The sequence below is a fragment of the Aegilops tauschii genome, chromosome 2, assembly GCF_002575655.3.
Source record: "Aegilops tauschii subsp. strangulata cultivar AL8/78 chromosome 2, Aet v6.0, whole genome shotgun sequence".
Lineage (NCBI taxonomy): Eukaryota > Viridiplantae > Streptophyta > Magnoliopsida > Poales > Poaceae > Aegilops > Aegilops tauschii.
In genome coordinates, this window is record NC_053036.3 from 528,266,635 (window position 1) to 528,338,723 (window position 72,089).

The 72,089-nt window shown below is 45.2% G+C and overlaps 4 protein-coding genes across 4 annotated transcripts; 3 read left to right on the forward strand and 1 right to left on the reverse strand.

The window, feature by feature from the left end:
- The first annotated feature begins 2,988 nt into the window (after positions 1–2,988).
- On the forward strand, positions 2,989–4,136 carry LOC109750055 (aquaporin TIP2-3). Its single transcript, XM_020309002.3, has 3 exons — positions 2,989–3,206; positions 3,289–3,539; positions 3,614–4,136. The coding sequence occupies exons 1-3, from the start codon at positions 3,080–3,082 to the stop codon at positions 3,980–3,982; spliced, it is 747 nt and encodes a 248-aa protein (XP_020164591.1). The 5' UTR covers positions 2,989–3,079; the 3' UTR covers positions 3,983–4,136.
- Positions 4,137–4,194: 58 nt separating this feature from the next.
- LOC109750054 (probable aquaporin TIP5-1) lies at positions 4,195–5,584 on the forward strand. The gene is made up of 3 exons (XM_020309001.3): positions 4,195–4,480; positions 4,595–4,845; positions 4,942–5,584. Exons 1-3 carry the CDS (start codon positions 4,354–4,356, stop codon positions 5,350–5,352), a joined length of 789 nt encoding a protein of 262 aa, XP_020164590.1. The 5' UTR covers positions 4,195–4,353; the 3' UTR covers positions 5,353–5,584.
- A 26,691-nt stretch (positions 5,585–32,275) lies between these two features.
- LOC109750056 (cysteine and histidine-rich domain-containing protein RAR1) lies at positions 32,276–34,233 on the forward strand. Its single transcript, XM_020309003.4, has 4 exons — positions 32,276–32,367; positions 33,308–33,471; positions 33,589–33,812; positions 33,893–34,233. Exons 1-4 carry the CDS (start codon positions 32,288–32,290, stop codon positions 33,983–33,985), a joined length of 561 nt encoding a protein of 186 aa, XP_020164592.2. The 5' UTR covers positions 32,276–32,287; the 3' UTR covers positions 33,986–34,233.
- Positions 34,234–34,499: 266 nt separating this feature from the next.
- LOC109750066 (uncharacterized) lies at positions 34,500–35,436 on the reverse strand. Its single transcript, XM_020309020.4, has 2 exons — positions 35,259–35,436; positions 34,500–35,154 (listed from the first exon to the last, which is right to left on the reverse strand). Exons 1-2 carry the CDS (start codon positions 35,404–35,406, stop codon positions 34,727–34,729), a joined length of 576 nt encoding a protein of 191 aa, XP_020164609.1. The 5' UTR covers positions 35,407–35,436; the 3' UTR covers positions 34,500–34,726.
- Positions 35,437–72,089: the final 36,653 nt, after the last annotated feature.

The window sequence follows — 72,089 nt, forward strand, 5'->3', positions numbered from 1 at the left end:
TTGTTGGAACCAGCACCAACATCGGATGGCCACACGACGTCATCGGAGTAACTACCACGGGCAGCTCAGGATGCTGCAACTGGCGGCCGAGGTTGCCCTGACTACGCCGGCGACACTACAGACGACTACATGATGCTTGGGACGGCGCCGTCTCCGCACTGCATCAGAGGCGACCTGTTAAAGGACGAGAGCGGATGGCCGGTGAGCGCGGGCGACCGGGGCGACGAGCGCGAGTGCGCCGTTGGCCGGCAAGCACGGGCAGCCAAGGACGAGCACCGGCAGCGGCGAGCGCGGAGTTCGTCATGGATGGGAGTTGCTGGTCAACTCAGAGCCAGATGTGAAGGGGAGGAGATGATGCAGGGAAATTAACGGTTGGAGGTGGCCTAATCCCAGGGCTGGGGGCCGACCGGTCGAAACTTTTGGCCGGCACGCCGGCGCCTAGTAGGCGCCATAATACATGGGAACATATTTTACTTGTTCTGCCTCTGAACTTTGTAAACACACTAGTTCTATTGCTGAGACCTACACCTACACAAAAACGATTGATGTCACTAAACAACACATATTGAAAAACTTGACAGGGCCCCTTATAGATAAGCACCTTTGAAGGCTTTCACGTCCAAGTGACAACAATGTAGTCGTTAGGTCTGGCACGCCTAATTTTAGTAGATTTTTCCGGAGTTTCTAGAAATTAGGCAAGACATTTGTTCCTACTATACAAATGGTTAAGTCTGTGCTTACAACACGTTCTCCGTCAACTACGAAGCGTCTGTGATAAATTAATCTTAAGATATTATACCGGCTCAGTTTCTCGAAGATGCTCATAGGGATAAGGTGTACTCATAGGGATGAGAGTATGCTTGCGTATGTGAGCGATTTCGATTGTACTGTGTTTAAAAAAAATCCATGCTTACAACAATAGATATCGAAACATCGGCTTGTGAAGTTAACGTGGCGCTTGAGGGCGGCGGCTAACCAGTTGCGTAATTGGTCGCCTGATCTAAAACTATTTTTAACAGACCACAATATATTACTTAATAAAGGGAAGTACAATCGAACATAGACGAGATAGGCTATGCCATGAAAGGTGTCTAGAATTTTTGCAGAAAGAACCTCAAATAGGAAATTACTACAAATAAGTCTCTTGAGATCCCTTCAATCAACCAGATCTGGAAGCATCGTTGACCGCCTGCGCCGCCAAGACACACACCAGAGATGGATACGGAACACCATCAAACCGAAATCTAGGGCAGCGCCATAGCCTTGAAGGCGTTGAAGAGCCGAAGACCAAACCCACGGAACAAGCACTTGGAGGTGTGGCGTGTTGGTCGAGGACGTTTCCACGCCGACATAGATCCAAATTTGACGCATCCCACCATTGTTGTCGGGGAAGAATGCCAGATCCATTGCCATGCCACCAACATTGAACAGTACCAACATATCCCACCAGTCAGCGCTGCCATGAATGGAAACAACCGCCAGGCACATGAAAACATAAATCCCACCACTCTGAACGAACAATGAGCAAACGAGGCCATCAGCTTAGTAGTGTCGCCTTAGAGAATGTCATTGCGGTGAGGAAAGACCGAAGACGCCTTATTTGAGCAGCATGAACCTCACCAAACGGGCGCTACTAGACGAAGACGAGACCCTAAAACTATGGACCAGCTAGAAGTGAAATGGGAGCCCACTCCCCTCCACCAGTCACCAGAGCGGCGAATAGAGAGGGGTGGAGATCACCTCCTCACCGGCGTCGAATGGGAGGGTAGAAGTTGCCACTTCTATCGCCAAGGGAAGAGAGGGAAGCAGTTCGTTTCTGATCTGAAACCTTTTTCCTTATAGGAACCATAGCATCCAGAAAAACATAAAAGTAACATTCACAAGTTTACGGACAAAGTACGGGGCCTCCTCCTCCCCACGAGCGACTGCAACAACTAGGGTTTTCACGCCCCCAATGCGTGATCTGCCTCGCCTCTTGTGGCTTTAGGGCCATGGAGGGGCGGTGGATCCCAGCCCTTGCTGGTGGGAGGGCTCTTACTCTGTTTTTAGGTGTTTTTTTAGTTTGTTCAGGGTTTGTATCCTGCTCATGAACGTGAGGCGATGTCGGCTCCCTAAATATGGAATAAGGTTCTTCCCAGCAAGCCTCTGCCCCGGCAGTCCGTCTAGCATCGTCATAGGGCATGTGGAGGTGTGTCTCTGACGAATCCTGTGGGATTCGATAGGTGTTTGTCTTCGGTGGATCTGTATGGACCAATATTCATTCATCTATATTCGTGTGTCTACAGGTCGGATCATTCTGATCCAAGCGTCTCTTCATCGGCGACAGTTGTTGTTTTGGTGTGCTGGTCCTTTGGGGACTTATCACAACAGCTTCCCGTGTGTCTACTATAATAAGTTTTGCCTTGCTCCGAACGGGAGGGGTGACGATAGCGGCACGTCTTCGATTCGCTCCAGTGCTTATATTCGTCGCTAGGTGGTATACGGATCTGAATGTAAGTTTTCTTTTACTTCTATTGTTCTTTGTTTCTTTGTACTGAGATGATGCTTGATGAATAGATCAGAATCCCCCCCCCCCCCCCCCCCCACACACACCACCACCAAAAAAACATTCACGGGTTTAAATCATTAAAATGATTGATCTCACCTAATTTCAATAAACGCAAGGACACATCCTTACATAGAAAACAGTTCATCAGCCGTGCCAATGCACCGCCAATAATTTGTTTAGAGCAGGGGCTTCTTTCTCCACACTGTCTTGTGGTGCATCATAACGTGGCTCCTGCCTAAACAATTGCAACAAACACAAAGTTTAGCAAAGCAGAGTGGTTGGTCGGCCGAAATCAACAACAAAATAACATTAATGCTTACATCATTAAACTTGTGGTGATCATTTAGCACCGCCCATGATATTGTAATGCGTGTTTTAGGCAGGGCGTATGGGGCCATCGGTGCCATCTCACGGGTATAAAAAGAGCGCCAAATTAGAGGGAAGGCCATCCATCAGTAGTACTGTGATCAGAGCAGAGTCCGAACTCTTTAGCCTGAAGACCTGATCACAGAGAAAACAGTCGAGTGCAAGATGGTGAAGCTTGCATTTGGAAGCTTCGGCGACTCGTTCAGCGCCACGTCCGTCAGATCGTATGTCGCGGAGTTCATCGCCACCCTCCTCTTCGTGTTCGCCGGCGTCGGGTCCGCCATTTCCTACGGTGAGCCTCTCCTGCTAGCTGGTGATCTGTCGTGCGGTTCTGGCTTGCTCCATGGCTAACCAGAGAGATTTTTCTTGTGCAGGGCAACTGACGCAGGGTGGCGCGCTAGACCCGGCTGGCCTTGTGGCGATCGCCATCGCCCATGCCTTCGCCCTCTTCGTCGGTGTGGCCATGGCTGCCAACATCTCCGGCGGCCACCTGAACCCCGCCGTCACGTTCGGCCTCGCCGTCGGCGGCCACGTCACCATCCTCACCGGGCTCTTCTACTGGGTCGCCCAGCTGCTCGGCGCCACCGTGGCATGCCTCCTCCTGCAGTTTGTCACCCACGGCCAGGTTGGTATTCAACTCAGTGACCTTCTACGAACCACGTGTGCAACAAGTACTCACTGGCTTTTATGTATGTGCAGCCTATGCCGACGCATGCCGTCTCCGGCATCAGCGAGATCGAGGGCGTGGTGATGGAGATCGTGATCACCTTCGCGCTGGTGTACACGGTGTACGCCACGGCGGCCGACCCCAAGAAGGGCTCCCTCGGCACCATCGCGCCCATGGCGATCGGCTTCATCGTCGGCGCCAACATCCTCGCCGCCGGGCCCTTCAGCGGCGGCTCCATGAACCCGGCGCGCTCCTTCGGCCCGGCCGTGGCGGCCGGCAACTTCTCCGGCCACTGGGTGTACTGGGTCGGGCCGCTCATCGGCGGCGGCCTCGCCGGGCTCGTCTACGGCGACGTGTTCATCGCCTCCTACCAGCCGGTCGGCCACCAGGACTACCCGTGAAGCGCACGGATCCGAACCTAGCTTCCTTTCTCGTTGCTGCTTCCGCTTGTGTGAATTTCCCTTTTCGATTTTAATTTACAGAATCCACCTAAAAAATGTAAAAATGTAAGACAGCCACTCGATCTTACATGAACGGTTCTGCGTTTTTCCGAAATCATTGTGACAAATTCGTGGAGGCCCGTTGCCATTGGAGCGGGCGCGCGGCGGCAACCGCCGGAAACTACCGTGGCGCCGGGGCGCCGGTTCGCTCTACGGTCGCGTCCCTCTCGCTCTTTTATAACCTCTGAAACTACTCCTCAGCAGTTCATCCATGCAAATTCCCCTGTGTTTTCACTGCGCCGAGAGTCTCAGAGACGCTCGAACTTGTGGCAATGGCGTCCAACCTCAGCATGCACTTGAAGCACTGCTTCTCGCCGCCGTCCCTCCGGTCCTACTTCGCCGAGTTCATCTCCACCTTCCTCTTCGTGTTCACCGCCGTCGGCTCCGCCATCTCCGCCAGTACGTCGACCGACTGCACCGCGTCCACGCGCGCGGCCGTGTGAGTTCATGCTCTCGTTCGTACGTGCTCATGGTTTACTAACCGCGCGCTTCTTGGGGGAATGTGTCTGCCAGGGATGCTCACGCCCGACGTCACGTCCGACGCCTCGTCCCTGGTGGCCACCGCCGTCGCGCAGTCGTTCGGGCTCTTCGCCGCGGTGTTCATCGCCGCCGACGTCTCCGGCGGCCACGTCAACCCGGCCGTCACGTTCGCCTTCGCCCTCGGCGGCCACATCGGTGTCCCGACCGCCATTTTCTACTGGACGTGCCAACTACTCGGCTCCACGCTCGCCTGCCTCGTCCTCCACTTCCTCTCCGCCGGCCAGGTACGTGCATTACCACCGATCGATCACTTCCATTATTCCTAGTTATACATCTCAGAGTGCTCGCGCCCGTGTGTGTGTGTATGTGTGTATCTGCAGGCTGTGCCGACGACGAGGATCGCGGTGGAGATGACCGGGTTCGGTGCGTCGATCGTGGAGGGGGTGATGACGTTCCTGCTCGTGTACACCGTGCACGTCGCCGGCGACCCTCGCGCACAAGGCAAGAAGGGGCTCGCGACGACGGCGCTGGGCGCGCTGGTGGTCGGGCTCGTGACGGGCGCCTGCGTGCTGGCGGCGGGCTCCCTCACGGGCGCGTCCATGAACCCCGCGCGGTCGTTCGGGCCGGCGGTTGTCAGCGGCGACTTCAAGAACCAGGCCGTGTACTGGGCCGGCCCCATGATCGGCGCGGCCGTGGCGGCGCTGGTGCATCAGAACCTGGTGTTCCCGTCCGCGCCGGAGCCGCTGCCGCACGAGTCGCGCCATGGGAGCGTGGAAACAGTGGTGGTGTGATTTGTGACCTCCGTATTTGCTGAACTTCTAGTAGTGTTAGTGTGTTGATTGTTTCAGGATCAGGACTAATGTGTGCTTGTAATGGTTATATGTGTGATGTTCGTGCAATAATCGAAGCATGGATGTAGATTTTCTGTAGCTTTGTGAGTACTATTATCATAATGTGTGTTTGTAGCTTTGCAATAATGGAAGCATGCTTGTAAATTATGTTTGTTAGTCCTATTATCATGAACTCTTGGAGTTTGTAGCATGTTCCATGGAAGCACTACTTTGAGCACATTCCACCAAAAGAAAATATAAAAGCAAAAAACAGATAACTTGAGTTCAACTGAAAAAGGAATTGTTAAAAAATTGACGTCAAAATTTTTAAGGATATACTAAGCGAACACCCTCGTTCAGGTCAGATCCCCTGCACAAATCCTAAAGTGTTCCCTCGAACACACCCTCCGAACGAACTATGAGATGATGGCAGTAATGGTTCGTTCAGAATCTGAGCAAACACATTTGGGGATGACACTTTCTGTTATAAGAGCATTTTTACCCTTTTCAATTGATGTAGCATGATAATTTCATTCAATCAGCATGGCAATTTTCACTATTTTATTTTTTAGGCCGGCAATTCTCCATGCAACAATCAGGACTAAAACCAGAAAATGTATGGCAATTACTCTGCTGCAACATTGCACATTTCTGACAATCGTTTATACAACATGACAATTTTACTTTAGGATATGGTAAACCCTTATGTAACAGCATGGCGATTTTACCTGTTCTTGCATGACAGTTCTGGAGTGTTCGCTGGGAGTGTTTTTTAGTGATCGAAAACTCTTGTTCGTTCTTACTTGGTTGGGGGAACAATATTTTGCTCGGGTGACCTCCCTAAGGGAACGTCATCGTGTTATTGGGGGGGGGGGGGGGAAACTATTTTCAGCCCGATCGATCAAATTTAATGGTTGTCAGGGTCTAATATATTTTGAGGCCTAATATATCTGTATGCCTAAGAAAGTACCAATGGCTAAATTATAGTCTTTCCCTTCCTTAAAATTTTGTGCATAATAAGTAATGTGGTGTTCTTGCCCTGATTACCTCGATCAACAAAGGGAAATATTCTAAGAAATCCCTTTGCTTAATATAAGGGGTCTAAAATGTAATATTTATGATAATACCCATTATCGTTACTGTATAACAACAAATACATGTTTTGCATTTTAAGACTAAATGTGGTTATGGCACTTATAAAGTAAGAGCATCACCAACAATTCCCTTCTCCTGTAAAATTTTCTAGTTTAGGGGGAGTTGGGGAAAAAAAGAGCTCCAACAGTTTCCATAAAAGCGAAAAATAATAGTAAATGACCCCTATAATCAGCCCACCCCCCATTCATTGAGGGGAGATGAACCTTTCCCTAAACATTTCCGTAGAACTGGACTGATGCGCCACCGCTGCCGACACTGACCACAGTAGTGGCGCCGCCTGCTCGATAGCCCGTCGCAGACCACCGGTGCCGCCTCTGACCGTTGTCGTCGCGCTGGCCCGCCGCCGCTGACCACCGTGATCCACTGTCCGCCGCCACCGAAGCCCGCCGTCTTCGTCGTGCCACCGCCAAATACCATTTTTAGGGAAAGATTTTTACAGGAATTACATCAACCTCCCCTAGATTATATAGACACCCCGTAAAACCATATTTAAGGAGGGGGGGGGGGGGAGGGGGAGGGCAGGGCAACCGTTGGTGATGCTCTAAGTTAGAAAATGTGCCAAGATATCTTTACAAGAGAAACTATCAGTAAACCAACTTTCTTTTGTTATGTTTATTTTGTATATAGTGAAAATTTGGTGAGCTCAATACACATGTGTCGCAACATAAAAGCTTCACACCACAAGTCACAAACACAAATTTACTTCACGGATTTTGGTAAATATACTTTATGAACCATGTCAAATTTACTTTTAAACCATTGAAAAATTCTTTTTCGACCATGGCAAATGTATTGCATAATCCAAGGTAATTTTTTATTTATTATGTCTTTAACAATCCATAGCAAACTTACTGAACAATTCATGGTAAATTTCTTTTTTTGGACCATGTCAAATAGTTTTTTGTTAGTATCTATTATGGCAAATTTATATATTTGGCCATGGAAATTTAATTTTGGTACAATGGCAAATTTAATTTTTTTGAACATGCATTTTTTAACAAACAATTGTTAATTCGTTTTTGTAAACCATGGCAAATTTATTTTTTTGAACATTTCCATGGCAAATTTGTTTTCATGAGACTTGTTTTTCAAAAAAATAATTAATTTTTTGCCGTCATCTTTTACAAAATAATGTCAATTTAGTTTCAAACATAATTATTAATTGTTTTTAATGTTCTAAAGATATGTCACATTTAGTTTTCCCATGCATGACAATTTTTAACTTTCATGCATGGCATTTGGATTAAAGCAAACTTAGTTCAAACATACCCCACTAGCAGGTTAAACTTACACCGTTTTATGTTTATTTTTTGTTTTGGTCTACATTATGGCAATTTTTGTACAAGTTTTTCTTTGTCTCTCTGCATCTGCATATGCGTCACCGCATGGCATTTTTTACCTGCATGATTTTTTTGGTAACGTATTAGACGACGGTAAATTTTTTGTACATACAACATGTCAATTTTGTACACTCCATGATAATACTTACTGTATGTCATTGCGAAATTTCTGTTTTTGTATACTAGTGTCAAAAAAGGTCAACGGAGGGATTCTTTTGTGCAAATGGAATTTGTGTTGGGCCACGAGGTCTAAGAAAGAAAGTGCATACTCGTGTATTCCTATCAGATGTTTTCGCTCAGGCAAGAGGCTTCGTCCTAGCGAACCATTAAGCCTCTCCCCGTCATATTCGTATTGGAGTTCGGGAGGTATTTTTTTGGAAATTTGTATTTTCCAAATGTTCTGGATTTGTTAATAGATCCGAACGATTTGATTGCCGTTTGATCCGGAATTTCTGCGCACGCCAGCCGCGTGATATATTCTCTCCTGGCCCGGATTTAGCAACCTTGTTTATCCCAGCACGCTCACGCAAAAATAATGCATGATGTGGGATTCAAACCCACGGTCACCATGGTGCGCTGGATGCTCTCAGCCACCAGAGCTACCTCTGTTCACATTACCGTAAAGATTAGTTTTGTTATTTGTACTTCATTATATACGAGTAAAATAAACAACAACAATCAAAACCACTGCATTAAAATTGTGGTGCAATACCAATTGATCCGAAAGATCATTCGATCGCACAACCCCGTACGCCAGCCAAGCCCATGTCCAGGTCGAGATTTATTTTTCATGTGTTGATAAAAGAAAAAGTAATCGTCTAAAGTGGGACTCAAACCCAAGAACCCAATGATGTAGAAGCAGTGTACTAACCAACTCACCCTGCCTTGATTGTTATCCAATAAGTAGAAATATGACAGTTAACCTTTTTTCATTTTCATATGAGCCAAAAGCATTTTTCTTCTTGTGTTCTTTTTGGATTTCTCAAGTTGTCTTGTAGTCTTTCATGTACCAACGGGTTGTATACCTTTCCCATGCAGCCTCGTTGTAAATATCATGGCAACTTCACATGAGGGATTTTTGGGTTGAAACATACCCTGGTAACTTCTGTGCAAATGGCATGGTAATTTGTGCACCGGGAGTCGATAACTTACGTATAAATGTCATGGTAACTTCGACCAGGGGTGAAAAAGTTATTGAAACATCTCCCCGGTAATTCATGTGTAAACAACACGGTATTCCAATGACAACCATGATAACTTAGGCACAAACACCAGGCAACTTTGACTTGAAGGAAAAAGTTGTCAAAAATGTACCCGATAACTTTGTATAAACATCAAGATGATATACATGATAACTTAGGTACAAACACCATGATAACTTGGACCCCGAGAAAAAATTGTTGAAAAATATAACCTTGATAACGTTTGCATGAATATCATGGTAATAGAAGCGCTGCATACCCGATACTTAGATGAATCGCGGGGAGGGGGGATTTGTTGAAAAACATATTTTCGTGGTACTTTGTGTGCAAATAACACGATATTATACACACAATAAAGTTGATAACTCACCACAAACACGACGGTATAACTCACATACAACAGAGCTGATAACTTACTTAATCCGGACATGTTAACTTTTTTTGACCATGGAAAAATATTGTTAATAAATATCTCCTAATAACTCATGTGTAAATAACATGATAATACACGCCCATGAGAGCTGATAACTCATACACAAATATCGCGGTAATTTTCTGATCCAGAGAATGAAAATTGTTGAAAAAAAATACCCCGATAACTTTCGTGCAACATGTTAATATACACAACAAAGTTGATAACTCACTGCAAACATCATAATCATTTTTTGACCCTGGGATAAAACTTTGTTGAAAACATACCCCGGAAACTTTTGTGTAAATGATATGGTAACTTATGTATGACAGACGTGATAACTTATGTAGCCCACATGTAGTAATTTTTGGTCCGAAAAAAAGTCATCAGAACATATCAACATGGATCTAATTTCGAAGATCTCGTCGAGACGATTTTTGTTGTGAAGACGGGTTTTCAATCGGAGCGGCGGTTTGAACTACAAAACATTTTGAAATAACAACAACAACAACAACAACAACAAAGCCTTTAGTCCCAAACAAGTTGGGGTAGGCTAGAGGTGAAACTCATAAGATCTCGCAACCAACTCATGGCCCTGGCACATGGATAGCAAGCTTCCACGCACCCCTGTCCATACCTAGCTCTTTGGTGATACTCCAATCCTTCAGGTCTCTCTTAATGGACTTCTCCCATGTTAAATTCGGTCTACCCCGCCCTCTCTTGACATTTTGCGCATGTTTTAGCCGTCCGCTATGCACTGGAGCTTCTGGAGGCCTGCGCTGAATATGACCAAACCATCTCAGACGATGTTGGACAAGCTTCTCCTCAATTGGTGCTACCCCAACTCTATCTCGTATATCATCATTCCGGACTCGATCCTTCCTCGGGTGGCCACACATCCATCTCAACATACACATCTCCGCCATACCTAACTGTTGGACATGTCGCCTTTTAGTCGGCCAACACTCAGCACCATACAACATTGCGGGTCGAACCGCCGTCCTGTAGAACTTGCCTTTTAGCTTTTGTGGCACTCTCTTGTCACACAGAATGCCAGAAGATTGGCGCCACTTCATCCATCCGGCTTTGATTCGATGGTTCACATCTTCATCAATACCCTCACCCCCTGCAGCATTGACCCCAAATACCGAAGGTGTCCTTCTGGGGAACCACCTGGCCATCAAGGCTAACCTCCTCCTCCTCACACCTAGTAGTACTGAAACCGCACATCATGCACTCGGTTTTAGTTCTACTAAGCCTAAACCCTTTCGATTCCAAGGTTTGTCTCCATAACTCTAACTTCCTATTTACCCCCCTCCGACTATCGTCAACTAGCACCACATCATCCGCAAAGAGCATACACCATAGGATATCTCCTTGTATATCCCTTGTGACCTCATCCATCACCAATGCAAAAAGATAAGGGCTCAAAGTTGACCCCTAATACAGTCCTATCTTAATCGGGAAGTCATCAGTGTCGACATCACTTGTTCGAACACTTGTCACAACATTATCGTACATGTCCTTGATGAGGGTAATGTACTTTGCTAGGACTTTGTGTTTCTCCAAGGCCCACCACATGACATTCCGTGGTATCTTATCATAGGCCTTCTCCAAGTCAATAAACACCATATGCAAGTCCTTCTTTTGCTCCCTATATCTCTTCATAAGTTGTTGTACCAAGAAAATGGCTTCCATGGTCGACCTCTTAGGCATGAAACGAAACTGATTTTTGGTCACGCTTGTCATTCTTCTTAAGCGGTGCTCAATGACTCTCTCCCATAGCTTCATTGTATGGCTCATCAGCTTAATTCCACGGTAATTAGTACAACTCTGAACATCCCCCTTGTTCTTGAAGATTGGTACTAATATACTCCGTCTCCATTCTTCTGGCATCTTGTTTGCCCGAAAAATGAGGTTGAAAAGCTTGGTTAGCCATACTATCGCTATGTCCCCGAGACCTTTCCACACCTCAATAGGGATACAATCAGGGCCCATCTCCTTACCTCCTTTCATCCTTTTTAAAGCCTCCTTGACCTCAGACTCCTGGATTCGCCGCACAAAACGCATGCTGGTCTCATCAAAGGAGTCGTCCAGTTCAATGGTAGAACTCTCATTCTTCCCATTGAACAGCTTGTCAAAGTACTCCCGCCATCTATGCTTAATCTCCTCGTCCTTCACCAAGAGTTGGTCTGCTCCGTCCTTGATGCATTTGACTTGGCCAATATCCCTCGTCTTCCTCTCTCGGATCTTGGCCATCTTATAGATGCCCCTTTCGCCTTCCTTCGTGCCTAACCGTTGGTAGAGGTCCTCATATGCCCGACCCCTTGCTTCACCAACAGCTCGCTTTGCAGCCTTCTTCGCCATCTTGTACTTCTCTATGTTGTCTGCACTCCTATCCAGGTATAGGCGTCTGAAGCAATCTTTTTTCTTTTTAATCGCCTTATGGACATCATCATTCCACCACCAGGTATCCTTATCTTCGCTTCTCCTTCCCTTGGACACTCCAAACTCCTCCGAGGTTACCTTACGAATGCAAGTCGCCATCTTCATCCACACATTGTCCGCATCCCCTCCTTCCTCCCAAGGGCCCTCCTTAATGACCCTCTCCTTGAACGCCTGAGCTACCTCCCCCTTGAGCTTCCACCACTTTGTTCTAGCGACTTTGGCATGCTTATCCCGCTGGACACGAATCCGAAAGCGGAAGTCAGCAACCACCAGCTTATGTTGGGGTACAACACTCTCTCCAGGTATCACCTTACAGTCTAGGCACGCACGCCTATCTTCTCTTCTCGAGAGGATGAAATCAATCTGGCTAGAGTGTTGGCCACTACTAAAAGTCACCAGATGTGATTCTCTCTTTCTAAAGAGGTTGTTAGCTACAATCATGTTGTAGGCTAGAGCAAAGCTTAAGACATCTTCTCCTTCTTGATTCCTGATGCCATAGCCAAAGCCCCCATGCGCCCCTTCAAAACCTGTGTTAGATGTACCCATGTGGCCATTGAGATCTCCTCCTATGAAGAGCTTCTCACCAATCGGTACACTCCTAACCATGTCTTTCATGCCTTCACAGAACTCCCTTTTGGTGTTCTCACTATGGCCTACTTGCGGGGCATACGCGCTGATAACATTGAGAACCAAGTCCCATCTACCAGCTCGACCAGGATAATCCGGTCCCACGTCTACTACTTCATACTTGAGGCTCTTGTTGATCAAGATGCCTACGCCATTCCTGTTTGCAGCCGTCCCCGTGTACCACAGCTTGAAGCCGGTATCCTCCACCTCCTTCGCCTTCTGTCCTCTCCATTTGGTTTCTTGGACGCAAAGGATATCAACAGCTCTCCTCATCGCTCCATCAACTAGCTCCCGAAGCTTCCCTGTCAGAGACCCTACGTTCCAGCTACCTAAGCGAATCCTCCTAGGCTCGGCTAGCTTCCTTACCCTTCGCACTCGGCGAGTCAAATGCAAAGACCCTTGCTCATTTTCCACTACATCCGAGCGCCGATGTAGCGCGCCACTAAGGATGCGACGACCCGATCTTCGCTCACCTGCCACCGTATCCGGATCAAGATACGGCGCGCCACCTGGGGGTGACGGCCCGGCCCTTGCCCATTTTCCACCACATCCGGGTTCCGATGTGGCGCGTCGCTGAGAGGGTTACACCCCAACGAAAATCTTTTGGGTTTCATCTCCATAAGAGTGACTGAGTTTTTACGTTGGCTCGCCAAGCCTATCACAACCCTCCTCCTTTACCCGGGCTTGGGACCGGCTATGTTGAGACAACATAGGCGGAGTTGAACTACAAAACATTTTTTTTCGAGAGCACGCCAAGAGCGTGCCTTAATTTTATAGAAGAGAGCAGAAAAAGCAATGTACAAGAAACCTAGGGGTGAATACAAGCAAACACCCTAGGCAAACACCCCCACGCACCCCCTAGGTAGTCTAAGCCTACTCTCTCACAAAAACCAGAAAAACGTCCTCCTCCTAGGCCTGCCGCCTCCCACTCCTTCAACTCCCCAATGATGGCACTAGCCAAGTCTGGACCGTTCAACTGATGGTTAGTCCTGTTAAAGACTCTCGCATTACGCTGCTTCCAAAGCGCCCAAATAACTGCAATAACGACCGTATTGAAACCCCTCTTGGCGTCTCGACTCCATCTAGCTCGCTGCGCCAACCACCAACCCAAGAGGTGATCATGCGCAACCGGAATGGTTGCCTGCAAACCCAAAGCATCAAACATGATATGCCACACCTCCCTAGCATACACGCACTGGACTAAGATGTGCTCCGCATTGTCCTCCTCTTGGAGGCACGTATAGCATGCCGAAGGCCGATCTTGCAACCCATGCCTCGCTCGCCTATCCGAGGTCCAAATGCGATGTTGCACCGCCAACCAAGCGAAGATTTTGCACTTGAGCAAAGCCCAACTTTTCCATATGCAAATGGCATAAGGCACCGAAACTGCACCGAGACAAAGCCGTTGGTATGTCGATCGAGCAGTATAGAGACCAGACGGATCCGCAGGCCACGAGAAGGTGTCTGGTCGAGAGGCGTCACGCTGTACCGTGCTCGTAGCTAAGTTTAGATGGATGAGCTGCATGTGATCACCAAAGCTGAGGTCCCCCGATATGTCTAACAGCCACCTCCCATTCTCCAAGCCGTCCGCCACCGTTCTCCTGTTTACCGTCCTCGTTTCCACCTTAGCATGAATGAATGGTGCAATATCCTTGGCAGAGAAACCATGGATCCATCGATCCCGCCAAAATAGAAACTTGGTGCCATCCCCCACCGAAATGTTCACAAGGCTGTCAAACACCGCGCGGGCATCTCTGTCCTCCATCATCGGCAGCCCTTTCCATGGCCTCTCGGGATCCGTTCTTCGTAACCATTCCCATCTCACCCGTAGTGCGAGCCCTTGCAACTGCAGGTTCCGAACGCCTAGATCACCCAAACAAGTAGGTTTACATACCGCGTCCCAAGCAATCATACATTGCCCACCATTGGCCTTTTCCTTTCCGGCCTAGAAGAAGCCCCTCATCCATTGCTCGATCTCTTCCATCACCCAAATAGGAGCCTCCGCCACCATAAAGTGATGAATCGGTTTAGCCGCGATGACCGATTTTACTAGCACAAGCCGACCCGGCCGGTGAATTAGTCCCCTTTGCCACGCCGGCGCGAAACTCTTCGCATGGTCCAACATAGGCTGCCACTCAGCCCTGGTGAGCGTCCTAATGGCCACTTGCAACCCCAGGTATCTACATGGGAAGGTACCCATGCGGCACTGCAACACCGAGTCCACGTGATCCTTGTCCGCACTGTCCCCATGGATCAAAATCGCCATAGATTTGTTGCAATTCACCTTCAAACCCGATGCCTCCCCAAACACCGTAAGCACTGACCGAACGAGAGAGAGATCCAGGAGCCGTGGCTTGACAAACAAAGCCACATCTTCAGCATATATTGACACAGCTTGGTGGGGAGCAATGCTAGTGAAGGCACTCAAGACGCCCATGGTCGCAGCGCGAATCATCATTTTCGACAGAACATCCATGGCTATCACAAAGAGAAGAGGCGAAACTGGATCCCCCTGCCTTAATCCCTTCACGTGCACAAAGCTTCTACCTGGCACCCCATTCACAATCACCTTCGTGCTTGCGGTTCTCAAAAAAATGGCAATCCACTGACACCACTTGGTACCAAAACCCTTCCTGCGCATCACCTCAAATAAGAACGGCCAGGCAAGGGAGTCAAAAGCTCATGAGATGTCCAACTTCAAGAACACTCCCGCTTCCTTTCGAGCATGAATTTTCCTGGCAACTTGCCGGACCAGGAGAAAGTTATCGTGAAGATGTCTCCCACAAATGAACGCGGATTGGTTAGATTCAATGATCTCCTTCACTCTTCTCCGCACACGATTAGCAAGCATCTTCGCGAACAACTTAGCCGCGCTGTGGGTTAAGCTAATTGGCCTGAAGTCTCCCACCTCCTCCACCTCGGGTTTTTTGGAATGAGCACGATATGTGCTCGGTTTAATTTGCCAAAACCCCGGCCATCCCCCACGTATAACTTCATAATCACTGCCATCACATCCCTCTTAATGATATGACAAGCTTTTTGATAGAATGCGGTGATAAAGCCATCCGGACCCGGAGCCCGATCCGGTGGCATCTCCTTAATCGTGTTCCAAACTTCCTCTTCCGTAAAAATCCCATCAAGCTCCAACAGGTCAATGCCTTCCAAACCAAAGAAGTCAAGATCAACTTCCACCTCCCGGGCATTGGCATGCCCAAGAAGCCGCTCATAAACCTCCGAGAAGATCTCCTCCTTTCTTCCTTGATCCGTGATCAGCTCACCATTATGTCTAATGTCGGTTATAAAGTTCTTACACCTCCGTCCATTGGCCACTACTTGAAAGAGCTTCGTATTCTCACCGCCTTCTTTAATCCATTTAAGCCTCGATCTTTGCCTCTCGATCGTACGTTGGAGGGAGGCCAGCCCTAACATAGCGTGTTTTAAAGATCTCCTCAACCACCTCTCCAACCAAGTCAGGGCTCTAGTTTCCATAGCTTTGTCAAGCCTGAGGATGACGTAATTGGCAATGGCAATTTGGATCTTAATGTTCCCCGTCTTCCTTTGTACCCAAGCTTGAAGGGCCACCGCCGTATTCCTCAACAAAGCATCCAATCTTTTAAAAGGGTCGGTGATCTCCTTGGTGCACACCAAGCTTCCTGCACTACTTGCTCAAACCCCTCAAGCTGCGTCCAGTACAATTCAAACCTAAATCTCTTCTTAGCACAAAAAGGAGCCGCCGTGGAGAGGTGCAACGGGGCGTGATAGTGGAGAGAGCTTGCAGTAGAACATCCGGGTAGTAGAGCTCCCAATCCACCGAGACAAGAACCCGATCGATCTTGGTCATCACCACGTTCTCCCTCTCATTTGACCACGTGAACCTCCTTCCATGCATGTATAGTTCTTTAAGCTCATTGTTATCCACAAACGCCTTGAATCTCCTCATCATGGATCTGTTGAGATTTGTATTATTCTTCTCCTCCGCTCTTAAGATCATATTGAAGTCTCCAAGGACCATCCATGGTCCCGGGAAAACATCTCTTCTATGTTGCAACTCCACCAAAAAATTGATCTTCAACTCATCCCCTTGGGGACCATAAACCACGGATAACCACCAATCCCATCCATCTTTGTTACACATGCGCCCCGTGAGGAAGTTTGAGTCCCGAGCCAGATTATCTATCTCCATGTATGAGCTATCCCAAGCAAGCAAAATACCACCCCTCGTATCGATCGCCAGGAGATAAGCAAAGCCATAAAAAGATGGCCCAATGCATTGCATCACCAAATATTTATCAAATACATCTAGCTTCGTCTCTAGTAGACACACCAAGTTCACCTTCGCATCTATTACATAATCCCTAACCGCATTCCTTTTAGCAGGGTTATTAAGACCCCGCACGTTCCAAGAGTGTACACGTGGATTCCAATCCATAAGAAACCAGGTACACACCCATGTTGCCAACCAACCACTCAGGCCGCCCCCAAGACCACGGACGTGCTGGCACCCCTCTCATGCGCAGGTGGCATCTCCTTCCCAATCAGGGCCGCAATGACCCGAATGTGCTGCTCTCTGAGTGGTGACTCAAAGATCTCTGCTAACTCCGCGATATTGTCATCATGGCCCTCCAAGTCCTCTGGCACGATACCAAGAGCCAGCATTAGAACATTCTCAGCTTGAGAAGCCTTAGACTTAGCAGGCTGTGCCCTCCTCGCACTCCTAGTGGCACGCCGGAGTGTGTAAGGCTCCGCATCCGGGCGCAGGGAAGATTGGACCTCCAAAAGGAGAGGAGGCGCGAGCTTCCTCACCAAAGCGTTACAAAACCACTTGAGTTTGCCAAACGCAATCACTTCCTGGGGTGTCATACCCCCATTCCCAGCTTCTTCCCTCTGTTGCATGTCTGAGGTAACGTCAAGAATCGTCTGCCCCGTCTCGAATACATGAGTGCTCGCCACTTGGCGCTGCTCCAGCATCCCCTCCTCCGAACTCACCAATTGTCGTTGCACGTCCACACATGCCGGAGATTCTATCCCAATCATTGTGCTATCCCCCACATGCAACTGGGGCGCCACGGATGGCTCCTCCCCCAAGGCCCCCTTGTCTCCACTCGCCGATTCCTGGACCAGCGGGTGGACCTGCCGCACCACCAGCGGCCGGGATGTCGGATCCTCTATGCCCAGACCAGCCACACACGCCTCCATCTCCCCAGGCGCAACCAATGACTGAGCTGGCCCCTCTTCCGCCACACACTGCAGCTGTCTCGCATCTTGAGGTGACACCTCAACCAACTCCTCTGCCCTACCCACAGTAGCTTCCAACCTCACCTGCTGATCAGCCTCTAAGAGCCGCGCCTGGGTGGCCCGGTTCGCGGCCCCCCCGCTGTCGGGCGCAACCACCAACCCGCCCACTTGCTTATCCGAACGGACCAACGGCAACTCCGGAATCGGCACGATCGCGCCGGTCGGGTTCAAATTCGCCTATGCCACCTCGGTCTCCACCACGTTCGCGCCGGGCGGGTTCGAATTCCTCTGGTCCACCACAGTCTCCACCTCCAACGCACCAGAACCTCCCAGCCGGTCAAAAGCAGACTGGCGCAATGACAGCCTATCCCGCACCGTAGTAACCGGCCCACATGGCTGAAGGAAATATGCCCTAGAGGCAATAATAAAGTTATTATTTATTTCCTTATATCATGATAAATGTTTATTATTCATGCTAGAATTGTATTAACCGGAAACATAATACATGTGTGAATACATAGACAAACAGAGTGTCACTAGTATGCCTCTACTTGACTAGCTTGTTAATTAAAGATGGTTATGTTTCCTAACCATAGACATGAGTTGTCATTTGATTAACGGGATCACATCATTAGGAGAATGATGTGATTGACTTGGCCCATTCCGTTAGCTTAGCACTTGATCGTTTAGTATGTTGCTATTGCTTTCTTCATGACTTATACATGTTCCTATGACTATGAGATTATGCAACTCCCGTTTACCGGAGGAACACTTTGTGTGCTACCAAACGTCACAACGTAACTGGGTGATTATAAAGGTGCTCTACAGGTGTCTCCGAAGGTACTTGTTGGGTTGGCGTATTTCGAGATTAGGATTTGTCACTCCGATTGTCGGAGAGATATCTCTGGGCCCACTCAGTAATGCACATCACTATAAGCCTTGCAAGCATTGTAACTAATGAGTTAGTTACGGGATGATGTATTACGGAACGAGTAAAGAGACTTGCCGGTAACGAGATTGAACTAGGTATTGAGATACCGACGATCGAACCTCGGGCAAGTAACATACCGATGACAAAGGGAACAACGTATGTTGTTATGCGGTTTGACCGATAAAGATCTTCGTAGAATATGTGGGATCCAATATGAGCATCCAGGTTCCGCTATTGGTTATTGACCGGAGACGTGTCTCGGTCATGTCTACATTGTTCTCGAACCCGTAGGGTCCGCACACTTAAAGTTTGATGACGGTTATATTATGATTTTATGTGTTTTGATGTACCGAAGGTAGTTCGGAGTCCCGGATGAGATCGGGGACATGACGAGGAGTCTCGAAATGGTCGAGACGTAAAGATCGATATATTAGACGACTATATTCGGACATCGGAAAGGTTCCGAGTGATTCAGGTATTTTTCGGAGTACCGGAGAGTTACGGGAATTCGCCGGGGAGTATATGGGCCTTATTGGGCTTTAGGGGAAAGAGAGAGGAGAGGCTGCGCGCGCCCCAAGGCCTAGTCCGAATTGGACTAGGGGGAGGGGCTGCGCCCCCTCCTTCCTTTTCTTCTCTCTCCCCTTTCCTTGACTCCTACTCCTACTACTTGGAAGTGGGGGAATCCTACTCCCGGTGGGAGTAGGACTCCTCCTAGGGCACGCCATAGAGAGGGCCGGCCCTCCCCCTCCTCCACTCCTTTATATACGGGGAGGGGGACACCCCTTGGAGACAACAATTGTTCCCTTGGATCTCTTAGCCGTGTGCGGTGCCCCCCTCCACCATAGTCCACCTCGATAATACTGTAGCGGTGCTTAGGCGAAGCCCTGCGTCGATAGAACATCATCATCGTCACCACGCCGTCATGCTGACGAAACTCTCCCTCAACACTCGGCTGGATCGGAGTTTGAGGGACGTCATCGGGCTGAACGTGTGCTGAACATGGAGATGTCGTGCGTTCGGTACTTGATCGGTCGGATCGTGAAGACGTACGACTACATCAACCGCGTTGTTTTAACGTTTCCGCTTTCGGTATACGAGGGTACGTGGACAACACTCTCCCCTCTTGTTGCTATGCATCACCATGATCTTGCGTGTGCGTAGGAATTTTTTGAAATTACTACGTTCCCAACAGTGGCATCCGAGCCTGGTTTTATGCGTAGATGTTATATGCACGAGTAGAACACAAGTGAGTTGTGAGCGATACAAGTCATACTGCTTACCAGCATGTCATACTTTGGCTCGGCGGTATTGTTGGATGAAGCGGCCCGGACCGACATTATGCGTACGCTTACGCGAGACTGGTTTTACCGCCGTGCTATGCACACAGGTGACTAGCGGGTGTCAGTTTCTCCAACTTTAGTTGAACCGAGTGTGGCTACGCCCGGTCCTTGAGAAGGTTAAAACAGCACTAACTTGACAAACTATTGTTGTGGTTTTGATGCGTAGGTAAGAACGGTTCTTGCTCAGCCCGTAGCAGCCACGTAAAACTTGCAACAACAAAGTAGAGGACGTCTAACTTGTTTTTGCAGGGCATGTTGTGATATGATATGGTCAAGACGTGATGAGATATAAGTTGTTGTATGAGATGATCATGTTTTGTTGAAATTATCGGCAACTGGCAAAAGACTTATGGTTGTCTCTCTATTGCATAAGATGCAAGCGCCAAATAATTGCTTTACTTTATCGCTATGTGATAGCAATAGTTGCAAGAGCAATAGTTGGCGAGACGACCATGTGATGACACATTGATATAGATCAAGATGATGGATATCATGGTGTCATGCCGCTGACGATGGAGATCATGATGATGCTTTGGAGATGGAGATCAAAGGCACAAGATGATGATGGCCATATCATGTCACATATTATGATTGCATGTGATGTTTATCTTTTATACATCTTATTTTGCTTAGTTCGGCGGTAGCATTATAAGATGATCTCTCACTAAATTTCAAGATAAAAGTGTTCTCCCTGAGTATGCACCATTGCCAAAGTTCGTCGTGCCCAGACACCACGTGATGATCGGGTGTGATAAGCTCTACGTCCATCTACAACGGGTGCAAGCCAGTTTTGCACACGCAGAATACTCAGGTTAAACTTGACGAGCCTAGCATATGCAGATATGGCCTCGGAACACTAAGACCGAAAGGTCGAGCGTGAATCATATAGTAGATATGATCAACATAGTGATGTTCACCATTGAAAACTACTCCATTTCACGTGATGATCGGTTATGGTTTAGTTGATTTGGATCATGTGATCACTTAGATGATTAGAGGGATGTCTATCTAAGTGGGAGTTCTTAAGTAATATGATTAATTGAACTTTAATTTATCATGAACTTAGTCCTGGTAGTATTTGCATATCTATGTTGTAGATCAATTGCTCGCGTTTAGCTCCCCTGTTTTATTTTTGATATGTTCCTAGAGAAAACTAGGTTGAAAGATGTTAGTAGCAATGATACGGATTGGATCCGTGATCTGAGGATTTTCCTCATTGCTGCACAGAAGAATTATGTCCTTGATGCACCGCTAGGTGACAGACCTATTGCAGGAGCAGATGCAGACGTTATGAACGTTTGGCTAGCTCAATATGATGACTACTTGATAGTTTAGTGCACCATGCTTAAACGGCTTAGAATCGGGACTTCAAAGACGTTTTGAACGTCATAGACCATATGAGATGTTCCAGGAGTTGAAGTTAATATTTCAAGCAAATACCTGTGTTGAGAGATATGAAGTCTCCAACAAGTTCTATAGCTAAAAGATGGAGGAGAATAGCTCAAGCAGTGAGCATGTGCTCAGATTATCTGGGTACTACAATCGCTTGAATCAAGTGGGAGTTAATCTTTCAGATAAAATAGTGATTGACAGAATTCTCTAGTCACCATCACCAAGTTAGTAGAACTTCCTGATGAACTATAGTATGCAAGGGATGACGGAAACGATTCCCAAGCTCTTCGTGATGCTGAAATCGACGAAGGTAGAAATCAAGAAAAACATCAAGTGTTGATGGTTGACAAGACCACTAGTTTTAAGAAAAGGGCAAAGGAAGAAGGGGAACTTCAAGAAGAACGGCAAGCGAGTTGCTGCTCAAGTGAAGAAGCCCAAGTCTGGACCTAAGCCTGAGACTGAGTGCTTCTACTGCAAAGGAACTGGTCACTGGAAGCGGAACTGCCCCAAGTATTTGGCGGATAAGAAGGATGGCAAAGTGAACAAAGGTATATTTGATATACATGTTATTGATGTGTACTTTACTAGTGTTTACAGCAACCCCTAAGTGTTTGATACTAGTTCAGTTGCTATGATTAGTAACTCAAAACGGGAGTTGCAGAATAAACAGAGACTAGTTAAAGGGTGAAGTGACGATGTGTGTTGGAAGTGGTTCCAAGATTGATATGATCATCATCGTAGACTCCCTATACTTTTGGGATTAGTGTTGAACCTAAATAAGTGTTATTTGGTGTTTGCGTTGAGCATGAATATGATTTGATCATGTTTATTGCAATACGGTTATTCATTTAAGTTAGAGAACAATTGTTGTTCTATTTACATGAATAAAACCTTCTATGGTCATACACACCAACAAAAATGGTTTGTTGGATCTCGATCGTAGTGATACACATATTCATAATATTGAAGCCAAAAAGATGCAAAGTTAATAATGATAGTGCAACTTATTTGTGGCACTGCCGTTTAGGTCATATTGGTGTAAAACGCATGAAGAAACTCCATGCTGATGGGATTTTGGAATCACTTGATGCTTGCGAACCATGCCTCTTGGGCAAGATGACTAAAACGCCGTTCTCCGGAACAATGGAGCGAGCAACTGACTTATTAGAAATAATACATACTGATGTATGCGATCCGATGAGGCGCGCGATAGGTATCGTTATTTTCTGACCTTCACAGATGATTTGAGCAGATATGGGTATATTTACTTCATGAAACATAAGTCTGAAACATTTGAAAAGTTCAAAGAATTACAGAGTGAAGTGGAAAATCATCGTGACAAGAAAATAGGTTTCTATGATTTGATCGCGGAGACAAATATTTGAGTTACGAGTTTGGTCTTCAAATTAAAACAATGTGGAATAGTTTCACAAATTCGTGCCACCTGGAACACCAAAACATAATGGTGTGTCCAAACGTCATAACCGTACTTTATTGGATATAGTGCAATCTATGATGTTTACTACCGATTTACCACTATAGTTTTTGGGTTATGCATTAGAGACAGTTGCATTCACGTAAAAAGGGCACCATCTAAATTCGTTTGAGACGACACCGTATGAACTGTGGTTTGGCAAGAAACCAAAGTTGTCGTTTCTTAAAGTTTGGGGTTGCAATGCTTATAAGAAAAAGTTTCATCCTGATAAGCTCAAACCGAAATCGGAGAAATGTGTCTTCATAGGATACCCAAAGGAGACAGTTGGGTACACCTTCTATCACAGATCCGAAGGCAAGATATTCGTTGCTAAGAATGGATCTTTTTTAGAGAAGGAGTTTCTCTCGAAAGAAGTGAGTGGGAGGAAAGTAGAACTTGATGAGGTAACTGTACCTGCTCCCTTATTGGAAAGTAGTTCATCACAGAAATCTGTTCCTGTGACTACTACACCAATTAGTGAGGAAGCTAATGATGATGATCATGTAACTTCAGGTCAAGTTACTACCGAACCTCATAGGTAAATCAGAGTGAGATCCGCACCAGAGTGGTACGGTAATCCTGTTCTGGAGGTCATGTTACTTGACCATGACGAACCTACGAACTATGAGGAAGAGATGGTGAGCCCAGATTCCGCAAAATGGCTTGAGGCCATGAAATCTGAGATGGGATCCATGTATGAGAACAAAGTGTGGACTTTGGTTGACTTGCCCGATGATCGGCAGGCCATCGAGAATAAATGGATCTTCAAGAGGAAGACAGACGCTGATAGTAGTGTTACTATCTACAAAGCTAGAATTGTCGCAAAAGGTTTTTCGACAAGTTCAAGGTGTTGACTACGATGAGAGTTTCTCACTCGTATCTATGCTTAAGTATGTCCGAATCATGTTAGCAATTGCCGCATTTTATGAAATCCGGCAAATGGATAAACAAAACTGCATTCCTTAATGGATTTATTAAAGAAGAGTTGTATATGATGCACCCAAAAGGTTTTGTCAATCTTAAAGGTGCTAACAAAATATGCAAGCTCCAGCGATCCATCTATGGACTGGTGCAAGCATCTAGGAGTTGGAATATACGCTTTGATAAGTTGATCAAAGGATATAGTTTTATACAGACTTGCAGTGAAGTCTGTATTTACAAGAAAGTGAGTGGGAGCACTACAACATTTCTGATAAGTATATGTGAATGACATACTTTTGATCGTAAATAATGTAGAATTATTCTGCAAAGCATAAAGGAGTGTTTGAAAGGAGTTTTTCAAAGAAAGACCTCGGTGAAGCTGCTTACATATTGAGCATCAAGATCTATAGAGATAGATCAAGACGCTTGATAAGTTTTTCAATGAGTACATACCTTGACAAGTTTTGAAGTAGTTCAAAATGGAACAGTCAAAGAAAGAGTTCTTGCCTGTGTTACAAGGTGTGAAATTGAGTAAGACTCAAAGTCCGACCACGGCAGAAGATAGAAAGAGAATGAAAGTCATTCCCTATGCCTTGGCCATAGGTTCTATAAAGTATGCCATGCTGTGTACCAGATCTATTGTATACCCTACACTGATTTTTGCAAGGGAGTACAATAGTGATCTAGGAGTAAATCACTAGACAACGGTCAAAATTATCCTTAGTGGAATAAGGATATGTTTCTCGATTATGGAGGTGACAAAAAGGTTCGTCGTAAAGGGTTACGTCGATGCAAATTTTGATACTGATCCAGATGACTATAAGTCTCAATCTGGATACATATTGAAAGTGGGAGCAATTAGCTAGAGTAGCTCCGTGCAGAGCATTGTTGACATAGAAATTTGCAAAATACATACGGATCTGAATGTGGCAGACCCATTGACTAAACTTCTCTCACAAGCAAAACATGATCACACCTTAGTACTCTTTGGGTGTTAATCACATAGCAATGTGAACTAGATTATTGACTCTAGTAAACCCTTTGGGTGTTGGTCACATGACGATGTGAACTATGGGTGTTAATCACATGGTGATGTGAACTATTGGTATTAAATCACATGGTGATGTGAACTAGATTATTGACTCTAGTGCAAGTGGGAGACTGAAGGAAATATGCCCTAAATTCAATAATAAAGTTATTATTTATTTCTTATATCATGATAAATGTTTATTATTCATGCTAGAATTGTATTAACCGGAAACATAATACATGTGTGAATACATAGACAAACAGAGTGTCACTAGTATGCCTCTACTTGACTAGCTCGTTAATTAAAGATGGTTATGTTTCCTAACCATAGACATGAGTAGTCATTTGATTAACGGGATCACATCATTAGGATAATGATGTGATTGACTTGACCCATTCCGTTAGCTTAGCACTTGACCATTTAGTATGTTGCTATTGCTTTCTTCATGACTTATACATGTTCCTATGACTATGAGATTATGCAACTCCCGTTTACCGGAGGAACACTTTGTGTGCTACCAAACGTCACAACGTAACTGAGTGATTATAAAGGTGCTCTACAGGTGTCTCCGAAGGTACTTGTTGGGTTGGCATATTTCGAGATTAGGATTTGTCACTCTGATTGTCGGAGAGATATCTCTTGGCCCACTCAGTAATGCACATCACTATAAGCCTTGCAAGCATTGTAACTAATGAGTTAGTTGCGGGATGATGTATTACGAAACGAGTAAAGAGACTTGCCGGTAACGAGATTGAACTAGGTATTGAGATACCGACGATCGAATCTCGGGCAAGTAACATACCGATGACAAAGGGAACAACGTATGTTGTTATGCGGTTTGACCGATAAAGATCTTTGTAAAATATGTGGGAGCCAATATGAGCATCCAGGTTCCGCTATTGGTTATTGACCTGAGACGTGTCTCGGTCATGTCTACATTGTTCTCGAACCCGTAGGGTCCGCACGCTTAAAGTTCAATGACGGTTATATTATGAGTTTATGTGTTTTGATGTACCGAAGGTAGTTCGGAGTCCCGGATGAGATCGGGGACATGACGAGGAGTCTCGAAATGGTCGAGACGTAAAGATCGATATATTGGACGACTATATTCGGACATCGGAAAGGTTCCGAGTGATTCGGGTATTTTTTGGAGTACCAGAGAGTTACGGGAATTCGCCGGGGAGTATATGGGCCTTATTGGGCTTAGGGGAAAGAGAGAGGAGAGGCTGCGTGCCCCCCCAAGGCCTAGTCCGAATTGGACTAGGGGGAGGGGCTGCGCCCCCTCCTTCCTTCTCTTCTCTCTCCCCTTTCCTTGACTCCTACTCCTACTACTTGGAAGGGGGGGGGGGGATCCTACTCCCGGTGGGAGTAGGACTCCTCCTAGGGCGCTCCATAGAGAGGGCCGGCCCTCCCCCTCCTCCACTCCTTTATACACGGGGAGGGGGCACCCCTTGGAGACAACAATTGATCCATTGGATCTCTTAGCCATGTGCGGTGCCCCTCTCCACCATAGTCCATCTCGATAATATTGTAGCGGTGCTTAGGCGAAGCCCTGCGTCGGTAGAACATCATCATCGTCACCACGCCGTCGTGCTGACGAAACTCTCCCTCAACACTCGGCTGGATCGGAGTTCGAGGGACGCCATCGGGCTGAACGTGTGCTGAACTCGGAGGTGCCGTGCGTTCGGTACTTGATCGGTCGGATCGTGAAGACGTACGACTACATCAACCGCGCTGTGCTAACGCTTCCGCTTTCGGTCTACGAGGGTACGTGGACAACACTCTTCCCTCTCGTTGCTATGCATCACCATGATCTTGCGTGTGCGTAGGAAATTTTCGAAATTACTACGTTCCCCAACATTCTTACGCCGGCGTGGTTCGTGGAGCAGGGGAGGCGGCCGGCCTAGGAGGAGGGCGCGCCAAGGGGGGAGTCCTACTCCCACCGGGAGTAGGACTCCTCCTTTCCTTGTTGGAGTAGGAGAAGGGAAGGGAGAAGGAGAAGGAAGGAAGGGAGCGCCCCCCTCCCTAGTCCAATTCGGACTAGTCCATGGAGAGGGTGCGGCCACCCTTTGGGGCCTTTCTCTCCTTTCCCGTATGGCCCATTAAGGCCCAATACGAATTCCCGTAACTCTCCGGTACTCCGAAAAATACCCGAATCACTCGGAATCTTTTCGATGTCCAAATATAGTCATCCAATATATCGATCTTTATGTCTCGACCATTTCGAGACTCCTCGTCATGTCCCCGATCTCATCCGGGACTCCGAACTCCTTCGGTACATCAAAACTCATAATAAAACTGTCATCGTAACGTTAAGCGTGCGGACCGTACAGGTTGGAGAACTATGTAGACATGACTGAGACACGTCTCCGGTCAATAACCAATAGCGGGACCTGGATGCCCATATTGGCTCCCACATATTCTACGAAGATCTTTATCGGTCAAACCGCATAACAACATACGTTGTTCCCTTTGTCATCGGTATGTTACTTGCCCGAGATTCGATCGTCAGTATCTTAATACCTAGTTCAATCTCGTTACCGGCAAGTCTCTTTACTCGTTCCGTAATACATCATCTCGCAACAAACTCATTAGTTGCAATGCTTGCAAGGCTTAAGTGATGTGCATTACCGAGAGGGCCCAGAGATACCTCTCCGACAATCGGAGTGACAAATCCTAATCTCGAAATACGCCAACCCAACAAGTACCTTCGGAGACACCTATAGAGCACCTTTATAATCACCCAGTTACGTTGTGACATTTGGTAGCACACAAAGTGTTCCTCCGGTAAACGGGAGTTGCATAATCTCATAGTCATAGGAACATGTATAAGTCATGAAGAAAGCAATAGCAACATACTAAACGATCGAGTGCTAAGCTAACGGAATGGGTCAAGTCAATCACATCATTCTCCTAATGATATGATCCCATTAATCAAATGACAACTCATGTCTATGGCTAGGAAACATAACCATCTTTGATCAACGAGCTAGTCAAGTAGAGGCATACTAGTGACACTCTGTTTGTCTATGTATTCACACATGTATCATGTTTCCGGTTAATACAATTCTAGCATGAATAATAAACATTTATCATGATATAAGGAAATAAATAATAACTTTATTATTGCCTCTAGGGCATATTTCCTTCAAAGACCGGCCAGCCACCGATCCAGCCCCTCCACCCGCATTGTCACCCCTGGCATCCCGCACTCCACGCTGCCAGACACAGCGACGTGTGTTCGGCGCTCCTCCCATCTCCGGCGGCGAATCCGGCAGACCACTCTGTCCACTTCCCGACGAACTACCGCCGAGGAACCAAGGCTCCTCTCCCTCCGGGAAGGTGGTGATGGAATCCAGGTGAATGAGCACCTTATACTGCAGCGTTTTGGGCTGGAACACATCTCTCTGCTCCTCTGGCTCCGGCACCGCCAGCCACCTCCGCGTTGGGATCATCTCCGGGTCCGCTGTCCACGCAAGCAGCTTGAAGGAGGCCAAGTCCGCCCTTGACGACGTTTCCGGCGCCACCGTCTCAATGAAACAAGAACCTCCCAACAAGCTCTCTACAACATCCAGCTCCGAGGCATGCGGGGGAATGCCCTTGAGGTCCAAACTGACCTTAGTCCTCAGCGCCACAAAGACCACCTGATTCTGCCTGATCCATTGCTGGAACGAGATCCTACACCCGTCGAACTCGATCACTGGTCACAGACCCACTCTGTTCCTGTCCTCCCTGCTCGCAAACACCACGAGAAAATCCTCCGGCTGGAACCTGTGCACTAAAACTCTGTCCGCAGCAATGCCCAACCTTGCCTGCAGCGCCTGCCGAACCAGATCCGGTGAGAGCCCGGACCTGTCACCGCTCACGTACACGACCATGGCATGCTGCAGTCTGCCCTCGAGCTCAACCATGGCCCTGGACCTCCTGACGACACACAGCTCCGACGGGGACATCTCCAGATCCGCCTGCACCTCGAGCCTCGGCTCCGCCCGACGAGGACCACCCAGCGGCGACGCCGGCCGCGACTCGAGCAGACGGAGGGGTGGGGAGGGCGACGACACAGCACGCGGCGCGGCCGCGCCCTGCCTAGACACACCCGGAGCAGCGGCCACACCCTGACCCAACGACCTCCTCGCCACCTTAGCCGCCGCATCTCTCCTGAGCTCTTCCACCGGCGACGGACTGCGGGGCCGCTTGCACTAACTAGCGACATGCCCAAGCAGCCCGCACCGGAGGCAGACGACCTTGTTCGTGCAGTCCTTCAGAAAGTGTCCTTTCTCCAAGCATTTGAAGCACCGATCTCTCATCTCCGGTGTCACCTCCCTCCGAGGCGGCGAGTTGCGGCGCCCCACCCCCACCGGCAGACCCGCCTCACGACGGCGCTTCCAAAGCGTGCGCTTTGAAGCGGGAGCTTCCTTCCACGGCGCGATCCTGCGCGACGGCGCCGCCAAAGTGTCCACCGCCGGAACCACACCAGCGCCCACCTCCTCCGCAGCAGAGCCGTCCGAGGCCGACGAAAGGCCAAGGCCCGAGACGACAGGCCGCTCCCCATTGAACGAGGACGTCACGGAGCACGGACTACCCGCCATGGAGATCAGATCTGAAGCCGAAGAAACCGAGCTACCAGCAAGAGGCGAGGGCGCGCCCAGGCCGGAGGAGCGGACGACGGTGAAGAGGTGGCCGCCGGAGCCGGAGCGGCTGGCGGCGGGAGGGTGGACGCCGGCGTCGTGGTGACGCACGGCGGGGGAGCCAAGGAGGCGGGAGGGGGGAGGGTCTTGCGAGTACTACAAACATTTTGAAGTTTGAAAAAAAAAGAATCTAGATGACATCAGTTTTTCATCCTTTAGTGCATATATGCATGTAATTAGAGGGTGGAGTGCACGTGAAAGGAAAATTAGTCATTCTAATGCATGCATGTATATAATTAGAGTGAAGTAAGGATCGTTCTTGCCTATTGCTAAGATCCGAACGTTTGGTAGTTATAAAAGTCCATTTTCTTTTGTTGGTAACCAGATTAATATGAAAAAAAATCAAAATTGAAATAAATAAAAAATATTTCCGAATATACCAATATTTCTTCAACGAGCGAGCGGTTTTCTGTGTGTCAAAGCCACCTTCACCCAGGGGTATACCTGGCCATCTGTTGGGCCGGGCTGGGCCTCAAGCTAGGCCTACCAAAGCCCGATGCAAAAACCCAGGCCCGAGCCTGGCCCGGCCCGGCCGTCGGGCCAAAAAATTAGGCCTGAGCCCAGCCCATCACGGTAAAAGCCCGCTGGGCCTCTCCCTTAAACGGCAAAAACAACGGGCCTGGGCCAGGGCTGGCCTAACCGTCGGGCTCGAAATCTAGGCCCAGGCCCTGCCCACGGGCAAGGTCGGGTCGGGCCGGGCCGTCCGGGCTGCCCATGGCCAGGCCAGGGGTTAGTCTCCGGGTCGGTCCGGAAGAGTCGAGAAACTCGAGTCGAGATACCTTGCCGGCTGCCGCAGCCTGCCCCCGTCGTCTTTCTTCCGTTCCGTGCGCCGAAACAGGGTCGACCCAAGAGCGAGAGGGGGACAAGGAAGAAATCTCGAGAGAGGGGGAGAGCGAGAGAGAAACGCATCGCGATGTCGGCGGAGACGGAGAAGAGCGCCGCCGCGCCGGCGCCCGCGCCCGCGCCCATGCGGTGCCAGCGAATAGGCTGTGACGCCATGTTCACCGACGACGACAACCCCGACGGCTCCTGCCACTACCACCCCTCCGTAAGCTCCCTCCTCCCCCGTCCCCTCCCACTCGAAAAAATCGCATCGTTTCGCTCCTTCGAGCTCCTGTAGATCATGGAGGTGGAAGCCTTCCTTGTAACCCCTAAGCTCGCTTCTCGGATCTCACTTTGGTACTCGTATGCTATAAGGATCTGGGTGTAGTCGGGAATCGAGGGTTTAGATCCTCTACGTCCACGGAAGGCACGAATTGGGGTAGCTGCTGTGTAGTAGAAAATGCAATCTACCCAAACCTTGGGAGACAAGTCTTAAGAGACGACTTGGGTAACAAACTAAGCATATACTCTTATTATGTTGCTGGCATCAGTATCCATTCGATCCATATGGTGGTAGATTGGTAGCATGTTCACTCTAATCGCGTTATTCAGTCAGTCAGAAGCGGCGGTTGATTGCATTGACAAAATGGGCTACAAGTAAACGCGGGCACACTTTTGGGGAACATTGTTTTGTGGGTTACAGACAGACCTGGAAGTTGCCTGTTGATGAGGCCTTGTGTGCAATATGTGTGACGACCATGTTATATTATGTCTATTTAGAGTTCGGTCACGTACTCATTTATTTTAGGACATAAAAACTTGGCACGCTAAACAAAACAAAAATGCAAAGGGGTGAAGGGACCTTTGCTTGGTTTGATGTTATGATTGAAGTGTGATCTTGCATTGATGTTCTACAAAGCGATTTGCTAGGAAAGAGTGAATTCCAGGAAGCTACAAGTTTAATATACGATCTATCACTAAGCTACAGATTGAAGAACAAATATTACAACTACAGATTCGAGCAAACACCATGTAGTTTTGTGGTGTAATTGCCAAATTGGTCACTAAATCTGCAGTTCTTTGAAGTTGGTCAAATCTGTAGCTTTATCATACAATTGGTCCATAAATCTGTGTGTGAAGTTTCTTTAAATACGTAATTTTGAACATGTAGTTTTGCTAAATTTACTGCAGGAAAAATAGCAATTTAAACACTCATTTCACTGTTACTCTATTTATTCTGCAATGTTTGGTACCAATGCATTAAGTAACTGGTGCCAAGGAATCTTTAAGTAATTCTCTTTTTGAAGTTGGTCAAATCTTTAGTTGTATTATACAATGGGTCTATACATCTGCGTGTGAAGTTTATTTAAAATCGTAATTTCGTGATAGATTCTACACTGAACATGTAGTTGTACGAAATTTACTCCAGGACAAAATAGCTATTTAAACACCTATTCCACTGATGCAGATGTTTGATACCAATACAAGAAGTAACTGGCATAAAGGAATCTTCATATAATTCTGTTATTGTCTTTTCGAAAAATACGAGAACTGCTCAACAATAAGCACTACTCTGTAGGCAATCCCCAATTTGATTGTGATTGAATAGTTAAATATTGGAAAAAATAAGGTATGAATCAATTAGGACATGATAATAACTTAGCATGCATTTCTATCTTTCTGACCAGGGAAAATCCTTCTTTTTTCATGAAGTGTTTCAGAAAATTACAAATTTACAGCATCCATTTCCATATTTTAGCTATTAACAGCTCTCCCCCTTTTTTGTTTTGTTGCAGGGAGTAAGTTCGTTTGCTGCACTTGTGGGATTATTTCTGTTTTTGATAAAACCATAGGTTCTCTAATATATTATTTTCAGCCTATGTTTCATGATGGCATGAAAGAGTGGAGCTGTTGCAAGCAAAGAAGCCATGATTTTAGCTTATTTTTGGCTATTCCTGGGTAAGGATCCTCTCTCCTCCCATGACAGGCAGTGGCAGAATAGTAGTTATGTATTTCTTGTTATGCATGGTGTCATAGATACAGATTATGTTTGCAAATAATCTAAATTATTAGCGAGTCCAGTTCTCTATGCATTGCAATTAGAAAGTTAGATTTGCACCATCTATGGCTGATTTGTGATGGAACAGATGGGTGTTTGAGATTTCGTTGGTCACCGATTAGGAATTAGCACTATGATCAACCATTCTCATTTCCTTCATTTGTTGCCTAGGACTTAGACTTGTCTAATTTATAGCTTGATTGAACGTGGGGGTTCACTTGTCAACATACCTTTTTAAATCCAGGTTGTTTGTTTCTGTAAGGTACTACTACTGTCTGATAAGGAGAACCCTGTATGCATTTATTTTGATTATTCGAAGTCTAGTACAGTTTCCTTCTTAATGTCATGTTATAATGGGTCTTTGGTAAGTACTGTAATTTAACTTGTTTGGCCCAGTCAATATCATTGCGCTACATCGCTACATGGCCGAATAAACATATGCTTGCAGTTCAGAGTTTAGACTGAACAGGTTCTCAGTTATCTTATTGGTTCATTTTACTGATTAAGCGCAGCATAATGTACAGAAGATATTTGTATGTTAGTGCTTTGGCTACTTCACCACCCTCTATTAAATCAGCTTGAATTGGCTAAAGAAAGTTATTCCACTTTTCAGGGAGCTCCAGTGATATGGCTCCAATTTGCTGGCAAATAAACCTGAAAACGATGCCTTATGTCTCGGTTCTTACAGTACTATTTTTGTAACGTAATCAATGTTCCAGCTTTAACCATTGCCTTCTCTCATTCTAGAGCAGACCGTCCTTGCTTTAAGTATCAACACCCATGACCTGTTATATTTAGGGAAACTAGACATAACTGACCGCATTCTCTACCGTGGTGTAGATGTGCCACAGGGAAGCATACAACTGAGAAACCAGTCACAAAAGCTGTTTCTCTTAACTCAAAGGCAACCCCACCAAAGTTAGCTCCAATCCAGTCTTCTAAGCAGGGTGTGGAAACCGAGGCCTGCTCCAGGTGCCGTCAGGGTTTCTTTTGCTCCGACCATGGTGAGTTTTGTGTCTTTGAACTCTCAATGTGACAATGCATAACTTCAAAAAATTGGTTGATTTTTTTTCTTTTGTTGAAAAATTTAGTGTATGAACCATTCATCAATGTATTTTTAGGATCACAGCCCAAGGCACAAAAACCAGTTGCTGTAAATGGTACAAATACGGAACCTGTCGAAAAATGCTCAGTTCCACAGCCCAAGAAAAAAGTTGTTAATATAAATGAGCCTAGGGTTTGTAAGAATAAAGGATGTGGTAAAACCTACAAAGAGAAGGATAACCATGATGCTGCATGTGAATACCATCCAGGTCCTGCGGTTTTCCATGACAGGAATAGAGGGGTACGTATTTTCCCTCTAATTAAATTCATGTTCATGTATGTTCACCCTGATTCTTACCTCCCATGTATTTTCTCTTGCAGTGGAAGTGTTGCGATGTCCACGTCAAGGAGTTTGACGAATTTATGGAGATACCTCCATGCACAAAGGGCTGGCACAATGCTGATGCCGTATGAGTTCACACCATGACTCTTGCATTAAGAGTTATATTTGTTGTATTATCTCCTGGTGCATAAGGTTGGCATCTTGCCGCAATTTCTGGAGAACTGTGCTTGGAAGTGTGACCTGATATTCAAGAATAGGCTGCTTGAGTGAGTAATTACCTCGAAATCTCATGTGATGTTTCATGTAATCTGGAATCGGAACTTGAAACCATATGTGCACACTCAATTTAGTAATTTAACTATGCCCTTTTGAAGTTAAATGTGCTGCTGCTTGAGTGAGCTATGGGTAATTACCTCGAGACCTCATGTGATGTTTCAAATAATCTGGAATTGGTACTTGAAACTATGTGTGGACACTCAATTTAGTACTCTACTGAAATATGCCATTTTGAAGTTAGATGTGCCGCTGCTCGAAGCATTTGTGCAGTATTCTGCAACTGATGTGATGGAGTGAAGCCCTGAGCATGCTGGCTCCCTGTCTGTTGTATTGCTCGGTCGCATTCAGTGAAGTAATCGCGCGCTAGTGTAAAGAATTACACTTTATTCATTGACATCCAATGTATATATATATATATATATATACATGTACAACAGCTCACGATGGACCAAAGGGCAGAGGGCTTCAACACGTACAAATACACTCACATTATGGGTAGTTGTTCACACATGCATAACGCGACCTCACTGACATGGATGGCTACAGATTACTGCAAACTTGGCCGAAAGAAAACAACAGAATACGGCTACCTTCATTTAGGGGATGCCAATGATTGGGATGAAAGGGAATACGTAGATGAGAGGGATGCCCAGGCCGTATGGCGGGCTGGCGCGTCCAACGAACGGCGGCAGGCTGGGCGAGGGCAACCGTGGAGCAAGCCTCGGGGGTGACGTCTGACCGCCGCTGCCACCGGCGGACATCGTCGCGACGGCTCCTCCGCACCTTGTGAAGACGGCGAGGCGCGATCCCAGCGCGTATGAGCCAGGCCGCCCAGCAACGACGACACGCGCGACCGTGAGCCTCCGCGGCGCGCAGAGCTGCTCCGTGCCGCCGAGGACCCTAGCCGGGCACCGCGAGGCCAGCACCGACTCGGGCACTGCCACGCCGAAGTTTCCGCCGCCGTCCGTCCGCGCCACAACGTGCGGGCCCGCGCCGCCGCTGCATTCCACCGTCACGACCACACCTGGTAGATGTACATTGGCACAAAGTGTCATCGCGATCAGACAATGCATGTCACGCGCGCGCGCATTTTATTCTTTTGTTGCACGCACGTACGTAGGAACGTACCGGAGAGGTGGTGGCCCGCGGGGCAGTCGAGGCAGGTGACGGAGCCGCGGAGGGTCTGGCACGAGAGCGCGCCGAGCTGGGAGAGCACGACGGCGAGAAGGAGGAGGCGGCGGCCACGAGCCCAGAGCAGAGGGAGACGAGGAGCCATGACCACTCGCTGCAAATGTGCCGTGTCAGTGTACACGGCCAGTGGCGCCTCTGCGTGCGTTATTTGTACTGGTACGAGGAGCATTGAGTGCACGCACGCTGGGGCAGATGGGAATGTTTTTTTTCATGAATATGCAAAGTTTGCGTATCATTGCATATTGCATTGATAGAAGAAGTTAGAATGAGTATAAGGGATGGTATGACACATGACACGGACGCAAGGACGTGAACATGGTGTCCGAAGCGGAGAGGAGAGATATAAGATACTCGACCCAAACAAAGAAGAACACGACTAAACTCGCCGATCAGAGAAGCAAACCAAACAACAACAAGATGACCAAAACTTCGTAGCCGGCACCAAGGACGCCACGAACAACCAAGACAACGCCTTCATGAAGGAGAACAACACCGAGACGCCGTCGTCGTCCGATCCGGAGACCTGGACCTGGGGTTTCCCCTGATGCTCGAAGAGGGTCGCAGAACGGCCATGGCAGCGCCCCCAGGAATGGAACGGCACCCGCGGGTGTCGTCGCTGCCAGCATAAAATGCAAGGATTTCGCCCTGGCCAATTCCAAGCGAACCCAAGCCATTGGAACACGAGTCGAAGAGGAGGTCGTCGGGCGTTGGCCAGAGCTGCGACTGTGGGGAGGGGAGCCACACGCTATGCCAAAGGAGGCATCGTGCATCGCCGGGCGCACAAACTCCGGAGGAGGGCGAGGGTGCGTGACTGCACGGAATGGGAGGCGGCGGGGATGGGATGGTGACCATAGCCCCGGGCGAGCCAAGATCTGGAAGGAACGGCAGATCGGGCCGCCGGGACCGGAGCAGCAGGGGTACCGATGGGCCTAGGGAGCTGGAAGGGGGCGCAGCTCCCGGAGCGTGCCAGAGACGAAGATGCACCGGGATGGATGGCCAGCCAAGGGACCGCAGGGTGGTGGAGGAGCGGATGCAGATGGGAATGTGATGGGAGATCAGGCGAGATATGGAAATCCATTTTGCTTCGTTTGCGTAAGGTTTTTTTTTTAAAAGGAGTATGTACCCCTGTCGTCTGCATCTGGACGATGCATGCAGCCATTTTATTAATTATTTATAAAGTCTTTACAAAGTAATACATCAGTAAGCCTGTAGTCATCATCTTGACAACACATGGGCTACTCCTATCCCCGTGATGAAAGGATGTCGAATGTCCGAGCCTAATACCGAGCAGACATCATACCAATACCTAACATCTAATACCGGATGCCCCATCAAAGTCACAATACCTGGACTGGGTTACACACCGGTCCGACGCACTTTCAGTGAGCACCACATGCGCCTCCAAATCGCTTCGTTTGCATAAGTACGCCGCTCTTCTGTTTTGATTGATCTCACAAACTGAAAAAGAACTTTACTTTCTAAAAAGTAAAAAAAAAGTACCCGCGGAAATGTTCCAATTCCTATACATATGCCCTGCGATTAGGAAAAGAATAGCAATAGCTAAATGATTAAAATAAAGAGTTCTCGTGGTTCAGAATCCACAAAATTTGCGTTTGGAAGGAACGAAAACCGCAGGGTATGAAATTTGGGTAGGGTTGGCAGGGAAAGTAAAGATTGATTGAAACCCTGGCATGGGCCTTTGTTTCCAACCAACTTTTCGGCCGACGCACGGGCACATCAATCCACCACGCCCGGGAAGAGAAAGGCCTCATTCTGCCTTTTGCGCCGTACTCATGCAGTTATGTACAACACGAGCACTTCTTAGCCAGGAAGCATGGGTCACTGGGTCCTCTACGTAATACAGGTCTGCACGCACGCGCATACACACCGGTTCCTCGTGAAGTCATTTTATTAAGACTAGCCACAATGGATAGTAACATAGACTAGTAATATGTATATGTTACTAGTCTATGTTACTACCTCTATAGTGAGGAGTAACATATGTGTAGTAATATGCAACACTTCATTTATTAGGCTATAGACTCATCTTACCTTGAGATGTGTGATGTTACTCATACTACTACCACTTTCCTCTTTTTCTTCATTTATTGCTTGCCACATCATCTATTTTATCTAGATACGTGTGATGTTACTACCTATGTTACTCCCACTATGGGTAGTCTAAGCAGACCCGTACCTAGCAGAGAGGGCCGAACGAATGTCTTGCCGTCAGCTGGCTAACGTATGCCAACAAAGCCCAGCTCACATGGTTAGTATTTTGTTTGTACGGAATCAACTCATTGGGATTCAAGTCTTAGACTACACATATGCTCGCATTTATTTCAAGTTCTCCGGTGCTATTCGTGTAGTGCTATGGCGTGCCCATCGACTACAAGGTGTCTGTGACGATTTCGTCAATCTAAAAAAATGTCAGCCCAGTCTCTTGAATGAAGGTGCTCATAGGACTAGGGTTGCGTTCGTGTGTCCATAGAGGGAAGTAAGTGTGTGTGTGTGTGTTATGAGCGTATCAAGGTTGAAAAAAAGGTAGGCGTAAGCGAGGCGGTTGGCCTTCGCCTAGTACCCAGGCGGTACGTAAGCGCCCTAGGCACGACATAGACGGTAATATAGTTTTTACTATCAGGGTGTATTTTTTATTATCATATGTGTGCTGATATTTATTTAGGGCATACAAATAAGTTCTACCAGCTACTGCCTTTCGAATATGGCTCGTTTGGCATACCAGTGCAATATGGCATGACTGTGGGTGCCTTAACTTGTCTAGCGCGGTCACTTTGATGCCCAAAGTTACAAAATACATAAAACTGATGCTACAACTTGTCCTATTGTGCAAATACAGTGCCTCCGTACGTATTCGAGTGTACACCATGCCTACGTGGTGTGCCTGCAAGACGTTGGCCCACGCGTCAGTGGCAGGCAGCCGGTGAGGTGCTGGATGACTTGCGCATGAGTTTTTTTCTCCAGAAACCCCCCTCCCCCACATATTTTAATTAACTATGTAGGAAAGGCAAGCGTAGGTCCCACATATCAGTATGATTAAATACATTAAATTGCCTGCACACTAGCCACCAGGCCGAACAATACTTTGTGACCAACTGTTCCCTGGAAATCTATATAGCTCCTCTACCTTTCGCCAATTCCCTTCCACGTTATTTACGTTTTTTCAAATTACCGTTAGGTTTTTATGATATGTAAAATTTCTCATATAGAAATATAATAATTATCAATATGTCATTATTGTCTATTTAAATCTTTATTTTATTTTCATTATTGTGTAGTTTAAATAGGTAAACATGAATTTTTTTTTCAAAATTTATGTCGATATAAACAGTTCAACATATATAATCAAATATATTTTAAAAATATCTTCAGTAAGGACCACAAACACGTAGATTTAGTTTGTATCTTCATTGTATTTTTAGAATACGTAATTATTAAAAATTGACAAAATTGTATTATGAAAACTGTTCAACATGTATTAAAAATCATTGTGTAAAAAAAGTTATATAAATGTGTTAAAACATGTTAAATGTGTTTGTAGAAATGTAAGAATAATTTAACACAATAATTTTTTTAATACATGTTGAACATTATTTTGAAATAGATGTTGTCAATTTTTTGAATGCATGACGATCATTTTTTGAAAAAAATGTTTACAATTTCTTAATACACCTATTTTAAAAGATACGTTGAACATTTTTTCAAAGGCACTAACAGTTTCTTTAAGTTTATGGCAGTTGTAATATTTTCTTACATTTCTTTTTTCAAACAGAAATAATAAACATGGAAATATATGTACGGGCCCATAAGAGCGCCATATAGTTAAATAAATATATAAGTGGAACGCTTGAAGAGGTAAGTAGCGACGTATAGTGTCTAAGTAAAATATGTTCACTAAGAAGAGTCTAACCTGGTGGTCATCTAAGGCGGGCTATACTAATCGCGGCCCACTGCCAGCCGATGGCAATTGTAAAATTATGAGGGGTTTCTGTCGAAAAACCTCATGCGTGGGACATCCATCGCTCACCCACTGCTAGCCAATGACATGTGGGCCAATGCCACATTAGCATGCCACACAGGCAGAACATACACCCGGATATGTACATGAGGCACTGTATTTGCATCATAGGACAAGTTATTGCATCAGTATTGTGTATTTTGCAACCTTAGCCACCAAACTGACCGCACTGAACAAGTTAAGGCACCCGCAGTGTATTTAACTCTTTCTCTCTTGGGTAGACATTTCGTTGTTTACCCTGTCTAGACTTCCATTTATGCCCTAGGCGAGGCGTTTGGCCATTGCCTAGCGCCTAAGCGTGCCTAAGCGCCTCCTAGGCTCTGCCTTTTCTAACAGAGAGCATATGTGTATGTAATGTGTTTTAAGAAAAGACATAGGGGTAAAATGTATCGACAAATTTCGGTCATAGAAGTATGACCCGCTCCGTAGGAGCGGAGTGGGCCCTCTAGGCACTTCTTTGACGGTTTCGACACTACCCATGACGAATATTCGACCATCATCGAAGTAGGTCACATCTATGACGTGTTTTGCCATAGAGGTAAGCCAATTTCACCTCGTTTTCTGGACTACTTTGGTCAATTTCACCTCGTTGACCATTGCAGAGTAGTTTTGATCTGGTGGTCCCAGGATGTCAGCCTCTCAATACATGGAATCAAGTGCTATGTGCTCCCTCTGTTTCTTTTTACTCTGCATAAGATTTATTTGAAGTCAAACTTTGTAAAGTTTGATTGACTTTATAGAAATAATATCAACATTCCCAATACGAAATCAATATCACTAGATGCATCATGAAATCAATTTTCATATCATATAATTTTATTATTGAAGATGTTGATATTTTTCAATATAAATTTGGTCAAACTACACAAAGTTTGACTTCAGACAAATCTTATACGTAGAGTAGAAAGAAACACATGAAGTATGTTGCCCCGTGAGGATAGGCCCACGGTCAAACCTGTTGGGTCCCAGTTGTCGGCTTCACAGTGCAATGGGTGAGGGAGTCCCGGACTAAGGGGTCCTCGGGCTACCGGTCTATCTCATGGGCCGGACAGGTGGGCCGCTCTTGATCCGTCATTGGAAGGCCGAGCTATAAGCGACTCCGTGTTCAGGAAGGAAACCTCCGAAGCCTTGGTGTATCCTCCAAGTCAAGATAATGAAGACAAAATGTTTATCTCCTGATGGTACTTGATCACATGTAACCCTAGGTTCCCCTGGTGTCTATATAAACCAGAGGGTTTAGCCCGTAGGGAGGAAGACGATACCCACCTATGGTTTAGTTCATCCTATCTCTTGGTAGATCAACTCTGTAATTGTCATACAAACACATGAACACAATCAAGCAGGACGTAGGGTTTTACCTCTTCGAGAGGGCCCGAACCTGGGTAAACACTGTCTCTATGCCCCTTGTTACCCATCGATCCAAGATCCATAGCTCGGGACCCCCTACCCGAGATCCGCTAGTTTTGATACCGATATTGGTGCTTTCATTAAGAGTTCCGTTGTGGAATCGTCAAAGGATCGATGGCTCATTTAGTAATCAGTGATGGCATCCGCATCGGGGACGTCTTCGTTCCCAGCTAGCTCTTCGCGTTCGGCGGCACCGTTCTACACGCCAACTCGACCGGTCACCTCGACCAGATCGACAGCTTCGCCCCTGAACAAGAAATCAGGTTCGGCAACCTAGAGTATGTCGCCGACACCCGAGGTGATCTGATCTTTACTGGGCTCTTAGATTTACCCGAGGAGCCCGCAAATCCCGAAGCTTCAATTTTGGATCTTCTTCCTGACCCCATCTCCGGGTCTGCCTTTACCTCGGATCTGGCTTTGAGCTCAGATCCGACCTTAGCGTCCGAGAACCAGGGGTGAGCCCAGGCTGGCCATGTTGGAAATATGCCCTAGAGGCAATAATAAAGTGATTATTATTATATTTCCTTAATCATGATAAAGGTTGATTATCCATGCTATAACTGAATTGATCGGAAACTTAAATACATGTGTGAATACATAAACAAATAACGAGTACATAGTAAGCATCTACTAGACTAGCTCGTTGATCAAAACATGGTTAAGATTTCCTGACCATAGACATGAGTTGTCGTTTGATAACGGGATCACATCATTAGGAGAATGATGTGATGGAAAAGACCCATTCGTTAGCATAGCATATGATCATTCAGTTTATTGCTACTGCTTTCTTAATGTCAAATACATGTTCTTTCGACCATGAGATCATGCAACTCCTAGACTCCGGAGGAATGCCTTGTGTGTATCAAACGTCACTTCATAACTGGGTGATCATAAAGGTGCTCTATAGGTATCTCCGAAGGTGTCTGTTGAGTTGGCATGGATCGAGATTGGGATTTGTCATTTCGTATGATGGAAAGGTATCTCTGGGCCCTCTCGGTAATACAACATCACAAGAGGCTTGCAAGCAAAATAACTAAGGAGTTAGTTACAAGATGATGTATTACGGAACGAGTAAAGAGACTTATCGATAATGAGATTGAACTAGGTATGGAGATACCAACGATCGAATCTCGGGCAAGTAACATATCGACGGACAAAGGGAACTACATATGTTGTCATAAAGGTTCGACCGATAAAGATCTTCATAGTATATGTGGTAACCAATATGGGCATCCAGTTCCCGCTATTGGATATTGACCGGAGAAGTGTCTCGATCATGTCTACATCATTCTCGAACCCGTAGGGTCCGAACGCTTAATGTTCGTTGACGATATAGTATTTTATGAGTTATGTATGTTGGTGAACGAATGTTGTTCAGAGTCCCTGATGACCCACAAGTATAGGGGATCAATTGTAGCTCTTTTCGATAAGTAAGAGTGTCGAACCCAACGAGGAGCAGAAGGAAATGACAAGTAGTTTTCAGTAAGGTAATGTCTGCAAGTGCTGAAATTGTAAGTAGCGAGTAGTTTGATAGCAAGATAATTTGTAACGAGCAAGTAACGATAGTAACAATAAGTATGCAGCAAGGTAGCCCAATCCTTTTGAGGCAAATGATAGGCCAAAACGGTCTCTTATGATAAGTAAAGCGTTCTTGAGGGTACACGGGAATTACATCTAGTCACTTTCATCATGTTGGTTTGATTTGTGTTTGCTACTTTGATAATTTGATATGTGGGCGGACCGGTGCTTAGGTGTTGTTCTTACTTGAACAAACCTCCTACTTATGATTAACCCTCCCACAAGCATCCGCAACTACGAGAAAAGTATTAAGAATAAATTCTAACCATAGCATTAAACTTTTGGATCCATCGGCCCCTTACGGAATAACGCATAAACTGGGGTTTAAGCTTCTGTCACTCTCGCAACCCACCATCTAATTGCTACTCCACAATGCATTCCCTTAGGCCCAAATATGGTGAAGTGTCATGTAGTCGACGTTCACATGACACCACTAAGGGAATCACAACATACATACTATCAAAATATCGAACACATATCAAGTTCACATGATTACTTGCAACATGATTTCTCCCGTGACCTCAAGAACAAAAGTAACTACTCACAAATAATAAACATGCTCATGATCAGAGGAGTATTAAATAGCATAATGGATCTGAACATATAATCTTCCACCAAATAAACCATATAGTAATCAACTACAAGATGTAATCAACACTACTAGTCACCCACATGCACCAATCTATAGTTCTGATAACAAGATTGAATACAAGAGATGAACTAGGGTTTGAGATGAGATGGTGCTGTTGAAGATGTTGATGGAGATTGCCCTCCCCAAGATGGGAGAGTTGTTGGTGATGATGATGACGATGATTTCCCCCTCCGGGAGGGAAGTTCCCTCGGCAGAATCGCTCAGCCGGAGGGCAAAAGTGCTCCTGCCCAAGTTCCGCCTCGAGACGGTGGCGCTCCGTCCCGAAAGCCTTCTTATTTTTTCTAGGTAAAAATGACTTATATACCAGAAGATGGGCACCGAAGGTGGGCCGAGGGGGGCACAACCCACCAGGGCGCGCCTGGGCTCCCTGGCGCGCCCAGGTGGGTTGTGCCCACCTGTTGGCCCCCCTCTGGTAGCTATTTGCTCCAATATTTCTTAAATAATCCATAAAAATTCCTCGTCAAGTTTCAGCTTGTTTGGAGTTGTGCAGGATAGGTGGCCTGACGTAGCTTTTTCAGGTCTAGATTTCCAGCTGCCGGAATTCTCCCTCTTTGTGTGTGCGTTGTAAATTATGAGAGAAAAGGCATTAGAATTACTCCAAAAAGCATTATTATGGATAAAAACATTATGAATAACAGTAAAAAAACATGATGCAAAATGGACGTATCAGTCCCGGATGAGATCACGGACATGACGAGGAGCTCCGGAATGGCCCGGAGGTAAAGATTGATATATAGGATGATAGTATTTGTTCTCCGGGAGGGTTCCAGAATTCACTGGAAGGGTTTAAAATGTTTCCATAAATGTTCTGGTGCGAGGAAACTTTGGTTGGGCCAAGGGGTAAGGCCCACGGGGCTTTAGGTCGGTGCAAAAGGAAGTTTTGTGGAGGTCGGGGACCAGACGCCAGGGACCCTGGCGTCTGGCCCTGGGCTAGACACCGAGGACCGTGGCGTCCGGTGCTGGAATCCGAGAAGGAATCTTCCTTGCGTTCCAAACCAACTTTGGGGAGGCCCTCTCCCCAAGTAACGACCCAGGGCACAACATATAAATAGAGGAGCACAGCTAGCCCCTAGGACACAAGTTTTTGAGCCTCCTCTAGTTGATCCTAGTTGACTAATTAGAGCTAGCCCTAGCTACCTCTAATCCTCATAATTAGAAGCCCAGTGTAGTTCTAATCTCCTCCCTCTAGTTCATCCTCCACTCTAAATCCGTCGTGCTTGGCGAAGCCCTCCAAAAATAGTTTCACCACCACCGTTACCACGTCGTCGTGCTGCCGGAACTCATCTACTACTTCGCCCCTCTTGCTGGATCAAGAAGGCGAGGACGTCATCGAGCTGAACGTGTGCTGAACGCGGAGGTGCCGTACGTTCGGTGCTTGATTGGAATGGACGTGAAGGTGTACGACTATATCAACCACGTTGATAAATGCTTCCGCTTAGCGATCTACAAGGGTATGTATGCTCTCCCCCTCTTGTAACTATACATCTCCATGGATAGATCTTGCGTGTGCATAGAGAATTTTTGTTTTCCATGCAACGTTCCCCAACAGTGGCATCATGAGCCAGGTCTATGCGTAGATAATATGCACGAGTAGAACACAAACGAGTTGTGGGCGGTGATGTTCATATTGCTTAATACCTATGCCTTATTTTGATTCAGCGGTATTGTGGGATGAAGCAGCTCGAACCAACCTTACATGTCCACGTACATGAGACCGGTTCCACCGACTAACATGCAACTTGTTTTGCATAAAGGTGGCTGGCGGGTATCTGTTTCTCCCACTTTAGTTGAATCTAATTTGACTACGGCGGTCCTTGCAGAAGGTTAAATAGCAACTTGATAATCACCGTTGTGGTTTTGCGTAGATAAGAACGGTTCTTGCTAGTTACCCATAGTAGCCACGTAAAACTTGCAACAACAAAGTAGATGACGTCTAACTTGTTTTTGCAGGGTATGTTGTGTGATGTGATATGGTCAAGACGTGATATGATATATGTTGATGTATGAGATGATCATGTTTTGTAATAAGTTCACGACTTGCATGTTGATGGGTACGACAACCCGAAGAGGCCTTAGGATTGTCTTTAATTATTGTATGACCTGCGTGTCAATCACTAAGCGCCATGTAATTGCTTTACTTTATCGCTACACGTTAGCAATAGTTGTAGAAGCGATAGTTGGCGAGACGACCCCGACGCAACGATGGAGATCAAGGTGTCGCACCGGTGACGATGGAGATCATGCCGTTGCTTTGGAGACGGAGATCAAAAGCACAAGATGACGATGGCCATATCATGTCACATATTTTGATTGCATGTGATGTTTATCCTTTATGGATCTTATTTTGCTTAGAACGACGGTAGCATTATAAGATGGTCCCTTCATTTAATTTCAAGATAAAAGTGTTCTCCCCGAGTATGCACCGTTGCTAAAGTTCGTCGTTTCGAAGCACCTCGTGATGATCGGGTGTGATAGACTCTACGTTCACACACAATGGGTGTAAGCCAATTTTGCACATGCATAATACTTGGGTTAAACTTGATGAGCCTAGCATGTACAGACATGGTCTCGGAACACTGGAGACTGAAAGGTCGAACATGAGTCATATAATAGATATGATCAACATGGAGATGTTCACCATTGAAGACTACCCCATCTCACGTGATGATCGGACATGGGTTAGTTGATTTGGATCATGTATCATTTAGATAACTTAAGGGATGTTGATTTAAGTGGGAGTTCATTAGTAATTTGATTATTTAAACTAAAATTTATCATGAACTTAGTCCTAATAGTCTTTGCAAAATTCTATTGTAGATCAACGGCCCGTGCTACTGTTCCCTTGAATTTTAATGTGTTCCTAGAGAAAGCTAAGTTGAAAGATGATGGTAGCAACTACACAGACTAAGTCTGTAACTTGATGATTATCCTCATTGATGCACAGAAGAATTATGTCCTTGATGCACCGCTAGGTGACAGACCTGCTGCAGGAGCTGATGTAGACGTTATGAACGTCTGACAGGCTCGGTATGATGACTACTCGATAGTTCAGTGTGCCATGCTTTACGGCTTGGAACTAGGACTTCAAAAGCGTTTTGAACACCACAGAGCATATGGTTGATATTTCAAGGTAATGCCCGGGTTGAGAGATATGAAGTCTCCAACAAGTTCTTTAGCTATAAGATGGAGGAGAACAGTTCTGTCAGTGAACACATACTCAGAATGTCTGGGTACCACAACCACTTGACTCAGCTGGGAATTGATCTTCTAGTCAACTGTGTTATTGATAGAGTTCTTCAGTCACTGCCACCAAGCTACAAAGGCTTCTTGATGAACTATAATATGCAAGGGATGACGAAAACGATTCCTGAGCTCTTCATGATGCTGAAATCGGCAAAGGTAGAAATCAAGAAAGAGCATCAAGTGTAGATGGTTAACAAGATACCACTTTCAAGAAAAAAGGCAAGGGAAAGAAAGGGAACTTCAAGAAGACCGGCAAGCAAGTTGCCGCTCCTGTGAAGAAGCCCAAAGCTGGACCCAAGCCTGAAACTGAGTGCTTCTACTGCAAGGGAAATGGCCACTGGAAGCGGAACTGCCCCAAGTATTTGGCAGATAAGAAGGATGGCAAAGTGAACAAAGGTATATTTGATATACATGTTATTGATGTGTTCCTTACTAGTGCTCGTAGTAGCGCCTGTGTATTTGATAGTGGTTCGGTTGCTCATATTTGTAACTCGAAGGAGCTGCAGAATAAACGAAGATTAGCTAAGGACGAGGTGACGATGTGCGTCGGGAATGGTTCCAAGGTTGATGTGATCGCCGTCAGCACGCTACCTCTACATCTACCTTCGAGATTAGTTTTATACCTCAATAATTATTATTTGGTGCCAGCGTTGAGCATGAACATTATATCTAGATCTTGTTTATTGCAAGATAGTTATTCATTTAAGTCAAAATAATGGTTGTTCTATTTATATGAGTAACATCTTTTATGGTCTTGCATCCTTAGTGAATGGTCTATTCTTACTGAATCTCGATCGTAGTGATACACATATTCATAATATTAATTCCAAAAGATGCAAAGTTGATAATGATAGTGCAACATACTTGTGGCACTGCCGTTTAGGTCATATTGGTGTAAAGCGCATGAAGAAACTCCATGCGGATGGCCTTTTGGAATCACTTGATTAGGAATCATTTGATACTTGTGAACCATGCCTCATGGGTAAGATGACTAAAGCTCCGTTCTCCAGAGCAATGGAGCGAGCTAATGACTTATTGGAAATAATACATACCGATGTATGCGGTTCGATGAGTGTTGAAGCACGCGGTGGGTATTGTTATTTTCTAACCTTCACAGATGATTTGAGTAGGTATGGGTATATCTACTTGATGAAACACAAGTCTGAAACATTTGAAAAGTTCAAAGAATTTCAGAGTGAAGTGGAGAATCATCGTAACAAGAATTAAAGTTTCTACGATCTGGCCGCGGAGGTGAATATTTGAGTTACGAGTTTGGCCTTCATTTAAGACAATATGGAATTGTTTCACAACTCACGCCACTTAGAACACCACAGCGTAATGGTGTGTCTGAACATCGTATCCGTACTTTATTAGATATGGTGCGTTCTATGATGTCTCTTACCGATTTGCCACTATCGTTTTGGGGTTATGCATTAGAGATAGCTGCATTCACATTAAATAGGACACCGTCTAAATCCATTGAAATGACACCGCATGAACTATGATTTGGCAAGAAACCTAAGCTGTTGTTTCTTAAATTTTCGGGATGTGGCACTTATGTCAAAAGGCTTCAGCCTGATAAGCTCGAACCCAAAGCGGAGAAGTGCGTATTCATAGGATACCCGAAAGAAACTATTGGGTATACCTTCTACCATAGATCCAAAGGCAAGACCTTTGTTGCCAAGAATGGGTCATTTCTAGAGAAGGAGTTTCTCTCGAAAGAAGTAAGTAGGAGGAAAGTAGAACTTGATGAGGTAGTTGTACCTTCTCTCAAATTGGAAAGTAGCACATCAGAGAAAATCGTTCTCGTGATGCCTACACCAACCAGAGAGGAAGCAAATGATAATCATGAAACTTCTGATCAAGTTACTACTGAACCTCGTAGGTCGACCAGAATACGTACCGAGTGGTACGGTAATCATGTCCTAGAAGTCATATTGTTAGACAACGACAAACCTACGAACTTAGAAGAAGCTATGATGAGCCCAGATTCTGACAAATGGCTTGAGGCCATGAAATTTGAGATACGATCCATGTATGAGAACAAATTATGGACTTTGGTGGACTTCCCCGATGATCGGCAAGCCATTGAGAATAAATGGATCTTCAAGAGGAGGACGGACGCTGATGGTAATATCACTGTCTACAAAGCTTGACTTGTCACAGAAGGTTTTTGACAAGTTCAAGGGGTTGACTACGATCAGACTTTCTCATCCGTAGCGATGCTTAAGTCTGTCAGAATCATGTTAGCAATTGTCGCATTTTATGATTATGGAATCTGGCAAATGGACGTCAAAACTGCATTCCTTAACGTGTTTCTTAAAGAAGAGTTGTATATGATGCAACCAGAAGTTTTGTCAATCATAAGGGTGCTAACAAAGTGTGCAAGCTCCAGCGATCCATCTATGGACTAGTGCAAGCTCGGAGTTGGAATATATGCTTTGATGAGGTGATCAAAGCATTTGGTTTTATACAGACTTACGGTGAAGCCTGTATTTACAAGGAAGTAAGTGGGAGCTCTATAGCATTTCTGATATTATATGTGGATGCCGTATTGCTGATTGGAAATGATATAGAATTTCTGGATAGCATAAAAGGATATTTGAATAAGAATTTTTCAATGAAATACCTCGGTGAAGCTGCTTACATATTGGGCATCAAGATCTATTGGGATAGATCGAGACGCTTAATAGGACTTTCACAAAGAACATACCTTGACAAAGTTCTGAAGAAGTTCATAATGGACCAGTCAAAGAAAGGGTTCTTGCCTATGTTGCAAGGTGTGAAATTGATTCAGACTCAAAGTCCGACCACGGCAGAAGATAGAGACAGAATGAAAGTCATTCCCTATGCCTGAGCCCACTACTAGGGAAAACCTTATACACAGAACTTTAGCAGTAGCGCTGGTTAAAATGGGGCGCTAGTGCTACATAGCAGTAGCGCGTGCACGTGAACCGCGCTACATATACGGGTGTAGCAGTAGCGCTTCTTCAGGGAAAAGCGCTACTACTAAAATTCCCACTACTAAGCCGATAGGCTACGAATAGTAGTAGCGATCTTCGGAAAACCTCGCTACCGCTAAGATTATTGTAGCAGCGCGTTTTTCGTGAAAAGCGCTACTGCTAATGAAAATAAAATAAAATGAAAAACAAATAGAGAAGTAAATGAAAATGAAAGAAATAGAAAAGGAGAAAGAAAAAAAATGTAAAGAAAAATAAAATAAAAATAAAAATAAAGGAGAAAGGCATAGCAGCAGCGTCTGTTCATGACAGGCGCTATAGATAATATAGCAGCAGTGCGCTTTTCAGACCCCCGCTATAGAAAGGGAAAAGGAAATAAGAAAAGAAAAAGAAAATAAAAAGCTATAGCAGTAGCGCGTTTTATAAGAAGCGCTATAGCTAACTTAGCTATAGCTCGTTTTTCCTACCAGCGCTACCGCTACGTTTGACTTAACCCCCGCGCGGTTTCCCTTCCCCCGGCCACCACTTCTCCCCCAAATCCCTCGCCCACTTCGCCGCCGTCTCCCCACTTCGCCGTCGCCCCACTTCGCCGCCGTCTCCTGCCGACGTCGACGCCCCTGGAGCCACCAGAGCCGCGCGCCGTCGATGCCATCGGAGCCGCCCCCAACGCCATCAGAGCCGCGCAGCCTCATCAACGCCACTGGAGCCGCCCTCGCCGCCATTGGAGCCACCCTCGACTCCCCTGCCTCCCTCACCGTCACCGGAGACGCCCTTGCCTCCCTTGCCACCACCGGAGCCATCCTCTATAAGCCCCCACCCTCCTCTCTCTCTCTCTCATGCATATCACAAACATTGGACAGAGAACTAGCTAGCTAGGTTAACTAGTTTAATTAGGTTAATTATCTAGGTTAGTGCAAAAATTTAGTTAGGGCTTTGACAGAGAACTAGTTAGGTTAACTAGTTTAATTAGCTTAATTATCTAGGTTAGTGCAAAAATTTAGTTAGGGCTTTGACAGAGAACTAGCTAGGTTAACTAGTTTAATTAGGTTAATTATCTAGGTAAACTAGGTAAACTAGCTAGGTTAATTAGGTTCATTAGGTTAACAAGCTAGGTTAACTAGGTTAGAGCAAAATTTTAGTTTAGAGCATTAGGTGAGAAGGGTTAGAGAAAATGGAGTTCCTTTGCAATTTAATTGGGTTTTGTCCTAGGCAGAGAAGGGTTAGAGAAAATAATGTGTGTGTGTGTGTGTGAGAGAGAGAGAGAGGAATAGCAAGAACAAAGTTGGGTTCTGTCCGAGGCAGAGAAGTGTTTAGTGAGGTCATTTTGCAATGGTTTTTGATTTTTGAAAAGACCACTATTTTTCATGGAAAAGAATTTAGGCAAGTTTTATTTTAAAGGTGATCCCTTCCTAGACTTTTAGCTTTAAACAAAAAACAAAAGCATTTAGCTAGAAATAAAAAATAGTAGGTATGGCATTTAGCTATAAACAAAAAACATAATTGATATTATATGATATATGTCATTGATGTTCATTTGCATATTCCATTATTGTTGATTATATCTTTTCATTGAAGTGGTCATGTTATATCTTTTCATTGAAGTGGTTCGATTGTGCCCAAGTGGCCTTTTGTTGTTTCTAGGGAATGAAACCGAGTGGCCTATGTTTTGCCGGAATGTTGATTCATTTCCTTTCCAGCAAATTTCAGGTGCTCGATTTGTCCACTTTTTAGCAAAGGTCATGCCGAAATTTTCTGTGAATTTCGGCATGACTTGTGCTACAAACTAGGACATATCGAGTGCCCGGGATTTGCCGCACCGGGAAGGAATCAATGTTCCTACAAAACATAGGCCTTTTTATGTCATTATTCATTTTATTAGGTCTAGAAATAATTGACTAGATTTAATCATAGGAAACATGGCTAGCAACGATGAAGGGCAGGGTTCTGGTGATTGCGACGATGTCTACCTGGCGGCAGACGAATATTTCAACCTTGTCGACGATCAACGGTTGTTGTTGCTGGGCCCACCTGTCACATCCGAGACCGACATCGAGACTGGCATTGAGACCCAGACCGGCACCGAGACCGGCAAAACCGGTATAGAACTAAAACCAAAGAGGAGACGTCGATGCCAAAACCAGCTCATCACTACTAGAGTGGTGGTCACAGAGGTGGACGACGACAACTTTGAGCCAAAAGAGCCTGCGGAAGCATGAGCATGCTACGACAATCAAATAGGATGCATCGTACGGACAACCGCCACCATCAATGATGAGAAACTAGAGAAGATAGAAAATATGAGGCCCTCCCTCCTAACGAAGCTGCACCAGGTATTCTTGTTCCCGGGCCGGGATGAAAACAAATGTACTGATCCAGATAAAGACCCAGCAATGAAGAAGATAAACAAACACACCATGAGCAAGTTTAGCGACGCGTTGGCCGCCTGGAAAGTAAGGGTGAAAGCAAGGATCATCAAAAAAAAGGAACCCTACTCCGAGATTGTAAAGGATAATCCGACAATAATGGAAGAGCAGTTTGAAATATTCAAGGCGGCTTGCGATGTCGAAGCTGCCAAAGAAAAGTCGAAGTACATGAAGGGGCTTCAAGAGAGGAACATGGGGTGCAACTACCTTGGAAGCCGTGGTTACGCGGGGAAGAGGTCCATACGGGCCAAGGAGGATGCAGAACATGAAAGTATGGGCATCCCAGACCCCTTGGCGGAGTTCACCATCCCGCAGGAGCATGACGTCCTCAGGGCCCGATATCATTGGGACCCAGTGAAGAAGGTTTTCGAGACGGATGCGGTCACGACGGAGTTCATGAGACTGCCGGTAATTTTAGCTTCTGATCAATTTGACTGCACGTTTAGTCATATTTGTAAATGATCCTTGTTCCTTTTGCAGAGAGAGCAGCACAGGATTGCGGCCGAAAGTGACTCGCCATCTGAGGCGTTGGCGAGGCCCAAGTGGGACACCCCATTCAACCGGGCCTTGAACATATTGAAATGACTCCCGGTGGACACTCGGCCGTCGTATGGACGCGTGCACGACGTCAGAGACGGTGCCACGTGGAAGAAGTACTACCGTGAGACCACAGAGGAGAGAAAGGAAAGACACAGGTTAACTGAAGAAAACACCGACAAGAAGGTTGCGATTGCGGTTGATAAGAAATCAACCGAGACAGTTGCATCAGTGGTAGCTACCGCAAAACAGGAGATTGCAGCTTCGTATGGTGTGTTGCTTCCGGCTATTGTCAAATTGGAGCAGGGAAAATCCAAATAAAGATGCAGCGGAATTTCCACTTGCCAACTTCTTTGGGAGCAGCTCGACTAGCGTTGCACCAGCACCTGCTCCTGCACATGCACCAACACCTGCTCCCGCACCTGCTCCTCCACCGGCTCCTGCACCAGCTCCCGCACCTGCTCATAGCAGCCCGTCCTCCATCTCGGGTTTGCTCGGCGGTGTTTCGTCTTTGGCTGAGCTTGATGCCCTCATGGTACCTGTCACACTGGCCCTCTTCAATAAATGTATAATCTCCCGTTTCCGTTGCCTTTCGGATGTCTCACGTCATAGACATGTCTTTGCAGGTCGACGTAACCCCGTGCACCATATTGTACACCATCAACGGCCAGAAGGTGGACGTGGGGAAGGCGACGATAATGAAGCCGAAGGAACAATTGTTCCACAGCCGGCTGATCCCCCCTGACGTCTTCAAGGTTTCCGTGGCCAGTGTCAAACCGGACCATGAGAATTTGGCTCCTCCGATACTACTAGGGGGAGATGACGATGAGACCCCGCGGTGGCTTGGCGATTATAAGAGGTGGGTCCTGTTGTGGCCAAAGAGTCTACTTCGTTTGGAGGCGGCCGGGAGCACACCCACGACCACGCAGCCTCAGCAAGGTATTAACATCAACACCCCACCTACACAATTAGCGTCGCCTGTTGTGCCGGGTGATAGCGGACGGGGTGAGGAAGAGGCTCCATTAGTCGCTGATGACGTCGCCGCCGTTGAAGAAGCAATGCATGATATCGATGCCATAGATGAGGATGAGGATGACGATGACACTCTACAGTATCTCAACTCTGGCGCCTATGACGACGAAGGATTGATGGCTCAGCAGTATGAGTCGGTGCCTGAATTGCCGGTGGCTGAACGTATTATAGATGACCTTCCAGTACCAGAGAAGCACAACAAGAGAGCGAGGAAAGGCAACAATAAAGATGCTTCTATGATCCAGCCGCCTCAGCAGCCTCGGGTTCAAGACCGTATAGCTATCCCCGGTGCTGCGAAATACCATATCCCCCGTGAACCAATCCTACCTAAGGCAGCAGTAGAGGCCATATACGGCGATCTAAGGAGACTTCATGGCAATGTGCCGTGGAGAGAGAAAAGCCTAATCGCCTCGGAAAATCCAGGATACCCACTCTACGTGGTTAACGTGTCGCGACAAAGGTTGTACGTCGATGTTGGGTAACGTAGTAATTCAAAAAAATTCCTACGATCACGCAAGATCTATCTAGGAGATGCATAGCAATGAGACAGGAGAGAGTGTCCACGTATTATGTTTGTCTATGTATTCACACAAGTATTATGTTTCCGGTTAATACACTTTTAGCATGAATAATAAACATTTATCATGAAATTAGGAAATAAATAATAACTTTATTATTGCCTATAGGGCATATTTCCTTCAGGTTGATGTAGTCGAACGTCTTCACGATCCAACCGATCCAAGTACCGAACGTACGGCACCTCCGTGTTCAGAACACGTTCAGCACAATGACGTCCCTCGAGCTCTTGATCCAGTACAGGGTCGAGGGATAGTTCCGTCAGCACGACGGCATAGCGACGGTGATGATGAAGTTACCGGTGCAGGGCTTCTCCTAAGCACTACAACGATATGACCGAGGTGTTAAACTGTGGAGGGGGGCACCGCACACGGCTAAGAGATTGTCTGTTGTGCTTTGGGGTGCCCCCTGGCCACGTATATAAAGGATGGGGGAGAGAGGCCGGCGGCCAGGAGGGGAGCGCCATGGGGGGAGTCCTACTTGGACTCCTAGTCCAAGTAGGATTCGCCCCCCTTTTCCTTTCTTCCATCGGAGGGAATAGGAAGGAGGGGGAGAGGGAAAGGGAAGGGGCGTGCTGCCCCCCTCCTTGTCCTATTCGGACTCCCAAGGAGGGAGGCGGGCGGCCACCTCCCGTGAGCTTCCCTCTCTCTCCCTTAGGCCCATGTTGGCCCGACATTTCACCGGGAGGGGGGTTCCGGTAACCCCTCGGTACTCCGAAAAATACCCGGATCACTCGAAACCATTCCGATGTCCGAATATAACCTTCCAATATATGAATCTTTACCTCTCGACCATTTCGAGACTCCTCGTCATGTCCGTGATCTCATCCGGGACTCCGAACAAAGTTCGGTCATCAAATCACATAACTCATAATACAAATCGTCATCGAACGTTAAGCGTGCGGACCCTACGGGTTCGAGAACTATGTAGACATGACGGAGACACGTCTCCGGTCAATAACCAATAGCGGAACCTGGATGCTCATATTGGCTCCTACATATTCTACGAAGATATTTATCGATCAAACCGCAAAACAACATACGTCATTCCCTCTGTCATCGGTATGTTACTTGCCCGAGATTCGATCGTCAGTATACTCATACCTAGTTCAATCTTGTTACCGGCAAATCTCTTTACTCATTCCGTAATGCATCATCCCGTAACTAACTCATTAGTCACATTGCTTGCAAGGATTATAGTGATGTGCATTACCGAGAGGGCCCAGAGATACCTCTCCGATACACAGAGTGACAAATCCTAATCTCGATCTATGCCAACTCAACAAACACCTTTGGAGACACCTGTAGAGCATCTTTATAATCACCCAGTTACGTTGTGACATTTGATAGCACACAAAGTGTTCCTCCGGTATTCGGGAGTTGCATAATCTCATAGTCAGAGGAATATGTATAAGTCATGAACAAAGCAATAGCAATAAAACTAAACGATCATTATGCTAAGCTAACGGATGGGTCTTGCCCATCACATCATTCTCCTAATGATGTGATCCCGTTCGTCAAATGACAACACATGTCTATGGTCATGAAACTTAACCATCTTTGATTAACGAGCTAGTCAAGTAGAGGCATACTAGGGACACTTTGTTTTGTCTATGTATTCACACATGTACTAAGTTTCCGGTTAATACAATTCTAGCATGAATAATAAACATTTATCATGATATAAGGAAATATAAATAACAACTTTATTATTGCCTCTAGGGCATATTTCCTTTAGTCTCCCACTTGCACTAGAGTCAATAATCTAGTTCACATCGCCATGTGATTTAACACCAATAGTTCACATCACCATGTGATTAATAACCATAGTTCACATCGCCATGTGACCAACACCCAAAGGGTTTACTAGAGTCAGTAATCTAGTTCACATCGCCATGTGATTAACACCCAAAGAGTACTTAAGGTGTGATCATGTTTTGCTTGTGAGAGAGGTTTAGTCAACGGGTCTGTCACATTCAGATCCATATGTATTTTGCAAATTTCTAGGTCTACAATGCTCTGCACGGAGCTACTCTAGCTAAATGCTCCTACTTTCAATATGTATCCAGATCGAGACTCAGAGTCATGCAGCTTTGTGTCAAAGCTTGCATCGACGTAACTCTTTACAACGAACTCTTTTATCACCTCCATAACCGAGAAATATTTCCTTAGTCCTCTAAGGATAATTTTTGACCGCTGTCCAATGATCTACTCCTAGATCACTATTGTACTCTTTTGCCAAACTCATGCTAAGGTATACAATAGGTCTGGTACACAACATGGCATACTTTATAGAACCTATGGTTGAGGCATAGGGAATGACTTTCATTCTCTCTCTATCTTCTGCCGTGGTCGGGCTTTTGAGTCTTACTCAACTTCATACCTTGCAACACAGGCAAGAACTCCTTCTTTGACTGTTCCATTTTGAACTACTTCAAAATCTTGTCAAGGTATATACTCATTGAAAAATCTTATCAAGCGTCTTGATCTAGATCTTGATGCTCAATATGTAAGTAGCTTCACCGAGGTCTTTCTTTGAAAAACTCCTTTCAAACTATCCTTTATGCTTTCCAGAAAATTCTACATCATTTCCGATCAACAATATGTCATTCACATATACTTATCAGATAGGCTGTAGTGCTCCCACTCACTTTCTTGTAAATACAGGCTTCACCGCAAGTCTGTATAAAACTATATGCTTTGATCAATTCATCAAAGCGTATATTTCAACTCCGAGATGCTTGCACCAGTCCATAGATGGATCGTAGGAGCTTGCACATTTTTTGGCACCTTTAGGATCGAGAAAACCTTCTGGTTGCATCATATACAACAAATCCATTAAGGAATGCAGTTTTGACATCCATTTCCTAGATTTCATAAAATGTGGCAATTGTAACATGATTTGGACAGACTTTAAGCATCGCTACGAGTGAGATAATCTCATCGTAGTCAACACCTTGAACTTGTCGAAAACCTTTTGCGACAAGTCGAGCTTTGTAGATAGTAACACTACCATCAGCATCCGTCTCCCTCTTGAAGATCCATTTATTATCAATGGCTTGCCGATCATCAGGCAAGTCCACCAAAGTCCACACTTTGTTCTCATACATGGAGCCCATCTCAGATTTCATGGCCTCAAGCCATATCACGGAATCTGGGCTCATCATCGCTTCCTCATAGTTCGTAGGTTCGTCATGGTCTAGTAACATGACTTCTAGAACAGGATTACCGTACCACTCTGGTGCGGACCGTACTCTGGTTGACCTACGAGGTTCGGTAGTAACTTGATCTGAAGTTTCATGATCATCATCATTAGCTTCCTCACTAATTAGTGTAGGAATCATTGGGACTGATTTCTGTGATGGACTACTTTCCAATTCGGGAGAAGGTACAATTACCTCATCAAGTTCTACTTTCCTCCCACTCACTTCTTTCGAGAGAAACTCCTTCTCTAGAAAGGATCCATTCTTAGCAACGAATATCTTGCCTTCGGATCTGTGATAGATGGTGTACCCAACAGTTTCCTTTGGGTATCCTTTGAAGACACATTTCTCCGATTTGGGTTCGAGATTATCAGGTTGAAGCTTTTTCACATAAGATCGCAGCCCCAAACTTTAAGACACGACAACTTAGGTTTCTTGCCAAACCACAGTTTATATGGTGTCGTCTCAACGGATTTAGATGGTGCGCTATTTAATGTGAATGCAGCCGTCTCTAAAGCATAACCCCAAAACAATAGTCGTAAATCAGTAAGAAGAGACATCATAGATCGCACCATATCTAATAAAGTATGGTTTCGACATTCGGACACACCATTACGCTGTGGTGTTCCAGGTAGCATGAGTTGTGAAACTATTCCACATTGTTTCAAATGAAGACCAAACTCGTAACTCAAATATTCACCTCCACGATCAGATCATAGAAACTTTATTTTCTTGTTACGATGATTTTCCACTTCACTCTGAAATTCTTTGAACTTTTCAAATGTTTCAGACTTATGTTTCATCAAGTAGATATACCCATATCTGCTCAAATCATCTGTGAAGGTCAGAAAATAGGGATACCCGCCGTGAGCCTCAACACTCATCAGACCACAAGTCAGTTGCTCGCTCCATTGTTCCGGAGAACGGGGTTTTAGTCATCTTGCCGATGAGGCATGGTTCGCAAGCATCAAATGATTCATAATCAAGTGATTCCAAAAGTCCATCCGCATGGAGTTTCTTCATGCGCTTTACACCAATATGACCTAAACGGCAGTGCCACTAGTATGTTTGCACTATCATTATCAACTTTGCATCTTTTGGCATCAATATTATGAATATGTGTATCACCATGATCGAGATTCAATAAACCATTCACCTTGGGTGTATGACCATAGAAGGTTTTATTCATGTAAACAGAATAACAATTATTCTTTGATTTAAATGAATAACCGTATTGCAATAAACATGATCATATTATGCTCAACGCAAACACCAAATAACATTTATTTTAGGTTCAACACTAAGGGAGTGTGCGATGGTGATCTTATCAACCTTGGAATCACACATCGCCACCTCGCCCTCAACTAGTATCTGTTCATTTTGCAACTCCTCTTTCGAGTTACAAATCTTTGCAACTTGAACCGACATCAAATACCGAGGGGCTACTATGAACACTAGTAAAGTACACATCAATAACATGTATATCAAATATACCTTTGTTCACTTTGCCATCCTTCTTATCCGCCAAATATTTGGGGCAGTTCCGCTTCCAGTGACCATTTCCTTTGCAGTAGAATCACTCAGTTTTAGGCTTGGGTCTAGGTTTGGGCTTCTTCACGTGAGCGACAACTTGCTTGCCATTTTTGAAGTTCTCTTTCTTTCCCTTGCCCTTTTTCTTGAAACTAGTGGTCTTGTTAACCATCAACACCTGATGCTATTTCTTGATTTCTACCTTCGCTGATTTCAGCATCGCGAAGAGCTTGGGAATCGTTTTCATCATCCCTTGCATATTATAGTTCATCATGAAGTTCTAGTAACTTGGTGATAGTGACTAGAGAACTCAGTCAATCACTATATTATCTGGAAGATTAACTCCCACTTGATTCAAGCGATTGTAGTACCCAGACATTCTGAGCACATGCTCACTAGCTGAGCTATTCTCCTCCATCTTGTAGGCAAAGTACTTGTCAGAGGTCTCATACCTCTTAACACGGGCATGAGTCTAAAATATCATTTTCAGCTCTTGGAACATCTCATATGCTCCATGGCATTCAAAACATTTTTGAAGTCCCGGTTCTAAGCCGTAAAGCATGGTGCACTAAACTATCAAGTAGTCATCATACCGAGCTTGTCAAACGTTCATAACGTCTGCATCTGCTCCTGCAATAGGTCTGTCACCTAGCGGTGCATCAAGGACATAATTCTTTTGTGCAGCAGTGAGGATAATCCTCAGATCACGGACCCAGTCCGCATCATTGCTACTATCATCTTTCAACTTAGTTTTCTCTAGGAACATATCAAAAAATAAAACAGGGGAGCTGTACGCGAGCTATTGATCTACAACATAGATATGCAAATACTATCAGGACTAAGTTCATGATAAATTAAAGTTCAATTAACCATATTACTTAAGAACTCCCACTTAGATAGACATCCCTCTAGTAATCTAAATGATCACGTGATCCATATATACTAAACCATGTCCGATCATCACGTGAGATGGAGTAGTTTTCAATGGTGAACATCAATATGTTGATCATATCTACTATATGATTCACGTTCGACCTTTCGGTCTCAGTGTTCCGAGGCCATATCTGCATATGCTAGGCTCGTCAAGTTTAACCCGAGTATTCTGCAGTGCAAAACTGGCTTGCACCCGTTGTATGTGAACGTAGTGCTTATCACACCCGATCATTACGTGGTGTCTCGGCACGACGAACTGTAGCAACGGTGCATACTCAGGGAGAACACTTATACGTTGAAATTTAGTGAGGGGTCATCTTATAATGCTACCGCCGTACTAAGCAAAATAAGATGCATAAAGGATAAACATCACATGCAATTAAAATATGTGACATGATATGGCCATCATCATTTTGTGCCTTTGATCTCCATCTCCAAAGCACCATCATGATCTCCATCGTCACATCGTTGTCGTCTCACCAACTATTGCTTCTACGACTATCACTACCGCTTAGTGATAAAGTAAAGCAATTACATGACGATTGCATCTCATACAATAAATCGACAACCATAAGGCTCCTGCCAGTTGCCGATAACTTTTACAAAACATGATCATCTCATACAACAATTTATATCTCATCACGTCTTGACCATATCACATCACAACATGCCCTGCAAAAACAAGTTAGACGTCCTCTACTTTGTTGTTGCAAATTTTACGTGGCTTCTACAGGCTTTTAGAAAGAACCATTCTTATCTACACATCAAAACCACAACGATTTTTCATCAAATTTGTTGTTTTAACCTTCAACAAGGACCGGCCGTAGTCAAACTCGATTCAACTAAAGTTGGAGAAACAGACACCCGACAGCCACCTGTGTGCGAAGCACGTCGATAGAACAAGTCTCATGAACGCGGTCATGTAATGTCGGTCCAGGCCGCTTCATCCAACAATACCGCCGAATCAAAGTAAGACATTGGTGGTAAGCAGTATGACTATTATCACCCACAACTCATTGTGTTCTACTCGTGCACATAACATCTACGCATAGACCTGGCTCGGATGCCACTGTTGGGTAACATAGTAATTCAAAAAAAAAATCCTACGATCACACAAGATCTATCTAGGAGATGCATAGCAACGAGATGGGAGAGTGTGTCCATGTACCCTCCTAGACCGAAAGCGGAAGCGTTTAGTAACGTGGTTGATGTAGCCGGACGTCTTCACGATCTAACCGATCCAAGTACCGAACGTACGACACCTCCGTGTTCAGCACACGTTCAGCACGATGACATCCCTCGAGATCTTGATCTAGTAGAGGGTTGAGGGAGAGTTCAGTCAGCACGACGGCGTGGCGACGGTGATGATGAAGTTACCGGCGCAGGGCTTCTCCTAAGCACTACGACGATATGACCAAGGTGTTAAACTGTGGAGGGGGGCACCGCACACAGCTAAGAGATTGTCTGTTGTGCTTTGGGGTGCCCCTGGCCATGTATATAAAGGAGGGGGAGAGAGGCCGGCGGCCAGGAGGGGCGCGCCATGGGGGGAGTCCTACTTGGACTCCTGGTACAAGTAGGATTCGCTCGCCCTTTTCCTTTCTTCCACCGGAGGGAATAGGAAGGAGAGGGAGAGGGAAAGGGAAGAGGGGCGCCGCCCCCTCCTCCTTGTCCTATTCGGACTCCCAAGGAGGGGGCACGCGGCCACCTCCTGTGGGCTTCCCTCTCTCTCCCTTAGGCCCATGTTGGCCCGACACTTCATCGGGGGGGGGGGGGTCCGGTAACCCGTCGGTACTCCGGAAAAATACCCGGATCACTCGGAACCATTCCGATGTCCGAATATAACCTTCCAATATATGAATCTTTACCTCTCAACCATTTCGAGACTCCTCGTCATGTCCGTGATCTCATCCGGGACTCCGAACAAACTTCGGTCATCAAATCACATAACTCATAATACAAATTGTCATCGAACGTTAAGCGCGCGGACCCTACGGGTTCGAGAACTATGTAGACATGACCGAGACACGTCTCCGGTCAATAACCAATAGCAGAACCTGGATGCTCATATTGGCTCCTACATATTCTACAACGATATTTATCGGTCAAACCGCATAACAACATACGTCATTCCCTCTTTCATCAGTATGTTACTTGCCCGAGATTCGATCGTCGGTATCCTCATACCTAGTTCAATCTCATTACCGGCAAGTCTCTTTACTCATTCTGTAATGCATCATTCCGTAACTAACTCATTAGTCACATTGCTTGCAAGGCTTATAGTGATGTGCATTACCGAGAGGGCCCAGAGATACCTCTCTGATACACGGAGTGACAAATCCTAATCTCGATCTATGCCAACTCAACAAACACCTTCGGAGACACATGTAGAGCATCTTTATAATCACCCAGTTACGTTGTGACGTTTGATAGCACACAAAGTGTTCGTCCGGTATTTGGGAGTTGCATAATCTCATAGTCAGAGGAATATGTATAAGTCATGAACAAAGCAATAGCAATAAAACTAAACGATCATTATGCTAAGCTAACGGATGGGTCTGCCCATCACATCATTCTCCTAATGATGTGATCCCGTTCGTCAAATGACAACACATGTCTATGGTCAGGAAACTTAACCATCTTTGATTAACGAGCTAGTCAAGTAGAGGCATACTAGGGACACTCTGTTTTCTCTATGTATTCACACATGTACTAAGTTTCCGGTCAATACAATTCTAGCATGAATAATAAACATTTATCATGATATAAGGAATATAAATAACAACTTTATTATTGCCTCTAGGGCATATTTCCTTCAGTCGACACATTCCCCGCGGAGAAGTTCTTCCTTCGATTCGATTACATCTTCGACATGTTTCACTTGAAAAAGCTGGATTTTACGTTTGTCCCCCTTTTTTCCTTGTACATGAACTACATCATCGAGATTGAGTAGATACCTTATATATGTGTCGCTGACCCATACTTCATGCACGAGGGCTTCTTGGCAGTCTGCCCAGAGCACCGTGAATACGCGAGGGACTACATCGTCAATTTCATGGTCGCCAATAAGGACAAGGAGACGATTCTCGTGCCTTATCATCCCATGTAAGTCATCCGCGCAGATATCCTTCCTTCGATTTCAATCATTCATTTGCACGGTGGAGGCTTATTAATTTGAGGTGTACTTATTTTGTGCAGCCACGGGCACGCCGTCCTCATCATCCTTTACCCCTGATTCTCCCACGCTCTTTACTTGGACTCATCGAAGAACATGAACAAAAAGGATTACACCCACATCAAGTCTGTTCTCGATAGTGCTGTCTTTTTCTACGGTGTACGGGGTGGAGAGATCAAGACCAGGAAGACAAGGAACGGCAGGCCCACCTTTCGCCATAAGACCGACTTCTGCTGCATCCAGCAACCGAGTGTTACTCTTAGTGATGGATTCTATGTCCTACACCACATGATGGAGTATAGACGGGATCAGCAGAACCTTCGCATGTCACCTAGATCCGGCGATGCCCATATTCTGCAATGGGCAAAGAAAGTAGGAGATATCCCAGATCATCGACTTCGAGCAGAGTTCTATCACATCCAGCGTGGACTTGCCCAAATCATGATGAAGGAGGTCCTTGAAAAAACAGGGATGTTCTACGAGGAAGGGCAAATGTCGCGGGAAGACGTCCGGACACGCGTAGCCGCTCAACGTCTCGACCTGAAGCCTTTCACTAAGCTCGGGGACTATCTCCCTTACTTGGATGGATGGCATGACATGTTGGAGTGATTGTCGATATATGACAATGTGTCCGTTTAGTCCATAATTACTGTATGAAGAAACTTTGAGCTATGCACGATGAAACTTTATTTGTGATGTAATTAAACCGGCCTCCTCAACTAGCGAAGATCACCCTAGTTAGGGCATTTTGGGTACGATGAACTTTGTTATTTATGCTTATGATATGTTGCTTCTATTTTTGCCAAGTCTGGCTCTTTCTATTGCTCAACTATATATGTTGCATATCATCGACTCATGTGACGATGCAGGTGCATAGATCATCGATGACAAAGAAGTGCTACGCCAGGAGTATACGACGAGTGGACGGAGTGTCAGGCCCAGGTGTACCGGTTTTCGGTTTCCGAGCGACAACCAGTAGTTAGTTTAGTTTCACGCTAGTGCGAGAGAGGGATACGAACCGACGCCTCAAGAAGTACTACATTATGTATGATGAGACATGTCATGTAACTTGTATAGCTATATCATGATTATGATGTGACGACATGATTTGTGTTGGATGACATGATGAGACTATTATGTGTATGATATGATGAGCATATTGCATGTTTATGATATGATTAGAATACTGTATAAAACCTATACAAAAACATCGCAAATACGCAGCAAAAAAAGATATGAGAAAATATAGTAGTTGCGCTCTTTAGCGCTGGACACGAACACACTACTCCCAAAGCACTTAGCAGTAGCGCTGGTATTGAAAGCGCTACTGCTAAGTAGGTATATCAGTAGCGCGTGTCAAAACGCGCTACTGCCAAACGTTAGCTGTAGCGCCGTATCAGTAGCATGGGTATCCGCGCTACTAATACACTAAATACCCGCGCTACTGCTAGGCTTTTACCTAGAAGTGGCCATTGGTTCTATAATGTATGCCATGCTGTGTACCAGACCTGATGTGTGCCTTGCCATAAGTTTGGCAGGGAGGTACCAAAGTAATCCGGGAGTGGATCACTAGACAACAGTCAAGAATATCCTAAGTGCCTAAAAAGGACCAAGGATATGTTTCTCGTTTATGGAGGTGATGAAGAGCTCGTCGTAAAAGGTTACGTCGATACTAGCTTCGACACAGATCTGGATGACTCTAAGTTGCAAACCAGATACGTGTTTATATTGAATGGTGGAGCTGTCAGTTGGTGCGGTTCTAAGCATAGCGTCATGGCAGGATCTACATGTGAAGCAGAGTACATAGTGATAACCCATAAGTATAGGGGATCAATTGTAGCCTCTTTCGATAAGTAAGAGTGTCGAACCCAATGAGGAGCTAAAGGTAGAACAAATATTCCCTCAAGTTCTATCGACCACCGATACAACTCTACGCACGCTTGACGTTCGCTTTACCTAGAACAAGTATGAAACTAGAAGTACTTTGTAGGTGTTTTTGGATAGGTTTGCAAGAAAGTAAAGAGAGCGTAAATAAAAGATAGGGGCTGTTTAGATGAAGACACAACTAAGTTAGTTTTAGTAAAGAGCTTTTTGTCACGAGAAAGTTATTTGTCCCTAGGCAATCGATAACTAGATCGGTAATCATTATTGCAATTTTATTTGAGGGAGAGGCATAAGCTAACATACTTTATCTACTTGGATCATATGCACTTATGATTGGAACTCTAGCAAGCATTCGCAAATACTAAAGATCATTAAGGTAAAACCCAACCATAGCATTAAAGCATCAAGTCCTCTTTATCCCAGACGCAACAACCCCCTTACTCGGGTTTGTGTTTTAGTCACTCACGCAACCCACTATAAGCGAATCATGAACGTATTGCAACACCCTACAGCGGGGATCCCTCACGCTTGCGCGACACGGAGAGCACCATAGGACAACACCAATAATAAAACATGCAACTCAAACCAATCTTGATCATCAAATAGCCCATAGGACAAAACGGATCTACTCAAACATCATATGATAGCCATACATCATTGGGAAATAATATATAGCGTTGAGCACCATGTTTAAGTAGAGATTACATCGGGTAAGAGAGAGGTTACACCGTTGCATAGAGGGGGGAAGAGTTGGTGATGATGGCGGTGAAGTTGTTGGTGAAGATTCGGTGATGATGATGGCCACGACGGCGTTCCGGCGCCACCGAAAGAGAAGGGGAGAGGGGGCCCCTTCGTCTTCTTCTTTCTTGACCTCCTCCCTAGATGGGAGAAGGTTTTCCCCTCTGGTCCTTGGCCTCCATGGTGTGGGAGGGGCGAGAGCCCCTCCGAGATTGGATCTGTCTCTCTGTCTCTCTCTGTTTCTGCCTTCTGCTCTGCTGCCCTTTCACCGTTTCGTATATATATGGAGGTCCGTAACTCCGATTGGACTGAAACCTTCGCCGTGATTTTTTACCAAAAAATAACTTTCTTGTGACCGAAGAAGGGCATCAACCGCCTTACGGGTGGACCACGAGGGTCAGGGGCGCGCCCCCCTACCTCGTGCCCACCTCGGACACCGTTTCGCGTTGATCTTTCTCCCAGATTTTCCAAATAGTCCAAAAATAAGCTCCGTCCGTTTTTACCCCGTTTGGACTCCTTTTGATATGGGGTTTCTGCGAAACATAAAACATGCAACAAACAGGAACTGGCACTGGGCACTGGATCAATATGTTAGTCCCAAAAATAGTATAAAAAGTTGCCAAAAGTATATGAAAGTTGAATAATATTGGCATGGAACAATCAAAAATTATAGATACGACGGAGACGTATCAGCATCCCTAAGCTTAATTCCTGCTCGTCTGCGAGTAGGTAAATGATAAAAAAGATAATTTTTGATGTGGAATGCTACCTAGCATAATCTTGATCATATGTCTAATCATGGTATGAATATTAAGACACGAGTGATTCAAAGCAATAGTCTATCATTTGACATAAAAACAATAATACTTCAAGCCTACTAATAAAGCAATCATGTCTTTTCAAAATAACATGGCCGAAGAAAGTTATCCCTACAAAATCATATAGTCTAGCTATGCTCCATCTTCACCACACAAAATATTCAAATCATGCACAACCCCGATGACAAGCCAAGCAATTGTTTCATACTTTTGACGTTCTCAAACCTTTTCAACTTTCACACAATACATGAGCATGAGCCATGGACATAGCACTATAGGTGGAATAGAATGGTGGTTGTGGAGAAGACAAAAAGGAGAAGATAGTCTCACATCAACTAGGCGTATCAACGGGCTATGGAGATGCCCATCAATAGATATCAATGTGAGTGAGTAGGGATTGCCATGCAACGGATGCACTAAGAGCTATAAGTGTATGAAAGCTCAAACTGAAAACTAAGTGGGTGTGCATCCAACTTGCTTGCTCATGAAGACCTCGGGCGTTTGAGGAAGCCCATCATCGGAATATACAAGCCAAGTTCTATAATGAAAATTCCCACTAGTATATGAAAGTGATAACTCAAGAGACTCTCTATATGAAGAACATGGTGCTAATCTGAAGCACAAGTGTGGTAAAAGGATAGTAACATTGCCCCTTCTCTCTTTTTCTCTCATTTTTTTCATTTTCCTTTTTTAATTTTCCTTTTATTTTTTGGTGGGCTTCTTTGGCCTCTTTTTTTATTTGGGCTTCTTTGGCCTCTTTTATTTTTTTGTAAAGTCTGGAGTCTCATCCCGACTTATGGGGGAATCATAGTCTCCATCATCCTTTCCTCACTAGGGCAATGCTCTAATAATGATGATCATCACACTTTTATTTACTTACAACTCAATATTACAACTCGATACTAGAACAAAGATATGACTCTATATGAATGCCTCCGACGGTGTACCGGGATGTGCAATGATCTAGCGTAGCAATGACATAAAAAAACGGACAAGCCATGAAAACATCATGCTAGCTATCTTACGATCATGCAAAGCAATATGACAATAAATGCTTAAGTCATGCATATGATGATGATGGAGGTTGCATGGCAATATATCTCGGAATGGCTATGGAAATGCCATGATAGGTAGGTATGGTGGCTGTTTTGAGGAAGGTATATGGTGGGTTTATGGTACCGGCGAAAGTTGCGCGGTACTAGAGAGGCTAGCAATGGTGGAAGGGTGAGAGTGCGTATAATCCATGGACTCAACATTAGTCATAAAGAACTCACATACTTATTGCAAAAATATATTAGTTATTGAAACAAAGTACTACGCGCATGCTCCTAGGGGATAGATTGGTAGGAAAAGACCATCGCTCGTCCCCGACCGCCACTCATAAGGAAGACAATCAATAAATAAATCATGCTCCGACTTCATCACATAACGGTTCACCATACGTGCATGCTACGGGAATCACAAACTTCAACACAAGTATTTCTACAATCCACAACTAACCACTAGCATGACTCTAATATCACCATCTTTATATCGCAAAACTATTGCAAGGAATCAAACATATCATATTCAGCGATCTACAAGTTTATGTAGGATTTTATGACTAACCATGTGAATGACCAGTTCCTGTCATCTCTCTAAATAGATATAAGTGAAGCAAGAGAGTTTAATTCTTTCTACAAAAGATATGCCCACGCTCTAACAAATATAAGTGAAGCAAAAGAGCAATCTTCAAATGGCGGTTGTCTAAGTAAAGAGAAACAGGCAATCCAAGCTTCAAATGATATAAGTGAAGCACATGAAGTATTCTATAAAGCCATACTCAAAAGATATAAGTGAAGTGCAAAGAGCATTCTATAAATCAACCAAGGACCATCTCATACCAGCATGGTGCATAAAATAAAAATAAAAACTAAATGCAAAAGACGCTCCAAGATTTGCACATATCACATGAATGAAACGAATCCGAAAACATACCGATACTTGTTGAAGAAAGAGGGGATGCCTTCCGGGGCATCCCCAAGCTTAGACGCTTGAGTCTCCTTGAATATTTACTTGGGGTGCCTTGGGCATCCCCAAGCTTGAGCTCTTGCCTCTCTTCCTTCTTCTCACATCGAGACCTTCTCGATCATCGAACACTTCATCCACACAAAACTTCAACAGAAAACTCGGTAAGATCCGTTAGTATAATAAAGCAAATCACTACTCTAAGTACTGTTGCAAACCAATTCATATTTTGTTTTTGCATTTTGTCTACTGTAGTATAACTTTTTCATGGCTTAATCCACTGATATAAATCGATAGTTTCATCAAAACAAGCAAACTATGCATAAAAAACAGAATCTGTCTAAAACAGAACAGTCTGTAACAATCTGAACATTCACCATACTTCTGGTGTATGAAAACTTCTGCCCAAATTAATAAAAATAAAAAATTTGTATAGAAAGACAGTGCAAAAAGAATCAGAACCATTTGACGTTCCAGTAAAAAATTAAAAATCGCGCACTACAGCCAAAGTTTCTGTCCTGCACCGTACAAACCAACAAGCATTGTACACATCCTAAAGGCAAACCTTGGCACATTATTTTTATAATACAATGGAATTGTACAAGGGGATAATTATTTTTGTTGAAAAGTTTCTGTAATCAAGATTCACAAAGTTTCCGTGAGCATGAACAAAGTTCAAGGCTAGCTCCCACTTCAACAATGCTTGTCTCTCTCACTTTCACTTTCCTTTTTGAAAAAGTTTTGGGTTCCCCTCTTTATTTTTGTTGTTTTTAAACTATATGAAAGCACTCAACAGAAATAAATGACTCTCTAAAACTTCCGGGTTGTCTCCTTGGCAGCGCTTTCTTTAAAGCCATTAAGCTAGGCATATAGTGCTCAAGTAATGGATCCACCCGGATCCCAAGGTATATCAAAGCCAATTTTAATTAACAATGATTTGTGATTTAGTAGTGAGCACAAAGTAACATATATCATGTAATGACGAAGTCTAACTCTCTTCCTATGCATCGGCATGTCATAAAAGAACAATTCATGCACACCTAGTAAAGGCCAATGCATAGTATAAACAGTTTCTTGCAATTTTATCGTGTGGGAAACATAGAGAGGTGGAGATATAGTTCCTCTCTCATAATAATTGCAAGTAGGAGCAGCAAGCACATGCATATTATATCTATCAAAATCATCATGTGCAACGGTAAAAGGCAACCCATCAATATAATCCTTAATAAGCACAAACTTCTCCGATATAGTGCAGTTTGGAGAATTCAAAAAGATAATAGGACTATCATGCGTGTGTGCAATAGCAACTATTTCATGTTTAACATAAGGAACTATAGCAAGTTCATTTCCATATGCATAATTCATATTGGCATCTTGGCCACAAGCATAGCAAGCATCATCAAAAAGGGATATTTCAAGAGAATCAACGGGATCATAATAGTCATCATAGCAATCATCCTTCGGTAAGCACGAAGGGAAATTAAACAATGTATGAGTTGAAGAGTTACTCTCATTAGAAGGTGGGCACGGGTAGCTAATCCGCTCTTCCTCCTTTGTTCTTCGCTCTCCTCATCATCTTTTTCATCCAATGAGCTCACAGTTTCAGTAATTTCTTCTTCCATAGACTCCTGCAAAATATTAGTCTCTTCTTGGACAGCGGAGACTTTCTCAATAAGTGCATTAATATAGGAATTATATTCATAATTGTCATAGCAATATTTTAGGATAGCTAAATTTTCAGGCCTATAAACATCGTCATCAAAAGCTTCATACTTTTCAAACAAAGATTCAATTTCATAAGCACCCTTAAAAGCAACAAATTCTTCTATTTGTTCCACATCATAGTAATCATATATACCATTAGCATAAGAAGCTAAGGTTTCATTATCATTAAATTTGCATGAAAAGGGAAGGTGTGGAGCCTTCATCCTAGAGCTACAAGTATAATCGTAACTCAATCATACTTGCCGAGCATACCACTTCAATATATAAATTTGATCCCATAATAGTTTCCCTTTTTGTGTCAAGCGTTAATCCCTAAAGTATTCACGTTGATCCAACGTTACTCCCATTACCAAATTGAATGAGGTTTTCTCAGGATTATCAAAGTGGTACATAATATTTTTCACATATTGAGCATCGAGGGTTTCAGGAGGTTCCTCATCTCCATGGGCAACAAGTACACCTAATATTTAGGTATTTCGTGTTCCATATCCATAACTAAAGATAGAGAACAACTAAGAACGGCAAATAAAAATTACTTAGTGATAAAGCAAACAAGCACACACGAGAATATTCACCCCACGCTATTGCTCCCCGGCAACGGCGCCAGAAAAAGGTCTTGATAACCCACAAGTATAGGGATCAATTGTAGCCTCTTTGGATAAGTAAGAGTGTTGAACCCAACAAGGAGCTAAAGGTAGAACAAATATTCCCTCAAGTTCTATCGACCACCGATACAACTCTACGCACGCTTGACGTTCGCTTTACCTAGAACAAGTATGAAACTAGAAGTACTTTGTAGGTGTTTTTGGATAGGTTTGCAAGAAAGTAAAGAGAGCGTAAATAAAAGATAGGGGCTGTTTAGATGAAGACACAACTAAGTTAGTTTTAGTAAAGAGCTTTTTGTCACGAGAAAGTTATTTGTCCCTAGGCAATCGATAACTAGATCGGTAATCATTATTGCAATTTTATTTGAGGGAGAGGCATAAGCTAACATACTTTCTCTACTTGGATCATATGCACTTATGATTGGAACTCTAGCAAGCATCCGCAAATACTAAAGATCATTAAGGTAAAACCCAACCATAGCATTAAAGCATCAAGTCCTCTTTATCCCATACGCAACAACCCCCTTACTCGGGTTTGTGTTTTAGTCACTCACGCAACCCACTATAAGCGAATCATGAACGTATTGCAACACCCTACAGCGGGGATCCCTCACGCTTGCGCGACACGGAGAGCACCATAGGACAACACCAATAATAAAACATGCAACTCAAACCAATCTTGATCATCAAATAGCCCATAGGACAAAACGGGTCTACTCAAACATCATAGGATAGCCATACATCATTGGGAAATAATATATAGTGTTGAGCACCATGTTTAAGTAGAGATTACAGCGGGTAAGAGAGAGGTTACACCGCTGCATAGAGGGGAGAAGAGTTGGTGATGATGGCGGTGAAGTTGTTGGTGAAGATTCGGTGATGATGATGGCCACGACGGCGTTCCGGCGCCACCGGAAGAGAAGGGGAGAGGGGGCCCCTTCGCCTTCTTCTTTCTTGACCTCCTCCCTAGATGGGAGAAGGTTTTCCCCTCTGGTCCTTGGCCTCCATGGCGTGGGAGGGGCGAGAGCCCCTCCGAGATTGGATCTGTCTCTCTGTCTCTCTCTGTTTCTGCCTTCTGCTCTGCTGCCCTTTCACCGTTTCGTATATATATGGAGGTCCGTAACTCCGATTGGACTGAAACCTTCGCCATGATTTTTTTACCAAAAAATAGCTTTCTTGCGGCCGAAGAAGGGCATCAACCGCCTTACGGGTGGACCACGAGGGTCAGGGGCTCACCCAGGGTGTGGGGCGTGCCCCCCTACCTCGTGCCCACCTCGGACACCGTTTCGCGTTGATCTTTCTCCCAGATTTTCCAAATATTCCAAAAATAAGCTCCGTCCGTTTTTACCCCGTTTGGACTCCTTTTGATATGGGGTTTCTGCGAAACATAAAACATGCAACAAACAGGAACTAGCACTGGGCACTGGATCAATATGTTAGTCCCAAAAATAGTATAAAAAGTTGCCAAAAGTATATGAAAGTTGAATAATATTGGCATGGAACAATCAAAAATTATAGATACGACGGAGACGTATCACATAGCTGCTTCGGAAGCAGCGCATGAAGGAGTCTGGTGAAGGAGTTCATATCCGATCTGGGTGTAATACCCAGTGCATCGGGTCCAATGATAATATTTTGTGACACACTGGAGCAATTTCCATAGCAAAGGAGCCCAGGTTTCACATGAGAACCAAACACATGAAGCGACGT

Bases quoted from the DNA above. Each gene is read 5' to 3' on its own strand.
- LOC109750054 (XM_020309001.3), top strand. From the start codon at position 4,354: ATGGCGTCCAACCTCAGCATGCACTTGAAGCACTGCTTCTCGCCGCCG. The intron at 4,481-4,594 runs GTACGTCGACCG...TGTGTCTGCCAG, and splicing joins CGGCTCCGCCATCTCCGCCA to GGATGCTCACGCCCGACGTC. The intron at 4,846-4,941 runs GTACGTGCATTA...GTGTATCTGCAG, and splicing joins ACTTCCTCTCCGCCGGCCAG to GCTGTGCCGACGACGAGGAT.
- LOC109750056 (XM_020309003.4), top strand. From the start codon at position 32,288: ATGTTTCATGATGGCATGAAAGAGTGGAGCTGTTGCAAGCAAAGAAGC. The intron at 32,368-33,307 runs GTAAGGATCCTC...ACCGTGGTGTAG, and splicing joins TTATTTTTGGCTATTCCTGG to ATGTGCCACAGGGAAGCATA. The intron at 33,472-33,588 runs GTGAGTTTTGTG...ATGTATTTTTAG, and splicing joins TTTCTTTTGCTCCGACCATG to GATCACAGCCCAAGGCACAA.
- LOC109750066 (XM_020309020.4), bottom strand. From the start codon at position 35,406: ATGGCTCCTCGTCTCCCTCTGCTCTGGGCTCGTGGCCGCCGCCTCCTC. The intron at 35,155-35,258 runs GTACGTTCCTAC...TACATCTACCAG, and splicing joins CGCGGGCCACCACCTCTCCG to GTGTGGTCGTGACGGTGGAA.
- LOC109750055 (XM_020309002.3), top strand. From the start codon at position 3,080: ATGGTGAAGCTTGCATTTGGAAGCTTCGGCGACTCGTTCAGCGCCACG. The intron at 3,207-3,288 runs GTGAGCCTCTCC...TTTCTTGTGCAG, and splicing joins CGGGTCCGCCATTTCCTACG to GGCAACTGACGCAGGGTGGC. The intron at 3,540-3,613 runs GTTGGTATTCAA...ATGTATGTGCAG, and splicing joins AGTTTGTCACCCACGGCCAG to CCTATGCCGACGCATGCCGT.